This window comes from Neltuma alba, unplaced genomic scaffold, assembly GCF_004799145.2.
Source record: "Neltuma alba isolate B1F8T4 unplaced genomic scaffold, ASM479914v2 tig00011497_pilon, whole genome shotgun sequence".
NCBI lineage: Eukaryota > Viridiplantae > Streptophyta > Magnoliopsida > Fabales > Fabaceae > Neltuma > Neltuma alba.
In genome coordinates this window covers 175425-246882 of record NW_021636165.1, presented here as the reverse complement: position 1 = coordinate 246882, position 71458 = coordinate 175425, and the positions used below count along the sequence as shown (strand labels likewise).

At 33.1% G+C, this 71458-nt stretch overlaps 8 protein-coding genes and 1 long non-coding RNA gene across 11 annotated transcripts in view; 3 read left to right on the top strand and 6 right to left on the bottom strand.

Moving 5' to 3' along the window:
• Window positions 1-931, bottom strand: part of LOC114714290 (WRKY transcription factor 71-like) — a 2006-nt gene extending 1075 nt beyond the window's left edge. The window contains exons 1-2 of the mRNA XM_028899019.1: window positions 472-931; window positions 75-218 (exon numbers count right to left, since the gene is read on the bottom strand). Coding sequence (XP_028754852.1) covers window positions 75-218; window positions 472-875 — 548 coding nt within the window. The 5' untranslated portion in view covers window positions 876-931. The remainder of the gene's footprint in view (window positions 1-74; window positions 219-471) is intronic.
• A 21159-nt stretch (window positions 932-22090) lies between these two features.
• On the bottom strand, window positions 22091-25567 carry LOC114714219 (uncharacterized). Its single transcript, XR_003737426.1, has 2 exons — window positions 25483-25567; window positions 22091-22552 (listed from the first exon to the last, which is right to left on the bottom strand). It is a non-coding gene; the product is annotated as an uncharacterized LOC114714219 (long non-coding RNA).
• Window positions 25568-31538: 5971 nt separating this feature from the next.
• Window positions 31539-34769, bottom strand: LOC114714210 (two-pore potassium channel 3-like). The gene is made up of 2 exons (XM_028898936.1): window positions 33671-34769; window positions 31539-31927 (listed from the first exon to the last, which is right to left on the bottom strand). Exons 1-2 carry the CDS (start codon window positions 34741-34743, stop codon window positions 31780-31782), a joined length of 1221 nt encoding a protein of 406 aa, XP_028754769.1. The 5' UTR covers window positions 34744-34769; the 3' UTR covers window positions 31539-31779.
• Window positions 34770-38611: 3842 nt separating this feature from the next.
• Window positions 38612-40708, bottom strand: LOC114714222 (protein CHAPERONE-LIKE PROTEIN OF POR1, chloroplastic). 2 transcript variants are annotated; one of them, XM_028898951.1, is made up of 4 exons: window positions 40312-40708; window positions 40105-40220; window positions 39067-39511; window positions 38612-38883 (listed from the first exon to the last, which is right to left on the bottom strand). In XM_028898951.1, exons 1-4 carry the CDS (start codon window positions 40449-40451, stop codon window positions 38727-38729), a joined length of 858 nt encoding a protein of 285 aa, XP_028754784.1. In that variant the 5' UTR covers window positions 40452-40708; the 3' UTR covers window positions 38612-38726. The 2 variants fall into 2 exon arrangements, with proteins under 2 accessions (XP_028754784.1, XP_028754783.1); XM_028898950.1 differs by having other exon boundaries at window positions 40105-40208.
• A 1994-nt stretch (window positions 40709-42702) lies between these two features.
• On the top strand, window positions 42703-46171 carry LOC114714223 (26S proteasome non-ATPase regulatory subunit 8 homolog A-like). Its single transcript, XM_028898952.1, has 6 exons — window positions 42703-42884; window positions 43620-43698; window positions 44229-44331; window positions 44702-44965; window positions 45292-45403; window positions 45717-46171. Exons 1-6 carry the CDS (start codon window positions 42780-42782, stop codon window positions 45855-45857), a joined length of 804 nt encoding a protein of 267 aa, XP_028754785.1. The 5' UTR covers window positions 42703-42779; the 3' UTR covers window positions 45858-46171.
• Window positions 46172-47981: 1810 nt separating this feature from the next.
• On the top strand, window positions 47982-50499 carry LOC114714234 (uncharacterized). The gene is made up of 2 exons (XM_028898963.1): window positions 47982-49336; window positions 50173-50499. The coding sequence occupies exon 1, from the start codon at window positions 48172-48174 to the stop codon at window positions 49321-49323; it is 1152 nt and encodes a 383-aa protein (XP_028754796.1). The 5' UTR covers window positions 47982-48171; the 3' UTR covers window positions 49324-49336; window positions 50173-50499.
• A 612-nt stretch (window positions 50500-51111) lies between these two features.
• LOC114714235 (uncharacterized) lies at window positions 51112-53729 on the bottom strand. 2 transcript variants are annotated; one of them, XM_028898966.1, is made up of 3 exons: window positions 53471-53729; window positions 51982-52039; window positions 51112-51891 (listed from the first exon to the last, which is right to left on the bottom strand). In XM_028898966.1, the coding sequence occupies exons 1-3, from the start codon at window positions 53685-53687 to the stop codon at window positions 51339-51341; spliced, it is 828 nt and encodes a 275-aa protein (XP_028754799.1). In that variant the 5' UTR covers window positions 53688-53729; the 3' UTR covers window positions 51112-51338. The 2 variants fall into 2 exon arrangements, with proteins under 2 accessions (XP_028754799.1, XP_028754798.1); XM_028898965.1 differs by having other exon boundaries at window positions 51112-52039.
• Window positions 53730-54532: 803 nt separating this feature from the next.
• On the bottom strand, window positions 54533-56898 carry LOC114714236 (tRNA (guanine-N(7)-)-methyltransferase). The gene is made up of 2 exons (XM_028898967.1): window positions 56834-56898; window positions 54533-55557 (listed from the first exon to the last, which is right to left on the bottom strand). Exon 2 carries the CDS (start codon window positions 55538-55540, stop codon window positions 54767-54769), a length of 774 nt encoding a protein of 257 aa, XP_028754800.1. The 5' UTR covers window positions 55541-55557; window positions 56834-56898; the 3' UTR covers window positions 54533-54766.
• A 319-nt stretch (window positions 56899-57217) lies between these two features.
• LOC114714233 (pentatricopeptide repeat-containing protein At5g39350-like) lies at window positions 57218-59746 on the top strand. The gene is given in 4 exon segments (XM_028898962.1): window positions 57218-57464; window positions 57555-57610; window positions 57702-57964; window positions 57967-59746. Coding segments are annotated over 3 exon segments (1998 nt in total). The 5' UTR covers window positions 57218-57464; window positions 57555-57599; the 3' UTR covers window positions 59691-59746.
• Window positions 59747-71458: the final 11712 nt, after the last annotated feature.

Here is a 71458-nt window from a genome sequence, read left to right as displayed (position 1 = left end):
ATCCACTTTTTTTTTTGGATGATACTAGGCATTTCAGTAAGATTTGGTGCAGAAAATTAAAACAAAGTGTGTACCTTGGGTAAGGGCTATTTTTTACAGCTTTCTGGCCATATTTCCTCCAGCGGTATCCATCTTCAAGCTGATCAACTTCACTCTTGGTCATGAAAGCAAACCTTGGTTCCTTCTCTTTCTTCTCTCCTTTCTTCTTTCCTTTCTTTCTGATTATCACAAATCCAAACACAAACCGTCATCAATTCCATCTATTCCACTTGCACCAATAATTTTCTCCTTGCAAGTTAAATCAAAATATCAAGCTCTAGTTTCAGTCTAAAACGTCACCGGTCCTTCCGTTACACATAGACACCGATTATTTCAGACTAGTATTAATCATTAACGATTCCCAACATTTGGTCAAATCCAGTATATACAGAGTGTTTCTAGGGAGGAGGAGGAGAAGAAGAAGAAACTTACCCTTTCTTAGATCTTTCTGCTTCCTCTTCTGGTTTGGCTTGGTTATGATCGTCCGCAGTGTTTTTGCTTGAATCTTCTTCAACCCCAGGTTCAGAAGAGAAGGAAGAGAGAGATGAGTTCTGGGTGATTGGTGGAGTTTCGGCGCCGGCGCCGGCGGTACCACAATCTACCTCTTCTGATGATAGCTTCTGAGTGTTCTTACCTTCTTGTTCAGCAGATGATGGAATCAATACCTCAGACAGACCAAAAGAAGTTGCAAGTGAATTGTAGTCCATGGCTCCAATTTGCAGACACTCAGTTAAGCTCATGTAAGAGGAAGGATCGAAAGCTTGCGAATCATAGGAGGATGATGAATACATGGTGGATCGGCCTTGGTCGTATAGTTCCTTAAGCTCATCAGACATCAAGAAGTTGAAGAAGCAGAAGAAGGAGAATAAGAGAGAGAGGAGAAGATGAGGAAGATAAGAGTAAGCCGTATCTTTCAAGTTTGTTTGGTATATATATATAAATGAAATAGAAAAGGATCTTTGGGTTTGAAGTTTGAACGCAGAAAGAAGAGAGAGAGGGTAATGCTGCTTTTTAAAAAAAAGGAGGTTGACAAATTACCTTCCACTTCCAGTCAGATGGCTGATAAAATGTGCTTTCTCACAGGGAGACATTTTCCACTTCATTTGCTACTTCAATTAAGGAGACTGACCTATCATATTTTATTTTATTTTTTATACATTATACTATCATATTTTGTTTTTACTAAGTTATTCTGTTTTAATTTGGACGCCTTTCAATCATAATTAAAAGACTGCACCCCAAAACAATTAATAAAACCTCTCAATTAAAATGTCCATCAAGGCTCCCACTTGATCAAAAGTAATAAGATTACATATATATGTGTGTGTCTATATATATATATGACTTCAGAATTCTGGTCAAGAGATGTACAAGTTTGTAAATTATTTTGATACATTACGTTTATAAATGAACATGTAGAGTTTGATTATATATCAACTATATATAACATAATTTTTTCAAGTACCCCATGTTCATATATATATATATTGACAGGATCTTTAAAACAAACCTTTGAACATCCGAAATTCAGTCAGTACACACATATTATTGTGTAGGGTAAGGATGTCTGTATATTTATGTACTCCGTTTGTGTTAATTACTTATCAGTTTGTGTCAATTGAGAGATTAGATTTCTCTTGAAAGGGACATAATTTTTTATAACGACCTAAAAATAATTCTTTTTGATGCATGAATTATAAAATGTGGGGAAAGGGGGAGGTATAACTAAAACTGAAAAAACGCTTTTCCATACCCATAGAGTTTACTAGTCCTCTGTGAAGACTTAATTAATTAACCATATAACTGTGAATGAATACTTCTGAAGAAACGTAACATTTAGTTAGCTGTTTAAAATATTCGATTTGGAGTCTCGTGGGAGAACATTATTTTCTCTTGTTTGGTAAAGCCCTTTGAAGAATTGAATATTAAAATACAACAGCGGTTTTGTTTTGTGTGTTTATATATGCAAAAAGTAGAGTAGTAGAATCCAAAGATGACTTAATTACAACTTTTGAGAAACCCAACTAAAATAGTACAATCCGCGTTTATCCCACTGGTCTATACGTTTCTATTCTTTACTCCTTTGGTCCTATAATCCTAATAAAAAGAGAAAATTTTTTTAATCTTATTTATAAGTCATTTATTAATTTTTTAGTATGAATATATTATTTTGTTCTCTATTTATTATAGTGCAGGTAATCATCTTTTTTAAAAGTGTATATATTAATTAGAATAAAGTTTAAAAAATTGTTACTCCTCTACTTCTAGTTATAGGGCAGAAAGAAGATATTTTTTTGGTTCTATTTATAAGGTATTAGGAGAAATTTTTTGTATAAATGTACAATTTTACCCCTTATTTAATTTATTATTATATTCACTTTATTTTTCTTGTTCTGTGTGAAATATACTAAAAATGTTTTGTAAATAAAACAAGAAAAGTATATTTTAATGAAAAGTTGATACAATTTAAAGTTTTTCTTCTTCTCCATTAAACTTTACAAATAAGACCAGCATTTTATAACTGTGGATTGGAAGAAGAGTCAAAGAAAGCACATGTTGACCTCTCTCTCTCTGTTTAGATTTCTACCTCTTGTTTCTTTTGCTTTTTTTCCCCGGTGATACTTCTATCTCTTGTTTCTAGAAACATGCACAGGTTACCATTATTGTTATCTTAAATTAAATTAATTTTACGCTCCTTAAATATTCAGTTGGCTTGCTGAAAAAAAAAATCAGGTGCCTTAAAAATAATTCATAAAAATGTAAGTCCTTTTTAATCCTTTTACTAAGGGGGTGTTTGGATAGAAACCAAACCATAGTTTCAGAAGTGCTTTTACGGATTACGAAGTAAATATGTGGAGGAGATTACCTCGTTTTGCGGAAAAGTGTTTCTGAAACCATGGTTTTGGGTTTCCCAAACACCCCCTAAAACAAAAAAAAAAAGGTGAATAACTCATTGAATTTGTTTTAAATTGAAAATTTTGTTTTAACATTTGCATCTATTTAAATCTCTCTTCTTTCTTGATAGCCAACATAAACCACAAATAATAAAAATGAAATTAAAAATTTGTAATTAATAATTCTTTAAGTAACATATGAACAAAAATTATCTTTTCTCAAAGGCGTCTTGTATTTTGGGTGGGAGGGAATACCTCACGCTTGGCGTTCTCACCACGCGGCATGAGTGGGGCGTGATGGGGGCAGCGGGAGTCAATGATTCAAACTTTCTGGCCTGGGGAGTTTGGGTTGGACAGGTGAGAAGCCGACACGTGTCCCATGTGGCACCGGCATTTGACCGTCGCCGACTTATGAGAAGCACGTGCCACAGCGCCTCTACGGCTTGGACTTCCTGATGCGTAGCCTACGTCAGCATATACGATTGACCTTTTGCTTTGGCCCGTAGTACGATATATTGAAACGTGTGTGTACATCAGACACATGTTAATGTAAAAATTATTTAATTAATGTGACCTAATTAATAAAATTAAATAAATTGGTTAATTATAACATAATTTTTGCGTCAAATAAATTATTTTTAAAAAATAAATATAAAATATAAAATAAAATGAAATTTACACTTAGATTTTGTTTGGAATCACAATTATAAGGACTTATAAACATATTTTATGTAAATTATGACAAAATTTTTCTAATATATTTACTTTATATTCTATAAATTATTTTTATATTATAATTATCAAAGGGAGTATATTATTATTTTTTTTGATCTTGTGTACAGAAATGAAGTTAAACACATTTGCGTTTAATATATGTTTTACAAAGGTGTATATAGATACTAATTTTCGAAAATTTAACTTTTTGATAAAAGATATTATTTTGTTGATAATTATATATATATATATATATATCATACAGATCTTCTCCTCCAAGAAACATATATGCTTTCAAATGATACTTTTTGGTTTTTGGTCAAGGGATGGTTTTGTTTTACACATATAATATAAAGTAAGAAGCATATCTTGTCGGGCCAAGTCATTTGGTGGAATTAGTTGAGCTTGAGAAGAAAATAATTGCATCACGACAATAATTTTATTCCAATTTGAAGTTTTGATTTGTTCAGACTAAATGATAAACCTTTAAAGGCTTTCAGTAGGTAAGATGCTTCACGCAAATTAAAGGCAATGAAATTATATATATAAAGCAGCATGTGTTTTTAATTTGTTTCCATAGGGGCAAGCAAGAAGAACAAACGTACACAAGGGATATGTATTTCACAGAAAATCCACCTGTGAAAGCTGCCACATTAATTCGTTCCATCTATAGGGATTTTTGGACGCAACGGCTATATAGAAATATTGAGATATGATTTTTGTTACCGACAAAGTTCTTTTGATACGCGTGATTGAAATTTCTACATTTGACCATGCACATATATTCCCCCGATCCTTGTTATTATAGAAATAAAAAAGAGATAGTTAAATCATTAATTTAGTCTAAAGATTAAAAACAAAATTTTAAATTTACCCGTGCTAAATATACCATGAATTACGTTCAAGAAGTTATGAAAAGTGCAATTAGTTAATGAGATTTTAAATGGAGTAATCTGAAAAAAAAATGTAATAATATCTCATTTTGTGACATATAATGAGGACAATATATTTCCTCTAAAACGTGCCTTATAATAAAGATCAGAATATATATATATATATATATATATATAACCTCTTTATAATTTATCTCTTATTTGAGAGAGGGAGATAGAGTCTTGTAAAATGGATATAGGGTATACGAAACCTTATATATTAGAAAAATGAACAATAACGTAGCTTTATTATTGATTTTATATTTTATAATGATATGAATGTTGATTTACAGGAAAAAAAAATTAAATATAGAGTCGAGAGAGGCTATATGGGTTTCTTGATTATATCTAGAGTCTGGAGACACATAAAAATATAGTGAAAAAAATATGATGAAAAAGACACTAAGAATAATTAAGCTCTTGACTAAAACCCTTATGGTTTTAAGTAGACTTGAAGAAAACTAAGGAGAGGTCTAAAAAGAGCAAAGAACAGACCAGAATGTAGAGAACGACGAATCCCTCTCTCTTTCTCTCTAAATATTATATATATATATATATATATAATATGAATCCGATTAGTGTTGACTTTAGGCAAGTTGTGGAAGAGAGGTTTGACGTTTGGTCTATCAATAAATGCATGAAAAACGAAGCCGATTACCAGTCCTTACAACCACAATTTTCAATAATTTTTTTTAAAAAAATAGTCAGTTCTTTTGGCATTATGGAGTAAATTGACATATCGGAGCTTTGAATATATATTTCGTGGCACTAATGTCAAGCAACATGGATATTCAATGTAACTTTAATCATTCTGCAATCTTGTCCATATATATTATATAGAATCATGGCATTTTTTTTTTAATTAATCATTTCTCAATTAAAATTTTGCTAAGTGAATATCACGGTATATATATACGAATTCATAAGTCATAACCTATTTATATGCAATTTTTCCAATTTAAATTTGAAAAATACATTTAAAAATGCACTTTTTTTAAGAAATTGGGAAAACCATATTGGAGGTACTTATACTTTTTTTCAATTTTCAATTTGGTACCAATGTGTTTTTTGTTCTTAACTAAATCTTTAATTTTGCTTTATTAACATCATTAATCCTTATGTAGAGACTAAAAATATCAATAGAATAAAGTTATAAGAGCTAATGTTGCTAAAAAGATAAAATAAAATAAATGTTTAATTAAAAGGAAAAAAAACATAGGTACCAAATTAAAAATTGAGAGAAAGTATAGGTACCTTCAATATGGTTTTCCCTAAGAAATTTTATATGATCAAGAGCGTATACAAAGGGAAAAAAAAAAAAAAAAAAAGGAAAACTTGGGAGGCCATAGCTCCTGCAACCCCCCCCCATAATGGTATTATGATATGGAAGATATTTTTCGCCCTTCAAATGTTTTTATTTGACCCTGTTGTACCTACGGAATTACTGACATCCGTGAGCCTCACACTTTTGAGTACATCTATATTCAAATGAATAAGAATATAAAATGCATTATAAATTAAAGAGATCGCGCCGCATGGCAATTGGCAAGCACAAATAATTCGGACACGAATAATATAATTTAATATTATAAATTATTTAAACATTATATATATTGAAGTTACTTTGGATTTAATCTCATCCTTTAACCTTCGAGCAAAGTCACAAGCTTATATATACAACTCAAACAATACGCTTGTGCTAATAAGAAAAGAAACGCTGGTAAAAAAAAAAAAAAGAAACATTTTTCAACACACTAATCACTTCAATAATTAAAATAAAAAATTAATCAGCGGATTTGTCATGCATGCGCGGATACTTTATTATTCCATAATACTACCTCCGTGAGTTTATTTGACTTTTAATTTGGCTCTAAATATAAAATTCAATCCACTTTGTTTTTTATATTTATTTATTTATTAAAATAGCCTTTATAATAATTGCACATGTTAAATATTTCATTAAATGATAATTCTAGCTAATATACATTATTAGCAAAGGTATTCTAGGAAAGACAATATGTATTTATAATAAAATTAACTTAACCAATTTTTTTAATCTCTCCAAATTAGTCAATTAAGTTTTATATTAAGGATCGGTAGTATGAACTTTATTTTGGGATGATTCACGAGATTAAGACATTTAATCTATAGATGTGTGTGTGTGTGAACGTCACGCGCCTCCCATTTGTTATAATGTAAAATTTAATTAAAAGATTGAGGCACTTAATCTACTTAATCGAGCCACATTATTGATTGGGTAATTGGGGAAAAAAAATACTACATCAATTATTCAAAGCTATATATAGCTACAATACACACACATATCAATATAATAATAAAAAAAAAAGGGAAGTTGTATTGTTCATAAGCCACTTCATATGTGAAATTATATTATTCATAAAGTATAAACGATATATCACGCACTTGAAATTAAAATAAAAAACACAAGGATTATACAATATATAAAATGAAAGAGATAGTTGTGAAAATAATTAGAGTATATTGCTTAGAAGGGAGGAGAAGACTATATTGTTCTTCTCTTATCTTCTTGATGATGATGATGAAGAGGTTGACAACACTTAAATTAAATCAAAAAATACATATAAGAAAAGCATGAGATTGTTGACTTATATTGAATTTGGTTGAATTATATATGATAATCAAGTGTTAAAAGTAGGCTTAGGTATATGTTAATGGATCAAGTCATTATCAAGATATATGCTTAAGAAGCAGGTTCTCTCTGTTAGGTGACGAATTCACAGAGATAAAGTATCTTTATGTGTGTTTGCCCTAATAAGGGTCTAATCCAACACCTTAATTTCAGGCATAAAATAATCACTTTGATGGTCCACACTTGTGTCATATATTGTTTTGGCCTTACATATAATTACCCAGATTCTCCAAATAATAGGGCAAGCAGTGTTGTTTTAGCTCATTTATATAGGCCATAGGGGATCACGCAGTTGATTATAGAAGACTTAACCTTTGATTTTGAGTAACAAAATGTTTGAGAATATTCTTTTTCATTCTTAAATTAATTAGAAGGATGTGTGTGTGTGTGTGTGTGAGCGGGCGATTTTAAAAATTAATTCAAAAAACAGTGTAATTAAGCAAGTAGATAATATTTCGGTTCGAATAATATAATATTCATTTCATTCTCTGTCTTACATCAAGTGATGAGAGTTCAAGAGAAATATTAGCACTTTGGATATGGTGAGGATAAGATTTGCATGTATATGCATGATTTGTTCTATTAATTATACTCCTCAGGTCCTTAATATAAGATCCAATTAGAGAGTTAATATTAGTCGTCCTATATGTAAAACCTATTTCACATATTTATTAATTTTTTTCCTAAGTTAACCCTATTAATATTTTCTCAACAATAATCAAGTAGAAAAAGAGTAAAGGAATTGAGAAAGATGCGTAACGTGTTTTAGAAAAAAAATATCATATTAACTATTAATTAATTTAACTAACATATTTAATCTGCTCAAATTAGTTAATTAAATCCTACATTAAGGATTAGAAGAGTATAAAAGAAACATGATTACATGCAAAAGATAGGACAAATTAACCTATATTATCATGAGAAATTGTTGGTTGGAGTGTCAATTATTTCTTAATCCTAATTTTTTTTGCCAACTACTACTATTTCTTAATCCTAATTACAAATGAGCACGCTACATTAATTATATTAATATGCATCAAATTTATTTCAAGATTCCAATTCTGCGAATTGATGGACGTTAATTAACAAGTGAAATGGAATCTAAAATCTCTTGCAAACGGTTCGAGGTTTGTATATGTATATATGACAGTTATATTATTGTACATTTATTCTTTGTGAAGCTTTGCATAGTCAAGGGGAAAAAAATTGCACGTGCGTGGCGTGTACTATATGTACAGATATTGTTCACACGTGCATTTGTATATATGCATATTTGCTGTAACTGTAAATCCATGGGTTCAAGCAAGCTCACTTATTTTTGATTAACCTCGCTGATCAATTAAAATTAATTTGGATTGAATTATTGATTGATTTCAAATGAACATGATAACATGCATGACGTATAGGTCTGTACTATGGAAATGATGGTTTAGACTTTTCAAAAAGGTATATTAATTATTTTATGATTTTAGGGACAATATTTTAACCTTTTTTGGGTCAGGTATAATGATCTTAAAGACTATGCATACATGTGGAAAATTCATCAGATCAAGCAATTATTGACTCCAAGGAATATGAAAGTCTCTATGAAAAGTACCCATTCATTTTCTTATTAATCTTCTTTTTCCTTCTTTCTTTAATTTGTTTTTTTTCTTATGACCCCACTCTCTAGCTTAATTTGCAAGATTGTGAGTTAAATGAAAAGGGCTTCCATATCTTTTAAGCAAAGACATGGATTTGGGCATAAACCAGAATGAAAAATATATCATGCTCGAAGAGCTTCATCATCTCGTATTTTAGGTCTAATTAGATTTAAATTTGAACTAGCAATTAATACTATATATAATTACATATCGGATAATCCTTCAAAAAATAAGAAAAAGCTCACGAGATTGCCTTGCTGCACAAATTTAACTGAAGCTAATACATACATATATATAAATATACTTATTCTCTATTTGCTTCATTGAATTAATTAATCTCTTAACCTGATGAAAGTCAGCATTCCTTAATCATACCAGCTACTCCACTAATTGGAAAGTTCGAATTTATTCAATTTTGAATTATTTCTCTCATCCGTTCTATGTGTGACTTAATTAATTAATTATCGATCTGGCAAAACTGAGTTTAGCTAATTAATTTCCACTATTAATTCAAAGCACCATTAGAACCCTGATTCTGTTTCCATTACGCTTTGAATGTGAAAGGTTCTTTCATATGGTTTGATTTTTTGTGAGTCAATCATTCATTCATCTTGACTGATTCGTAGTCTAACTACTAACACTTATGACAATATAATTATTTACAAAAGTGGTTTGATCCTTTTATTTGGCCCACTAAAAATTCCCGTGCTAGTAATAAAACAAGAAGGAAATAGCCTTTTGCACCATATATTAATATGTTACTTGTAATAAGTTATTTAAATAGAGTCGTAAGTGTCCCAATAAAGATAATCTGACCCGGTCATACTTCGTTATTTGCACATCCGTCTTCTTTTAATCTTTTTGAATCGTGATTACTTGCATTTTTTTTTAACCATAGGGCATTATATCTAAACTTTTTTTAATATATAAATAAAACATTTCAAACGTCAAGATATATGTGTGTCAAACATACTCCCTCGGTCCTATATATATAAGCAATATTCTTTAATACCGGGTTAGTATAATAATATACACATTTAGTCATTTCTTTCAGTTTTATCTCTAATTATTTTCATGTTTTTCTCATCTCTTTTTTTTTCTCACTCATTCTCTCTCATATCTTTTCTATCCATTCTCTCCCTCACTCATCATCTTCATAATATAATGGTATATATTTGGGGAAAAAAATCACATATCTTATTGCTTTCAACAAAATTTAACTAACATTTTGATGATTTAATCTTAGTGATTTGGTTAATTATTGCTTATATATATAGAATTGGAGGGAGTAGTATGGGGAAATATAAATTAAAGCGGGTAATACTTTTTCGAATGAAAAGCACTGAATCGCGGTTGCCTTATTTTCACCTTTTCCCTTTTCCCTCTGTCTCTTCATCTAAAAATATAGTTACTTTAATACACGATTGAATTCTCTTCTTTCTTTTTTTTTTTTTTAACTTTTTCGATTTTGATTCTAAGAACGAATGTTATGATTCTATCCTAACTATAGAATCATTCTTTTTTTTTTTTGGTTACAAGGGGCGGGATCGAACCCCCACACACATGCATACCACTGGACCAAACGGCCGGTGGTACTATAGAATCATTCCGCTTGTTATATGCACCACATATTTGATTACGCATACTCAAAATTTTAGATCCCTCATATAGATATACATATATTTCCGGGGATGTGGAGAAGGTGTAAATATGATTTAGAAATTTTATTTGAATGGTTAAAAATTTGTTACAAATGAAAAATATTATATACTATTAGAATGTAAAATTAAAAAAAATCAATATCATTTAAATCTAAAAAAGAAAAATGACAAAAGAAAAGCTCAGAAAATTTATAAATGCCAAATAAGGAACACCAGTAAAAATTTGTTGTTTTTGCAAATTTGGTACTGTCAATACCAAATAAAGTATTGTTACTAAACCTGAATGGGGATTTAGTAATTTTCAGTTTCTTTTTTTTTTATTCTCCCATTTAAAAATCTATATATAATAATATATATGCATAGAAGTCATATGGTTTGGCTTGACCAACTGAAACACATGGATAGTCATAGTTTTCCCTTTCAGGTTGTCATGTTGAAAGAAGACTGTCTGTTTGTGGGGTTCAAAAGATCAGAGAGTGGCATCTGATGCATTGAACGTAGACTAAATAAAGCAATAATCCCAAATACTTTTATTCTCTAATTTTAGAGTGATGAAAACTATAGAAGTTGATGGATTCCTACCCACAAAATACCATACTCTTCCTAACTAAGATTTATTAATCAAATAAAAATGCTTCAAAATCTGTCCATATATATTTGGATGGTTCAAATCTACGATATATGAGGGGAAAAGGAATGTAGTTTGTAACCGTCAATTTATTTATTTGCAGTTACTTGCACGAAACTTAATTATTCCAATACTTCTACTATATTTTAAGATAGAAGCCAGTCAAAATGATATTTATCGTTTTTCTTTGAGATTTTTGTTCATCATGTTACATCATCTTCTGCTAGATTCAGATGATGTGGGATCATAAATATTGGTAGATGGAAACAAATGACGATCTTTATAGCAGAATTATCGGACGTCTGATCAACATTCACGTGCAATGTACTAATGAGCACAAGTCCGATAATATATATTATATATTGTTGATATGATCAACATTAATTGATTTTATACGGTGAATGGTATTAAATATTAATTGCTTTATCTTACTCTTTTAGCTCTCAATATAGGAATTAATTAGAAAGTTGATGTTGGTCATATATACAATACTTCATATATTTATTAATTTTTTTTCCAAATTAACTTTATTGAAATTTCTTCAATAATAATAGGAAGGGAATTAAGGAAGATATTTAGGATTTTTTTTTTAAAAAATCATATTAACTAATTTAATTAATATTTTTAATCTATTTAAATTGATTAATTAGGTTTTATATTAAGGATTTGAGTAAAGTGGAAGAAGTTTGAATTCCAAAGCTTATCGATTACGCAGTAAACTCTTGGGAGCGCAAAGTGTCGAAGCAAGAATTCTTAAGATCGCTTTCATATTCTTGCAGCACACAACAGCTAGCTTTGGAGAATACCCCACAAGCTTTTACCAAGTCAAAGATAGAAAGATAGATAGAGAGGCAGAGAGAGAAGATGAACACAATCATGGACACCTTTTGGTCATCAACAACATTATTTGTTGAATTCCTGCTTTCTAGACTGCACAAAAGATTGGCTTGACATGATTACTCACGATTACAATGTAGTTCATGAGCACGTTAATTTTCTGAGCACACACTCCCCATAGTATTCAAGATAAGTGTAATTAGTTCAGCCCAAACAAAGAAGACAAGTGAAATGAGTCAATTAATTAACGATCCTAAAGAAAGGAATACGTAATTACCAAATTTTTTTTAGAAATAAGTAAGCATCATAGGCCTGTTGTCATTTTTTATACTAAAACTTGTCATTGCATGCTGTTTGTTGTGTGATTTTTTAGTGATTGTATTCTTGTCGTTGAGATTTGGTAGTGATTTTCCTTACACTAAACTAAAAATATTTTAGAAGCATATGATGTTTCAAATATAGTAGTCCAGAAATTAAATTTTTTAATTGAAATAATAATATATAAATTTGACTTTAAAAAGTCGATGATATAATATATTTAAGAATAAAATACTCTAACCTATCTTGTGTTTTGTTCTAATTATATTAATTTTCCTTTTATTTTGAAAACATGTACTTAAATCCAAACTATTAACTCTGTTGAGAATATTCTAAAACGATACTTTTTAATTAAAATTTATATTAAGATACTTTTTATTTACTAATTTGCCCTTCATAACACTAAATTCCTAAATTTTGGCTAAAAAGTTTTGATGAATTTAAATTTTTTTCCTTTTTCCTTTTTATTTTTATTTTTACAAGTAGTTATTTGTTTAGTGTTTTTATCACATTGGGATGAAAAATTCATTAATTTATTTAGTGTAGACATAAAAATCTTGAATAAAAATTTAATTAATTCCTTAAATAAATATATAATAGACTAAATACCTTACAAATATTTTTAACAAAATTTTTATTTCAAATTTTTAAATTATAAATTTAAATAATTTCTCCCCAACTTAGACGATATATTATACAATAAAAAAAATATTATTTAGTATATTTTATAGCCATTTAAAAAAATAAATAAATAAGTTTCATTATGCAATGAAAAATTAAAATTATAAAATTTTATAATATAATCAAAATTAATAAATTTTATTGCACATTAAAAATTTGAATATACATGTATTAAAATTGTTTTTTGTTGCATCAAAAATTAGTTTTTGACAAGTATAAATAGTTAAATAATTTTTATGTAACAAAAGATATTTTGAACAAAATAGAAGTTTAAAATTCAAACTTAACGGTCACCTAATAGTTAGATGGATGGAAATAAAATCTTAAATATATAAAAAAAGATTTGCATATATAACATACATTTTACTTTTAAAGGAAGTTTATATACATTTTTAAAATAGATAAGATGTTTCTGTAATTTAGATAAAATAGAGAGGTACTTAGAATATTTTACTCCATATTTAATATATCTGACTAGTAAATGATGTTATAATTTAAGATATTTAGTTTTGTATGGTTTTGTGACTTTCTGAGTGGATCTGATTACATCTATATTACTGTGTGGAAAAAAAAAGTATGAACATCTATATAATATGTATTCCCCTCAATCCAAAGGGCTACAGTCAGCGTGCGTATCTGATTCATTCCGACATAATTAATGCATACATGATTATAATAAAGGGAAAATTACACTCAGGTCCCACAGAGCATAATTCATATCAAAAAGGTCCCTCGAAATCGCAAAATGATTCTGAAGTCCCCAGGGACCTGTGTGTAATTAATTCTAATTGTGAAATTACGTAGTTACCCCTGTTAATTTGAACCTATTTACAACCTCAACAGTGACTGTTAACAACCCGAGAAGAGGTGGTTAACAACCTCAACAACGCCCCTGGTATTTCACAGAGTGAGTTGTCATAAGCACTGCCGAGGTTGTCAATCACGTCTTCTCGGGTTGTTAACAGCCACTGTTGAGATTGTAAACGAATTGCTGCAATAAAATTAGAACCTATTTACAACATCAACAGTGGCTGTTAACAACCCGAGAAGAGGTGGTTAACAACCACAATAATGCCCCTGGCATTCCACAGAGTGAGTTGTCATGAGCACTGCCGAGGTTGTCAATCACGTCTTCTCGGGTTGTTAACAGTCATTGTTGAGATTGTAAACGAATTGTTGCAATAAAATTAACAGGGGTAAGTAGGTAATTTCACAATTAGAATTAATTACACACAGTTCCCTGGGGACTTCAGAATCATTTTGTGATTTCATGGGACCTTTTTGATATTAATTGTGCTCTGTGGGACCTGAGTGTAATTTTCCCTATAATAAATATTACTGTTTCTGCTTTATCCAACCTCCTTCCAAGTTTCCCTAGTCCGCGGCAAAGTGAAATTCTACCAGAAAATTTACATAGAGAACTTGGTCTTGTTCAAAATTCTGCACCTATCTCCAACACTAAAAGTCCATCTTATTCAATAAAATATAATTTCACATTAACAAACCAATCAGCTCCATCGACTCAATCCATTAAAAAAAAGAAAAAAAAGAAAAAAGAATGCTCCCACATTGCTTTATCTTGTTTAATAATCCCTCCGGTCCTATTTAAAAAATTTAAATTTAAAAAGATGTATGATCTATTTTTATAAATTTCAATTTGAATTCCTCTTAATATTTAATGTGTTTTTTTTTTTCAATTTTACCCTTAATTATTGTTTCTCTCTCATTTGCATCCTCTATCTTATCACATTTATCTACACATTCTTTTTCATCCTTTTTATTACAAGGACATATTTAGAAACAAAAATATATTTCTAATATATTTATTGTTTTTAACTAGTATTAGCTAATTGTTTATTATCCGTGAATTAATTATTTGAAACTTATAATAAGGACTGAAGATACTCCCTCTGGTCCTTACTAGCTAATTTTTTTCACCGGAGTTAACTAATTTTCACATACTAAGGATTGGAAGTTAAAGCATTTATTCAGTCCTAAATTGATAGGTTTTTCCAAGTTTACCCCTACTAGATGGTGAAACACCAATTATGAGGAACTTATTAAAAACACACTAAACTGTAGTAACTAATGATGAAGGCAAAATGGAAATTAAAAATCATTAATGAATCAGTTATTAACTTATATTTGGGGCCCAAAAGAGCTTCTAAAATATACTTATTTATTTCTATTTATAAGTCACTTTTAGCATATTTCACATAGACCAAGAAAAACCTTAAACTTCATTAACTTTTATTTAAAATTCAACAACTTTTCAACTTTATTCCTATTTAATATATATTATACCTCATATAAACAAAATCAACACAATAATAAATGAAGGGTAAAATTGTACATCAATACAAAAACATTTCTCTTAGTATCCTATAAATAGGATCAAAAAATATCTTCTCATTCTGTCCTATAAATAGAACCAGATGAGTATCCTCATAATAGGAGCAAGACTTATAATTGAAACTAGAGGGAGTAGTATTACATATCTCATTAATTACCACCAAGGATTCAAGGAATGTGATTTGAGTTTTTGACAAAGTCTAAACAGACCAAAATCTGATCACTAAACGATAGTGATTTAGTATTCACTTTCTGAGGTGGGAAACCACTAAAAGCTCCCCAAAAGAACAAGAGTCGTCGCCATCTGAATTTTCTGGATCACATATCTTTTTGTTTGCTTACATAGATGCTTTCAAAACTTGAAACAATATGTTATGGGTCTAGTTGAGAAGTAGATAGATCAGGAGAACGAGATAAAGTCAAAAGGTTCAAAAGCCAGTCAGGGTTAAGGAAGCCGCAAATATTTGTCAAACTTGTCAAGCTGATCACTTTTAGCAAACTCTATAGCCCACCACTAGTGTCTATTCATATGCTTTTAATTTACACCCAAGTTAGGTTATCTGTATAATCAAGGGTTTTGTCCTAAACCATTAATGTTGTCTCTCTAGACTACAGCTACCTTCAAATTCTAAGGGCTTATTTGGTATGAAAGAAATGGAGGGAGGGAAAAGGAAAAAAATATTAATGAGCTCAATTTAAAAAATCAAAGAAATTGGGTTTTAAAATTTTAATAAAAAGATATAATATAAAAAAGTAAAAAGAATTAACTAAAAGTTTTTAACCCTACTTTTTTAATTTTCTAAATCGAGCTCATTAGAATTTTATCTCCTCTTCCCTCCCTTTCGTTTCCCTCGTACCAAACGAATTCTAAGGCTATATCTTTGGTGTAACAACATACTTAAACGAAATAGTACAAATACATAAATATTTGTTTTTGACCATTAGCACAAATAACTAACTAACTGTATTATACTAAATCGATTAAATGTATAATGTACACAATATATTTTAATGATATCAGCAGGTTTTGAAAGTTTCATTGGATCTTAATTCATTTGGGTCGAATCATGTGATATCATAAATGGGTGTAAAACTCCTTTTAGCAGTAATTTTCTTTTTACACAAGAATCAAAATTGAAAACTTTGCTCAAGGGAAACAAATATTTTTCGGCTATTTCTATTTTTAATAAAGGTTGGACCCCAACCATTCTCCCCCTGTTTTTATTTTGGTTTCTTTTTTTTCCCCCAAGGGTTAAACCAGATATGCCTTAAAAACAAGAGTATTCAGAAAGTTCTCATTGTAACTGATGAGAAACATAATAGTATTGGGCCCATGTGGCCGAAGGCCCATTTAGGATATGTAGTCCTCTGCTTAATGTTTTTCGGTCTATAAGTAGCTGGGCCTCATGTGGATGTAAATGCTCTCTTGTACATTTCAGATATTAGGTGTGAATAGAATTATTATTTTTCCAGGCATTCTGGGCCTGTTCTGCGTGTCATCATGGTATCAAGAGCCAGCATCTGAAAGTTCAAGAATCTCAAAGAAGAAAGAACGACGTCGTTCTTGTCCTCTCCCACTTTCGGAAAGAAACCGTAGGGAGACATCGTCATGAATCGAGAGAACTAGACGCAGGCAGAAGATTCAGGGGGGCGGATCTTGAGAAAAGAGAGTCATTGACCCTCATCGGCAACGAACACCGAAAAGATTGGGTCGCCGGTGATGGGGGAATCAAAGGAGATCAGTGACTCGGCTGCCGCGGCTCTAAGTTTCAGCCATCCCCTGTATTTGCATCCCTCCGATACACAGGGAGCAACAATCGTGTCGCAGGTCCTCACCGGTGCTGAGAACTACAATATGTGGAGCCGAGCAATGCGTATTGCTCTCCTCGGAAAACACAAGCTAGGGTTTGTGGATGGTTCATGTTTGAAAGAGAATCAAATCGACGGCATGAAAGATCAATGGGAACGTTGTAATGCCGTGGTACTCACATGGATCCTCAATTCAATTTCGAAGGAGCTAGCGAGTGGAGCTGTGTTCTTTCAAGAGGCACGATTGGTTTGGCTCGACCTGAAAGAATGGTTCGATAAAGCCTCTGGATCTCGTATCTTTGCAATCCATCGAGAAATTTCTTCGCTTAGGCAAGCCACACTCTCGGTCTCAAGCTATTATACAAGACTGAAAGAGCTTTGGGAAGAACAATCCTCCCTGGTACCGATTCCTTCATGTAAGTGTGATACTTCAAAAGTTTATGCGGAGGTAATGCAGCAACAGAAATTGTTGCAATTCCTGATGGGGCTCAACGACACCTATAACCAAGGACGGAGCCAGATTCTTATGATGAGTCCTCTGCCCACGGTGAACCAGGCTTATGCTATGATCTCGGAAGACGAAGCTCAAAAGTTGATCACCGGTTCAACCATGAGTGCTCCGACTGAAGGAATTGCAATGGCTGCACAAGGTAGAGGACGTGGCAGAGGCAGGGGAAGGGGAGGACCGATACTGGAATGTTCACATTGCCATAAAAAGGGGCATGTGAAGGAAAATTGTTTCTAGATAATTGGCTATCCACCAGATTTCAGAGGAAGCAAGTCGAAACCAAACAAGGCAGAAATGGCAAATCAGATTGGGGTGAACACTGGAGGTAACGGTGACTCAACTGCACACTCTGCTAACATAGTCACGACTTCCTTGACTCCAAAGCAATATGAGCGCCTACTGGAACTCCTAAAGAAGGATTCTGAAACAGCGGTTCATGCGCTTACTGGTACAGGTCTGGCTGAATCTTCCTTTTTTTATCATCTGCCTGTTAGATGGGTAATTGACTCAGGTGCTACCACTCACCTAGTAAGTGACTTAAGATTGTTAGATAATTTCACTGAATACAAAGGACCACCTAAAACGATTAAGATCCCAAATGGAGATAGAGTTGTAGCAACACATATAGGGAATGTTAGATTTTCAGATACTTTCTATCTAGAGGATATATTGTATGCTCCCCAGTTACAATTCAATTTAATTTCAGTCCCTAGAATTACCAGGGAACTAAATTGTATGGTCTGTTTTCTTCCTAACCATTGTTTTATGCAGGACCTTCAGGATGGGAAGAAGAAGGGGACTGGTAGATTGATAAATGGGTTATACATGTTGAATTGTAATGCAAAATATGATGTTGTGAATGCTGTTTGTAAAGGAAACAAATCCTGTAATGATCTTGATGTTTGGTTGCTTCATAGGAGACTAGGACATGCACTTTTGTCAGTACTAAAACATTTGCATTTTGTACAAGGCAGAATTATCTCTATGAATAAAGATTGTGAAGTTTGTGCTCAGTCCAAACAAACTAGATTACCCTTTTCTCCCAGTTGCATTAAATCGAAATTCTGTTTTGAATTACTACATATGGATGTGTGGGGACCATATAGGACACCCACACATCAAGGTCATTGTTATTTTCTTACCATTGTTGATGATCTTTCAAGAGCTACTTGGATTTTTCTTATGAAACACAAAAATGAAACAGTAGTTCACATCAAAAACTTTCTGGCTTATGTGTTTAATCAATTCGGTGTCAATGTTAAGAAAATAAGGAGTGATAATGGAACAGAGTTCACAAATCTAGAACTGAAGAATTATTTTGGGGAAAAGGGGATAATACATGAAACTAGTTGTGCTTATACTCCAGAACAGAATGGAATTGTAGAGAGAAAGCATAGGACCTTAATGCAGATTTCAAGAGGTCTAATGATCCAGTCGAATATTCCTGTAAAATTTTGGGGAGAATGTGTTAAAATGGCTACTTATTTGGTTAATAGGATACCATCTAGAGTTTTAGGGTACAAGACACCCTATGAAATAATACATGGAAGGGCAGCTGACTATACTAATTTGAGGATATTTGGTTCATTAGCCTTTGCTTCAGATTTGACTATTAAGGATAAACTAAAACCTAGGTCTATTCCCTGCGTTTTTCTTGGATACCCTCATAATCAAAAGGGATACTTGCTATATGACATAGAAAGAAAAAGACTCTTCACATCTAGACATGTAACTTTCATGGAACACAAGTTTCCCTACAGAGATAGCATGAATACCGATCAAAGGGGGGTAAATCACAAACCAAAGGATATTTTCTATTTTGATGACTCACCTTTTCTTGACTCTGTTGAAAGCACAGATATGCAGGATTTAACTTACAAAGAGGGTGCTGTTTCTGTTGGGGATAGTAATCTCACAGATGTGCCGCAAGAACTCAGATCCGATGAGGGACACACAGACAGACCTGCACGACAAAGAAGAGCACCAATTTGGACAAAGGACTATGTGTGTAACCTAGTAGCCAAGGATATGAATGATACAGATACCAGGAAGTTGAAATGCAAGTACCCTATCGAAAATTACATCAGTTATGGTAATATCTCCCCTAACTATATGTGTTATCTTTGCACTATTGATTCTGTTTCAGAGCCTTATTCTTATAATGAAGCTATTAGAAATCCCAATTGGGTAAAAGCTATGAAGTGTGAGATAGAGGCTCTTGAGAATAATAAAACTTGGGATATTGTCCAGTTGCCTAAAGGAAAGAAAGCAATTGGATGTAAATGGATATTCAAAATAAAATACAAACCAGATGGGAACATAGAAAAATACAAAGCTAGGCTAGTAGCTAAAGGATATACCCAAAGGGAAGGCATAGACTATCATGAGACTTTTTCCCCTGTAGTTAAAATGGTGACTGTGAGACTTGTTTTTAAAATTGCTGCAGTAAAGAATTGGAATATATATCATATGGATGTTAATAATGCTTTCTTGCAAGGAGATTTAAATGAAGAAGTTTATATGTCCTTGCCTCAAGGCTTTGATAGCAAGGGGGAGAACATGGTATGCAAGTTGAGAAAATCATTGTATGGCTTAAAACAAGCCTCTAGACAATGGAATAGCAAATTAACATCTGCTTTAATTGCTGCTGGTTATGTTCAAAGTAGACATGATTGCTCTATGTTTACTAAGAAATTTGTTGATGGTCTTGTATTGATATTGGTGTATGTTGATGATTTGTTAATCACTGGTAATTCCGAACAGGGAATAAAGGATTTGAAAGATCATTTGCACAGTAATTTTAGGATTAAAGATTTAGGGGTCATGAAGTACTTCTTAGGATTAGAGATTGCTAGGTCCAAGAAAGGAATAGTCTTATCTCAAAGGAAGTATTTGTTAGATCTACTTGTTGATGCAGGATTGAGTGGATGTAAGCCACTCACCATTCCGATGGCTCAAAGTTTGAGGTTACGAGCATATGAGGAGGGGAAGGATAGCAGAAATGATTTACTCCAGGATCCAGGACGTTACAGGCGGTTGGTAGGTCGGTTGATATATTTGACCACTACAAGACCTGATATTTCTTTTTGTGTGCAGACCTTAAGTCAGTATATGCATCTTCCAACGAAGTCACACATGGCTGCAGCACTTGGAGTAATTAGATATTTGAAAGGCACTCCTGGCCGTGGGATACTCCTAAGTGCTGAAGGGAATTTCAGACTCCAATGCTTCTGTGATGCGGATTGGGGAGCTTGTCCTACAACAAGAAGATCAGTTACAGGTTATCTCTTGAAGTTGGGAGGATCTCTAATCATGTGGAAGACTAAGAAACAAGCTACAGTTTTTAGGTCCTCTGCAGAAGCAGAATACAGAGCGTTAGGGTCTGCTGTTTCAGAGATTGTGTGGATGGTTGGCCTACTCAGTGATGTGGAGATCAATCAAATAGAACCAGTTGATGTCCACTGTGATAGTAGAGCAGCAATGCACATTGCAGCCAATCCGGTGTTTCATGAGCGCACGAAACACATAGAGATTGACTGCCATTTCGTAAGGGAAAAGCTACATCAAGGGCTGATCCAGTTGCATCATGTTCGCTCTACTGAACAAGAAGCTGACCTTCTCACTAAGTCTGTGAATGCTGAAACATTAAACAAAGTGTTGACCAAGTTGGGTGCTGTAGATATCTTCCGCCCTCCAACTTGAGGGGGAGTGATGAGAAACATAATAGTATTGGGCCCATGTGGCCGAAGGCCCATTTAGGATATGTAGTCCTCTGCTTAATGTTTTTCGGTCTATAAGTAGCTGGGCCTCATGTGGATGTAAATGCTCTCTTGTACATTTCAGATATTAGGTGTGAATAGAATTATTATTTTTCCAGGCATTCTGGGCCTGTTCTGCGTGTCATCAGTAACCACTGACCGCTTGGCTGAGTGGCATGTGTGCGTGTTGCAGGTTCGAGTCCACTCTCTTGTAACTTGAAAGGAAAAAAAAAAGGTTCTAACTGTAGTTTTTATTTAGACAATTTGACAAACATACATTTAGAGTCAGAGAAGATCCCGGACAAAATATGCAAAAAGAATCAAGAACAGTAATTGACTATGTCAATAGGATTTCCCCAGTTAAAGCATCACTTCCCCGGAAAATATTCATAGAGAGAGAATGGGATATCTTTATCTTGAAGTGTTTGGTGCGCATTATTGTTACGTTTATAAGGGATTGATGTTTTCCTCAACTAAGGGAATTATGCTTCCTTTACTTCAGCCAAGGAAAGAAGCTTTTTACCATAGAACCAAACACATTTTGGAGGAATGATGACTCCCTACCCAATAAGCTAATATGATGACCTAAGGTCTTAAACTTGAACATACTTTCAAGGGAAAAATTAATTATCGTATAACATGAAATGTAAGAATCATAGTCTCGTCATGTTATATTTTCAACTCTGAACTCCAGCAAGATGAGTACTTGTATACTGATCCAACCAACTTGCCAAATTACACAGGCCAAAAGAAAAAACGTGACATAAAATGTATATGGTTTCTTGTGCTGCATTCACCTTCAACATATATGCCTTACCTCAATGATAATTGATCAAGGGGTCAGGGAATGAGCAACAGCAAGAAACTAGACAACATGATATTCCTCCTCTTCAACTGATCATGTTAGTAGAGACCGAATTTTCTGCCACTTTGGATGACCATTCTCAGGTTCTTATATTAACAAGGATGAACCTCCATGAGATTAGGAAGTGTTATTTTCCCTAATTTCCCAACATCCAGCCAGTCATACTTCTCGCTGACCACGATGATGTCTTTCTCTGCAATTTTCCCTTCTCCTTGGGCTTGTACATAACTAAGTCTGATTTACTGCCTGTCAAAATCAAAATAATAAGAAAAATCACAGGATCAAAACAAACAAGCATCGTTCGAAGTTTGAACTTTTGAAGATGTCCAATGATGATACTACAGATAAGGGATTCAAGGAAAGATACGCAAAATAAATCTGGAAATACTGAATATGTGATTCCAAAAAAATGAGGCCTAGCTCATCAGAAAAAATAGAAGATATGATTGGAATAAAGGAAAGAATCTGTAAACACAAAGACAGCTTGTCTTTCTCTGAATGAGTTAACTATATACCCTTGTGTGACAGTAAGTTCCATAAGAAATCACAAAATATGGATCAAGAACAAGATCGTTGATCAGTTAGATTAAACCAAGGCTGATTACATGTTTGTAGAAACATGCATTAAATGATTGTTATAAAGTAATGTTATTTACTTATATGTATGCTAGCGAATGAAAAAGATACAAGCTTCTAGGATTTCTGTTCAAGGATGCAAGTGACCTTAAAGATCAAATAAAGCTGCTATCCAAAAAATTCAAATAAAGTTCATCAGTCTGTTAATACCAGCTTATCTATTGTAAAAAGCTGATGATGATGTGAAGTTCTTTGTGAATGTTCCATATAATCAAAAATGAAAAAGATGTAACCCTTCCATAATTTTGTGCTTTAAGATGTAAACTGTCTTGATGATTGAGCACAAAGTCTTGCCAAGCCAACTAATGTATATGAAGGTTCACACATAATGCACATTAGTTGGCATTTGCTTTTGTGATTTAAAAACCCATTAGAAACATTGATTTTTAAGTCTGACATGTGTAAATGATATGTGATGATAAAATGAGATCAAGGCATGAAGAAATTGACCCTGCATTGTACTGTCAAAAATGCCAATCCTACTACTCTCTAGTCTCTTAATTTCTCTCTTAACTGTGAATCAAACGCCGTTTTGTCCATTTTTTACTTATAAAGAACTGAAATCCTAATTCCTCCTAAGCATGATCGGAACAAAAGCAATATAACGGGATGCACTGTAAAATAGTCCTGAGTTCCAAGAGAGATGCAGTGAAAAGCATTGACCTCAAAAGGTACTACATATAAAGTTCACGCAAATCAATTCATTTAACTGCGGTATGAGCAATAGAACTTCTACCATGTCCACTTTTGCATCCATTTATATGAAATGCTTCGGTATAATTGTTCCTAAACTGTCAACTAAAGAAAGCATAATATGGCAACATGGACCAAATGCAACATACAAGAACTGAGACCAAAAGAAAAGAAAATCTCAAAAAAAGTAAAATGCATGTAAATGAAAACACCTCTCTCCGTTTTTGGGTATATAGATGTTCTTTTTCTGTTATGTCAGGCATCCCTTTAAAGAACTTCTCTGTTTTTGGAATAGAAGGCTAAAAAGATCATGCAAAACAGAAAAAACAGAAAGTTCTGTAACCTTTGTTTATCCAAATCTAACTAGCCTCCTACAATCTAAGGGGAGTCAATTTAGAGGGGGTGAAAAAAGAAAACACACACGCACGCACGCACATCAAGGTCATGAGTAGAACTGACAAGTCAATAAACTTGATGAAATCCTTTTAAGTCTAAAGCACTTCTGAAATCCATGCAGCATCTCTGTTTCTATGCTTCAAGGTTCTTATAAGTTAGGAATTTTGACAATAGATTCTTCACATTTGAAACATGACATCTCACTTCTTTTTTAAAAGAAAAAAAGAACTTATTGCATGAAAAGCATATTGCCACTCTTTATGGTCCTGTCTGACTCGATTTGTATCAAACTAAACTGAGATAAATCTTCCTTCCAAAAAATTATATATAAATATTTAGTGTTCAAGTTTTTTCATTTTTTATCGTTATCTAAATCGTTCTGGGGTCTGGAGCTCTCATAAATTCTCTGGTTGAAATGATGCAAGTGAAAAAATGGGATATTTCATGCTAAAAAAAGATCTTATAATAGTTTAAAGCTGGTAAAAAGTTTCACATTGTGTTTAAAATTTATTTCTATTTTGTTATAGCATAATGATATGGCATTATATGAGCTGTTAGATTAATTTCAATGGCTATGATTTGGACGCTGAGAGACGCTGGGGGAAGGGCACGCTGAGAGTATCTTCTTCCTACACTTGAAAGTTTATTTATGCTCTCTAGAGACCCAAAAAAAAAAAAAAAAGAAAAGAAAAATAGTACCGCATCTTGTTTACACTTTTTTAAAAAGAAGTGCCAAAGAAAGTATCCAAATAACAAGGTCTTCTTTTCCTAGTATTGCAAATTGGATAATGAGAAAATGAATGTCTATCCACAAAACTATTTATTGCCCACACAGAACTATAAAAAGAAAGAAACCACTTGTAATGTCCAACTCCTGACGGGAGATCATGACTCCTTTCATATTCTCGCTGTTCCTGGCCCCTCACAAAAAAATAAAGGTTGAGTTGTGCCTTTCAAATGACATTGAATGATACTTGTGCTTCTTCCGACAGGCAACACATGTATTATGTGATTTTCAAATTTAACCAACAAAATTTCTGATGATGAATAACTAAAAACTTAAAACCAATATGCCTTTTACAATCAAAGGTCAACATTCAAAGAAAGGAGTGCTCCAATGCAACCAGCACCAGAACAATCGTCTCGAGCAACTGTTGAGGACTTTCTAATGTGTTATTTTGCTTCCAGCCTACTTAATTGGTCAGACTCAAATGCAACATTGAACCCCCAACTCAAGGACACCAGAGTTGTTTTACAATTATTAAGGTTTATCAGTAAGAAACCAGAATAGCATCCTGTTGAAGTCTTGTATTTTGTAAAAATAAGAAACAGAAGAACTTTAAGCAAACGACAATAGCCCTGGCCCTTATCAAAAACAATAGCCCAGACAATCAAAGTAATTAATGGTCCAAGAATTATATATATAATTTTATAACAATATTCATACCACGCCTGCTGGATCATCGTGATTTCCATGAATGCTGAAAACTGGCGAGCCCACATTGAAGGGAGGATCTTCATAATTCACATGACGAAATCTGTTTAAAAAACAAAAGAAAAGAAACAAGTTGAACCAAGCGAAGCTAAGCTTTTAGTTTTAGGTATTTCACAGTTGCAAAGAGAATGCCCAAGAATCTATAACATGAACAAACATAAATATGTGATCGCACGTTAACTTCTCTGTAACCATTAAATCGAGTGTTCATCAGCAAAAGCAAGGTAAACAGAAAGTATATGCAGCAGAATCAGTCTAAGCAGAAAAAGGATTAAAGAGCAGAGAAAATGCTAGAAGATGATGGCCTAAATATGATTATATATTGCTACAGAAGCAATGAGCAAGAGCCAAAATTAGTTGCTAATTACATAAATTTCTTACACATCCTGAAAATTAACAGTCTGGTCGCTGACAACGTCAAACTGCACTGGCCGATCATTGATGGAAAAGATCGCCGCCAAGTAATAAAAAATCAACCTGACACCATATACAAATACATCCCATCAAATGCTCTTCATGAGCTGACATATAATCGCATGCACACCAAGCATATTTTGAAACAAAAACAACATGCGGTGGATTGAGGAGAGAAGCAATTTTCCATAAACCAGTTTTTGAGCCGCAAAGGTTTTTTCTTTTCGTCGTTTTTTTCCAATTCCGAGAAACAAATGCTCACTCCGAAGAACTAGAAGCAACTCAATAGAATATCAACGAAACTAATCTAGCAGCACAATAACATAGGCAAGTAGAGAAGCACATTGCGGATAGAAGAAGTATAAAGGAAAAAACGATTAAGTAAAAAGGAGGGAATTACCTGCTTCTGCTCAGCTGTTGAGCAGATTTCATCAAATGCTTAAAATGAGTCGTCACGTCGTATTTCGTCCTTCTCCATGTAGAGAAGGTGGCGGTCCGTAGCTACAAGTATGCGAAGCGTGGTGCTAGCGTCATCCATGGATAAACCTTCCTCGCAATGCTACGAGGAGTGTTCCTATGCGGAGAAGGAAGTGGGGATTGAGGTGAAGAAGGAGAAGAAGAAAGCTGAAAAGCAGAAGCTACAGTGCTGTGATCGAGAAACTTGGGCGCGGCGGTCGTCGGGAAGAGGAAGAGAAGTAGAGAACCCCAAAAATCTCCCGCACTCGCCGCGAACGACGTCGCTCCTCAAAAGGAGACAAAAGGTGGGATTTCGAAATGGCGGGAGCCCAAAAATGGTGCTTTGTTGCCAATATTATTTTGAGAATAATTAGAAAGAGATATTGTTATAAACTTCATTGGTGATTGTACTTATAATATTATTTTTACTCCTTAATATAAAATCTGTTTGACTTTTATTTTAATCTTAAATATAAGACTCTAATTATTTTATTATCATATTTATTCATTTTTTTCAAGATACTTATAATAATAGTAGTTTTAATTAATAGATTTGATTGGCAAGAATATTTTGAAAAAACGGCACCTATTTATTATAAATAACTATTTTTTTAATTTATTCAAATTAGACAATTTGTATATTTAGGATGGGAGGTAGTATTATCATTGTATTATCATTGTAGCTGTAATGATTATTTTATGCTTCTGAAAAACATTAGCGTCAACTTCTAATCTCATTTAAAATTTCAGTTTTTTTTTTGCCGGTTAATTTAAATTTTTTTAGTTGAAATTTCGAAGACCAATCATTAAATGATGCTGACCAATAATAATAAGAAGTAAACAATCCATTCAAACAACACAAGCATTATCACTAGTTACAACAATGCAATACCAAGATACCATCATGTGTATATATATGTAACCTAAAAAAACACAAACACCCACTTTTCTTTTATACGACTATTTAATGGTTTTTAAATTGAAGACTGCATTCCGACCAAAACCTCTCTCATCAGGAATAACACAGGACTAAATACTTCTGGTACAACAGACACATAACAACCTGAAGCAAGGATTTTAAACAAGAGACACATCAAACACGTTACTATTCAGCAGGGGCGGGCTCTGTGACCACTGGCAGGGATGGACCTTCTGGGTCGTGATTCCAAAGCCATGTCTTGATTTGTGAGATCTGGTCTTTGAGCTCTGGAAAACAGCAATAACCAAACAGCACAAAGATACAGAGCCATATGGCCAAAGAGGTCCACAGAACGGGCCTTGAAATCATGCTCAGGGCCAAAAGAGAAGTTCCGCTGTCGAGCAGAAGCATCAGAAGGAGTGGAGCCATGCTCCTCTTATGCATCTGAGACAGCGTTGCCAACAAAGTTGTCAAACGCGAAACGAATCTGATCAGGAACATGGCCTTCATAACAGAGTAGTTTGCAGAGAAGAAAGCCTTCCCTGTCTCAGTGAACTTCAAGGCAAAGATTGAGCCGATGAACCAAGTAAACCAGTCGTAGAATATATCCAGTGCTTCTTTGAGAAGATCAATCTCAATGCTCCTGACCCATGTCAATGATATAAGCTGGAGCCTTAAATATCCTGACGATGATGTAGATGAAGAAGAAGAAGAACTGAGAAACGGATTATTTACCTCATTGCAGCGACGACAGCATCTCCAAAATCTTTGATCTTTGCTCTGATGACCAAAAACAACGAACTCATTTTACTATAAAAATTCTTTGCTGTTTCTATGAACTTATTGGGACTGATTTGCATCAAATATGAACAGGAAAAAAAAAAAGAAACAAAAGAACTGTTAGGAATGGCTCTGTGCTAAGGAAGGGGCGAAACAGAGCAAGAGAAAACATGTGGGGAAAACAGAGTACTAACCAAATTGAAGCTGAAGGAGTGGCCATGGTGGAACCCATTGCAGTGACCTCTTCTGTCCTCTGTGGTTGCATTTTGAGTCCGGGGCCAGGAGAGTATATATGTATTTATAATAGAGAAGGAAATCTAAGCACAAACATCACGTCATGCTAGATCATATTCATAATTATGCTATTTACTATTCCTTTCTTTTTATTTATATCTAGAAGTTAGATAATTAATTAGAGACTTAGAGTTGAAAAAATTTATTTATAAATTAATATATGTTTGTTTTTGTCAAATTTTTCCTAATTATTTGTATAAAAAATCATTATTGTCATTAAAAAAAACCATGTAATAAAAGGAGAATTTAGAAGAATGAAATAATGTGTAATCATAACTTACATTTAGAATTAAAATAAACCCATCTATTTTAATTCCGGAGCAATAACTAGTTCTCTGGAAATTAAGTGGGGGGCAAATGTGTAATTCGAAACATCCGGCCAATTAAAGCTTGCACTGTGGGATATCGTACGTATAGAACGTTTAAAACTGGATCGTGCGAAAAGGCTTGGGCAAAGATCGTGCGTATAAAACGTTTAAAACTTGGATCAAACAATACTGAAATGCTTTAACGACCTCCTTCTTCTCCTTCCTATTGGCCTGGAAACTTCACCGAAATGAACAATACTGCCTCCTGCGTATCTTCACACTTAAGGAAAAAGAATTCAAATGAAAAATTGGGCTAATGTGTAAATGTCCTCAAAGTTTTCATTGAGGTGGGCAGAAGTTTTTTAAATCAAATTTGTATTGAAAATTTAAAATAGCAACAATTTTAAATTTTATTATTAAAAATGTTACTGATCGATGTAAAAATTAACGTTAATTTTTAAACGGTAATAAGTAAAATTGGTGGGGCAAATGTGGACAACAAAATTTTGGTTGCCCAATACTCATGAATAAAAATTTTTGAAACAAATTTATAACTTAGTTATAAAATGTTTTAGGGCTATAAAACTTTCCATCAAATTGCATGTGTGATTCTCATTATAAGTTCATATAATTATGTTAACCCATGCAATTCAAACAATTGAACTTCATTAATTAACTCAATAATGATACTTAAAAAAAATACTTTCATGCAAATTAAAATAAAATTAATCTCTCATATTTACTTAATATATCATAAAATTATTTTCAAAATATTGTCAATAGAAAATGATTGCTATATCTTCGGCCATGAATCTCGAAACCAGATTATTCAAATCCCCACACCATGATTGTCAATCTATTCATGTCCTTAAGATTATTAATTTTCCTTCATATTAGTTCTATGTCATTTTCTCTAAAAACAGATCCAAATGGCAAAATTTATTACTCCTCCGGTCCTAAATGTAAGACCCTTATACTAGTGTGTATAAGGGTCTTACATTTAGGACCGGAGGAGTAACATCATATGAAATTACTAGGAGATATCTTGACCCAGAACCATGCCAATTCCAGTTTTAGGTACCCGAGTCATGCACAACAACCATGATCATATAATTGACTCCATAGCCAATCATTTTTCCCTGTTCTCGTCATAGCCATGTCAACCTCTGATTTATATCAGTTTAATGCTTGTTTAGGCCTTCACTGAACATAGAAAGGGAGTAACAATCAGTCAATCAAACTCTACAATAAACCTCCTCAAATTAATTTGGTGAACCTGACTTTGTTTAGGATTAATATTTCTTTAATGTGATTTTTGCTTGAATGTTACATCGTTATAATGACATGATTTTGACCAAAGTGATCTGTGCTTAGACAAATTTGATAAAAACACCTTTAGTATATAGGTGTTCAAAAAATAACGAGTCTTATGATATATTATGATTATTGAAATTGTTGCATTTATTTAATAAATAAGATATAATATGTTGAAATAGTTAGATTTATTAAAAACATAATAAACTGTCATTCCTATATGTCTTTTCTTCATTCGTTGTAGATGATAGCAGAGGAATGACTCAATGTCTTTCCTACTTTCTGGGTTGACGGAGAAGAATGACAATCTGTTTCTTTTTCTTCCCCTTCTTTTCGGTACTGTTTGGTTCTCCCTGTATGGAATAATGTCTTGTCCCTCTGTCTCACAGGTTTTACTTACATTACCTCCCCTCAATTTACGACGCCCTTGATTTCCCTTTTTCAACATCGCAAGATGAACTCTTCTTTTTCCCCCAATGGTTTGTGTTTAAGTTTGATTTGTTCAACCCACGCCTCTGTTTTTGGCCTGTTTTGCTGTTAGATTTGTATGATCTGCTCAGGCATAATAAATTTGGTTCTTTCATGTATGGGCTAACATTATAACTGTTAAAAATTTGTCACTAGCGCTTCTATTTCAGTTTTGCATTACTGGAAAATGCTTGAACGTTCATCAGTTTTAGAAACTCTAATGGTAGGTAGCCAGTCCTGGAACTCCGAATATATTTTTCGGCTTTTAGATGGATTATCCCTTTATAACTCGACTTAAATTTTTCGATATTATAAATAGTGGGTTTGAATTTTGCCTTGATACTGTTGTGAAAATATTTAGCAAACACGATGACCAGCCTCACCTTCTTGCCCCAAATCACCTTTCAATGAGTTGATGTGTGTTTGCTTCAAGTGTCTGATAGTCACAATTAAACATTCTATATTGGCACCATATAAGAATGTTTGATTATAAAGTAAAATAGTGTAAGCTCTGTTGCAGACATCTTTTCTATTTTGGATACACACAGTGACAGAGTTAAGAATTTTTAAAAAAATGTTTTTTTAATCAAAATTTATAAATTTTATTTATTAATTTATCCTTTATTATGCTCAATTCCTAATTTTGACTAAGATTGTTTTGAATAATGTAAAATTTTTTCCCATTTTTATTTATTTTTTTTTGGTAAAATAGTCATTAGTTTAATGTTGTTTTGATATTGGTACAGAAGCTCAAATAATTTAATTAATGTAGACATAAAAAACTTGATTGAAAATTAGATTGATTCTTTTAATAATATATGCTAGACTAAATGTGTTTCCTTTGCTTCGGGCATGGAAAGAAGTTTTTTGCCATAGAACCAAACACATTTTCAAGGAATGACAACTTCAATACACTTCTCCAAGTTTTTGTTATTATTTCTCCAACAAACTTGTGCGTACGAAATCTTTTTTCTTATAAGGGGAAAAAAATCCAGTTGTTGGGTAACATGAACATGAAGTGTAGGAATCGTATACTCTCATCATGTTTTTATTTTCTAAACAAACCGCCAAACTACGCTGGCCAAAACGACAAAAAATATGACATAAATATGGTTTCTTGTGCTGCATTCACCTTCAACATTTATGCCTTATCTCAATGAACACAACGAAGGGTCAGGGAATGAACAGCAGCATGAAACTAGACAACATGATATTCCTCCTCTTCAATTGATTATGTTGGTGAAGACGCAGAAATTTCTTCATTTTCTTGCACTTAAAGATAACCGTATTATATTATCAAAGATTAGCCTCCATGAGATCAGCAAGTTTTATATAGCCACGTTTACCGGTATCTAGCCGGTCAAACTTCTCACCGACCAGCATGATGTCTTTATCTGCCAGTTTTCCCATCTCCTTGAGCTTGTATATAACAAATTCTGATTTACTGCAGGTCCAAAATCAAAATAATGAGAAAGATCACAGGATGAGTCATCACATATTGAATCAAAACAAACAAGCATTGTTCAAAGTATGAACCACTGAAGATGTCCAATGGTGATATTACAGATATGGGATTCAAGGAAAGATTGGAAATACTGAATATGTGATTCCGAACAAATGAGACCTAACTCATCAGAAACAAATAGAACATATGATCGGTATAAAGGTAAGCACGGAGATAGCTTGTCTTTATCGGAATGAGCTACCTATTATACCATTGTGTGATAGCAAGTTTCATAAGAAATAACAGAAAATGGATCAAGAACAAGATCGTTGATCTGTTAGATTAAACCAAGGCTGATCACATGCTTGTAGAAACATGCATTACAATGATTGTTATAAAGTAATGCTATTTACTTATATGTATGCTAGCGGATGAAAAAGATGCAAGCTTTTAGGATTTCTGTTCAAGGATGCACAGGTGATCTGAAAGATCAAACAGATCTGCTAGCCAATAAATTCAAATAAAGCTGATCAGTCTGTAAAAACCAGCTCATCTATTGCGAAAAGCCGATGATGATGTGAAGTTCTTTATGAATGTTCCATGTAATCAGGAGTGAAAAAGATGTAAATTGTCTTGATGATTGAGCACAAAGTCTTGCCAAGCCAACTAATGTATATCAAGGTTTACACATAATGCACATTAGTTGGCATTTGCTTTTGTGATTTAAAAACCCATTAGAAACATTGACTATTAAGTCTGAAATGTGTAAATGATATGTGATGATAAAATGAGAACAGGGCATGAAGAAATTGACCCTCCATTTTATTGTCAAAAATGCCAATCCCACTACTCTCTAGTCTCTTAATTGCTCTTAACTTTGAATGAAACACCGTTTTGTCCATTTTTTCCTTAAAAAGAACCAAAATCCCAATTCCTCCTAAGCATGATCGGAACAAAAGCAATATAACGGGATGCACTGTAAAATAGTCCTGAGTGCCAAGAGAGATGTAGCGTAAAAGCATTGACCTCAAGAGGTACCACATATAAAGTTCACACAAATCAATTCATTTCATTGCGGTATGAGCAATAGAAATTCTACTATGTCCACTATTGCATCCATTTGTATTAAATGCTTTAGTGTAATTGTTCCTAAAGTGTTAACTAAAGAAAGCATAACATGGCAACATGGGCCAAATGCAACATACAACAACTGAGACCAAAAGAAAAGAAAATCTCAAAAAAAGTAAAATGCATGTAAACGAAAACACTTCTCTCTGTTTTTGGGTATATAGATCTTTTTCTGTTATGTCATGCATCCCTTTAAAGAGCTTCTCTGTTTTCGGAATAGAAGGCTTAAAGATCATGCAAAAGAGAAGAAACAGAAAGTTCTATAATCTTTGTTTATCCAAATCAACTAACCTCCTACAATCTAAAGGGTGTCAATTGAAGGTTGGGGGGGGGGGACACACACACACACACACATCAAGGTCATAAGTAGAACTGACAAGTCATTTAACTTGATGAAATTCTTTTAATTCTAAAGAACTTCTAGAGCCCATGCAGCATCTCTGTTTCTATGCTTCAAGGTTATTATAAGTTAGGAATTTTGACAATAGATTCTTCACATTTGAAAAATGACATCTCACTTTTTTTTTTTAAAAAAAAAGGAACATATTGCATTAAAAGCATACTGCCACTAAGAAACGATTCAACAATTAGGAGATAAAGATGCAGAGTGCATACCTCACACAGCCATTATTGTCCAAGTCTGCAGCAAAAAAATCAGAAACAGTCAAATCATGACCAAGAATCCACTTTGCCATTCTTCTATTCCTCTTATCCACTCTTGCCTCAGCTAAATAAAGAAAAGCCCTGGCAACTGCAAGAGTAGACAAAAGCAACCAAATTGCAGCAAAGATACGACCAGAAAATGATTTGAATGCCTGGTCACCATAGCCAACAGTTGTAACTGACATCACAGAAAGATAGAAAGAATCCACCCATGTAAGTTTCTCCACATAATGCATCACACAAACACCAACCCCAATACAAAGCACCACAACCAACAATGCCAAGGCCACCTTCATCCTAATCCTCATTCTCCCTTTCTTGGCATCAATTACATATGATCTCTTCATTGTCTTCAGCAAATGACTCTCTTGCAAATCAAGAACATGAATCACCATCCCGCAAAGCAATATGTCAATAAACCCAAATCCCACCAACGAAAACAGAATAGAAAAAAGCTTGGTCGCTGTACTAGTGGGAGTAATGTCACCGTATCCTATTGTGCACATTGTCACCACACAGTAATAGAGGGCATCCACCACAGGGTTAGTCTCACTTCCAGTAAAATTATGACGATTGAGAGAATATATAACCACCCCCAATGATAAATAGATAACAAGAAGGATAACCGCTTGGGAAACAATTGAATTTGAGTTACGTTGGGGTTTAGGCTCAGAGGATTGCTGGTGGTTGAATTCGGGGATCACCGCCATAGCCGGTGCCGTTTTACAACGACGAACGGCAGGGTTTGAGGATGATTTTCGGGGAAGTTGAGATTGTGATTCGAGGAGAGCAGCTAAAAGGTCGTGTGAAGAAGAATGCTGTCTTGGGGAATTAAGCGAAAGCGTGAGTGCTTCAACTAAAGCTGCAGAATCTTCAGGAGTCGACGGCCCGAAGATAAGGCGCTCCTTGATCTCCGATGCGTTCAGAGGAAGGACCACCTCGTCGTTCTCCGCCAGAGGCGCGAGATGCGAAGGTGGATGACGCTTTCTGGGACTGTAATATGAGAGCAAAGGCTCATTTTCCATTACGGCTATTATGGTGCGATACAGAATTCTACGTTAAAGAGAAGGGAACTTTGCGATTTGGGTTTGTATAAACGTTTCTGGCGGAGCAACGATCAGAAAAACAGAGCCAAGAGACGCGTCTGTGTGGCGGTTGAAAGAAGATGGCGCAAAACGCAGAGGAGTTAAGATACGACAAGAAGAAATCTTTCACCTTTAAAGGAAAAAAAAATTATGGAATTATTCTTGCGAGAACCCAACAAAAGAATTAATGACAATTAAAAACTTGAAATTATAAAATTTCAAATGAGAATGATCGTCTTTGGTTGAATTTAAAATTACAATTTCCTGGCTAATGTTTTCCACTATTCATCTTTCATATTTTTTTAATATTTTTTTTTTTACATTTTCAGTACTATTTTTTCTAATTTTGTATTAATCATATTAGATGTTCTTGTTTCTTGATATTCAACTTCCACATTTTTAGTATTAAAAAGCATTAAATATAGGTGTTAAAAATATCTAAGATGATTATTAAAAAAATTAAAAAAATCTCGATTATTAAAGTATTAGAAATGAGTATTGAAAATCTAAAAGACAAATACCGAAAAAATTACTCGATTATTAAAGTATTAGAAATGAGTATTGAAAATCTAAAAGACAAATACCGAAAAAATTAACTCAGAAAATATTTAATTCTAGTATTCTTTCTTAAAAAGAGTAATATAATATTTAATTATTATAATTTGTTCTCATTTTAGTACTGATCCTTCAAAAGTTAAATGATTTAGGTTCTTTTTTTTTTTTGGATAAGAGAGGATTTATTAATCAAAAAAATGTACAAGGGTGGTACACTGAGAGGAAACAAACAAGGAAAAATAAAAAGAACAAGTTATCCTATGCTAATGCCTCTGAGAGGGCTAAAAGCTTCCAACGTATGATTGGTCAGATCGATGGCTTCATTAATTAGGCTGAATGCGTGCTTGTGTTCATGAGCAAACAAACAAGTGTTCCGCGCATTCCATAGCTTCCAACACATAATACCAAAGGAACATTCCATGAGGGCTTTTCGTGATTGATCATGAGGTTTCCTTTGAGCCATTCTTCAAGTGGTTGTGCGTTTAGGCAGGCCATCTCACAATTAGGCAATATAATAGACCAGCATGTTTTTGCTTCTTTGCAGGTTCTGAGGATATGGTTAATGTCTTCTGGTCCCTCTCCACAAATTTGACACCTGTCATATGTTGCCATATAGCGTCTCACTCTTTGGATCTGTTTGGATAACATCTCAAACCATGGTTTTGAAGACAAAATCATAGTTTGGATAAAATGCTATCCAAACAACCTCCAATATTTTGAAGCCATGGTTTCATCTCCATGGTTTCAGATGAAACCATGGTTTTAACCTTTAAAACCGTGGTTCTGTGAAAAGCAAAATTATCTTACTTTTGGTGCTGAAGTTTTTGTTGTTGAATTGTCAGAAATTATTTGGACAAAAAATGTCCCTTGACTCGCTTGCGTTGCTGGTGTGGAGGAATGGTCTATGGTCATTTGGTCCTGACGCAGCAGGAGAGTGAGCCTGAAAGAATTATAAAGCGAAAAAGATAATTACTATAATAAGTAATAAATTGTTTTAACGTGTGCTTATTTATTTTGTCAAAAAATATCATGATATTTCATATTTATAATCTTTAAAATAAAATAATATTTTTCTGTTGGTAAAAAATATTTATTTTTTCCAGAAACATTTTTAATCTTATATTTTATAAATATATATACACATGTTAATTACTTATTAATTATGTTTTCTTATATACTATTAATTATGTTGGTAAAAAAATATATTATTAACAATTTTGTTCCTTCAAATTAAAATATATTATAAAATCTATATTTTATGTAATTATCATATTAACTTATGCCCTTTTTAGTAATTTTCACATATAAAAAGTACTTCTGATAATAACTATCCAAACACTCTCACTTCTCAGAATCATTTTTTCACAAAATCTATTCTTCACAAAATCTATTTTCTTCAGAATCTATTCTCCAGAAGCTATTCTTCAAACCATGGTTTGGTTTTATCTAAACATCCCTTTTCTCTATTAGTGTGCAATCTATTGTTTAGGGTTAGCCAAGGGAAAGTACGGATCCGTTGGGGGCCCGGCCATTTCCACACGATGGTCCACTTCCTGCTTTCTTCATTCGATTGCTCCTCTTTTAATAAAGTATAAGCAGCCTGCACTGACAATTTGCCCGTGTAGGTTCATGTACGGGTGGCTGGGGGATCACTTGCTAGAGGTGGGTGGAGTTCAGCAATTCGATTAACTATATCTTGAGGTAGGATTGCTCTAAAAGCATCCCAGTGCCAATTTCCAGATGCATCCACATATTGTGATATGGTGTTTTAGAGTTCGTTTTCCGATATTGGGACATAGGAGAGGTAGCAGAGAGAGGCCCATATCACATTTCCGTTATTGTGATATGATTTGGGTTCTTATTAAAATGGAGAGACTAACATTTTAGATTAAAAAAAAATTTAAGGAATTAGAACTCATGGTTTAAAGGTATAAAGGGAAAAAAAAAAGAGCAAACAGGTGAACAACTAAGCATTGTATTTACCTTTTTTAAGATTTCAAATTTTTTAAGAGTTTCAATTATCGTTTATATTTTTAAGAGTTTTAAATTTCACTAATTGCATTTTTAATTTTAATTAAAGATAAATGAAAATATTGATATTAATAATATAAATATCAGAATAGAACCATTATTCAAAGTGTGAGCAATATACAAAGATATTGGCCCATTTTGGAATCTCCGACACCCACTCATAAGACATAAAATATGTGATATTTAGTCAAAGAAAATAAAAATGGATTAGTTTTTTTTAGTAATATAGTCATTAGATTATCCCAATATGAATATAAATATATAATACTACTATAAAATTAACAACGCACTCCTCTACTTACAAGCAAATAATTGAGTGTAACTAAAAAAAATATATCAAGTTAGATATTAGGGAAAATTGCAAATAAAAACTTCTAATATGTAGAATTGTGATTTGGGACCTGAATTTGAAAAATAACAAATAAGAACCGGGTCTCACTTTTGCAAATATGAAATGTGGATGAAATGTTTGAAATGTCTCTCAATCAAATTATAATTTAGTCTACTGAAATTGTCATTTGCTAAAGTAAACTTATCATTTTCCACAATCAACTCACCATTTGACATACCCTCAGTCAAGTTATGATTTGATTTATTGAAATTGCCATTCACTAAAGTGAATTTATTATTTTCTATAGTTAACTTGTTATTTAGTTGAGAGACATTTTAGACGTTTCATCATGACTTCATATTTGCAAAAATAAAATTAGGTTCTTATTTGTTATTTTCCAAATTAAAGATCCCAAATCACAATTTTATATATTAAAGAGTCTTTATTTACAATTTTTCCTATATATTATGTCAAAAACTTGCTTTAACAAAGAATAAGTATTAATTTTTTTCACCTGATATTAATAATTAACTACTCTTCCAATTTTTAATATTATACTTAATTGTTAAGTTAATTTTAATTATAAATATAATGCTTATGTATCATATTTATCAATTTTTTAAAATTATTTTTATTACCCATAATCAAGTAAGAAAGAAAGGGAGAATATTAAATAAGATGATTATGGTATTTTAAAAAAACATGTTATATTTTTCGTAATTAACTAACTTACATAATTTTCTTAATTTAATCAAACCGTGCTTAAACTACAGTGCTTATTCACAATGCGACGTCAGAATAAGGCAAGCCCACAGAAAACTAGCCCTGCAATTAGATGCTATCATGCCCTCTTCATTTCGTGGAAGTGTTATTGGAGGAACCAGGTTATGAACAATTTAATAGAACTGGAATTCCTTAGGAAGCCTGATTCTATCACACCAAACAAAACAAATACAAAAATTCCACCTCCCACACATCCAATTCTAAGGTGATAAACAAGGAAGCACTACTTAAGATAGGTGGATGAAACCCATAACAAAACATATGTTATCAATGAAGACATCACTTCAAAAGTTCTTGGTCCCTTAATTATAGGAATAGGAGGAATTACTGACACCATCAAGAAAGTTCCTAATAGCCAGGAAAGAACAAATGAGCCAGCCCTGCACAGAGCAACAAAGCTTATAGTTAAATCCTTAAGACGTATAGCAGTTATACAATTATCATACTGCAATTATTTATATCAACATAAGGATGATAGATGTGAATAAAAACATTGCAGAAACATGGCTTAACTGGGAATACCCCATAGTAATGCATATTGCAAAATGTCATGCTTTACATACCCATAAAGTAAGGTCCGGATCTTGCTCTTCAGCCGATCGTATATAAAATACATTGTAGCTACCAGAGATATTAAAACCTGAAACGTTGGCCCTTCCTCAGTTGGGAAAAGAACAGTAAGAGCTCCGAGCAACAAGAATGCAACGGATGTTTTTACAATGAACTTCGTGGATGGAGTTTGAAATCTGCTTCTCACAAACTGAACAACCCGAGATTGATTTACTTCCCTCATTTTCTTCTTCAAGTCAATTTTTGGGTTCCTCCGCTCATAGAACTTTTGCATGATAATTTTGTCATGTGCTGATTCAATTGCATCCACACTTGGCTTGTGCCCTGCATATTTTTGAATTAAAAAGTTCCTTGCCCCTTGAATTTCATCTTCAGAAGCTTCCCTGCTAATTCCAAGTCGTTTGTATGGGTCCCTCACATTTATTCTTGGAAATACAGCTGAATTAGCAGCCAATAAGCAGAAATTAAACTAACGGAAATCATAATTATAGCTACACACACGTAACATGCAAGGATTTTGAGTATCACATGCATGACTTGGAAAAGAAAGTATGACATGCAAGTTAAAATATTGCAGAGAATTCAACAAGAGGGGACCTAAAAGGCATAATTCTGCATGGCACCGTCCATCACCAATTCCACAAAAATGCTCTAGTTTGAGACAACTTCATTATCCAGACAGCTGCCTCACTGAGAAGCTTCAACAGCACGTCTATATTTTAATACTACCGCTTGACCTCCGTCTCAGTGATGTCGTCCAAAGATTTTGAAATGGACTAGTCGGTTCAACTCCATTAAGCAATGAACAAAAGCACTTGAAAGCGCCCAATCTTACCGTCAGACAATAGCCGGTTATTTATTTATTTATTTTTTAAGCCAGTCTCGCTTTTACTCAAATACATTCTTCCAGAGAAATAGGTCCGCCTAACTTGCATTCCAGTTTTACAATACCAGGCATTTGCAATGAAATCTTCACGATAATGATATCTAGAACTTTAAAACCGGGGGGGGGGGGGAAGAACATTAGTTACCAGGAGATTCATTTGTCATATCACCATAAGAAGCATCCATAGCACTCTTGACCAATTGCATTTTCCGAGCAGCATGTCTTAGTCTCGACGCCACCAAATTGATCCTGTGGGACAATTTACACAAAAATGTCTCATTCATCATTTCAACCATATACAACAACCCTAATATCACGTTCAAATCCAACAGATCATAATTTAAGGACATACTTTTCAACTTGGAGAAAGTGCGGCTCTTGCTTAGCCTTCCAAACCCCAGAAAAAGCTGCAATTTGGAAGTGCGGTGACCTCAAGCGAGAAGGAACATGGAGACATCTTGAGGGGCAACCACTCAATCCAGATAGTGTCATTATTAGAAATTATATTTTAACTAAATGAACCGCTGATGCTATGTAAAATCAAAAATTATGGACAGAAAGAGAGAGAGAAGTAACGAGCAAAAGCAGCGATGAGACTTGGGAGAGTGATCGATTAAGGGGGGAGGCGAAGTGTGAGACTAAGGGAATATGGAGGGAGCGAGAAGATAACGAAGAACGCGAGAGACGACACTCAGGTTAGGACTCACTGACTCAACTCTGGATTGACGGCCGAGCACAAGCCCCACCGAAATCAGGAGGGTGGAGAATTGAAGATTAGGTTTTACTATTTCGGTTTTTGGGATAATGTTAAAAGACCAAAAAGCCCAAAACCAGACTATCAATCACCAAACATGAATTACTTCGCTGTTATTACCACTGCTGTGCCTATGATTGTAATAAGTGGGAGGTTTGGATTATTCCCTAAAAATGGCAACTTCTGTGTTTTTACGAAATTGCCACCTCTCCTCCTAAATATAATAACCAGTTAATTAATACAAGTAAATTAAGAAAATAAATTAAATTAGTTATTTATAATAATTATGTATTGTTTTTCGTAAAATATCCTTACTAATTAAGTTTATTGGCTATAACTACTATTATTATAAGGACTATTTTAAAAAAATAGATAAATATGAGTGACAAAGTAGATTAGAATCTTATATTTAGTACTAAACTACAAATCAGATAAGGTTTTATAAAACTAGAGGTAGTAATACTTTTCGCTCATCGAATGTCTATGGGGTGAACCTAATTCAAGATCCTCCCAAGTTTTTGTGTTCATCAAATGCAGCAAGATTTGATGAACAGCAATAGGATGCCTTTATCCTACGTTTAGAAGTGTTGTTTTGTCTGATTTTACAACTTCACAATTGGCTTACTTATTCCAAAAAGAAATACTAAAACTTTTTTTCATTTATTCATCTCTTATCATATAAAATTATTTTATTTAAAATAAGATAAACAACATGCCCTTAAATAACACCATTACGCAAAATGATTATCATGACTTGAGGTCAAAATTTTTTACAAAAGTCAGTGTTAGTGCGAATATAATAATATTTATTCCTAAAATAAGTGATTGGTAAGTTAATTTTCAGGAAAATATTTTGTCCTAACAACTAAATGAAATTTTTTTAAAAATTTAGAAACTTTTTAAATTTAAAATTTAAAATCAACAGAAATGCTGTAGAAAACCAGCTTGTGGATAAAGCTTGGCAAAATTGAAGAAGAAAAGTATATATATATATATATAAAAAAAAAGATCTACAAAATAGGTAATACTTATAGTAGATTTTAAAAAAAAAATTTTTAAGAGTGAAAGTTGAAAAATGTAAAAGATATTTGAAAACAAAAAAAAGGGTAAAATTAGTAAAAAGATTTATGAAATAAGCACCATCTGTTGTAGGGGTGAGTATTCGGTTTTTCGGTTCGGTTATTGGTGATAATTGAATTAACCGAATAGAGTAAATTTTAAACACCAAACCGAAACCGAAAACCGAACTAACCGAAATCGAATTAACCGAAATATTTCGGTTCGATTAACCGATTAACCGAAATTATAAATATGAAAGTGATTTTAAATTAATAATAATAATAAAACACAATTAAAACCATTAATTATTAAATATTTCATCATTTAATGTGATTTATTGAATATAAATATATTTAAAGAGTTTATAAACCCACATATATATTTATTACAATAATATTTATTAAATATAAATATATAATATATTTATTTCGGTTTTTCGGTTATAACCAAAAAAATTTTCTACTAATCGAACCGAAAACCGAAATAACCGAATCGAAAAACCGAAATTAAATTCGGTTCGGTTCAGTTTTCGGTTATGGTTTGATTTTGCTCACTCCTATTTTGTTGTAGGTTTTTAAGGTTTTTATTTCAAAAGAATTCTTAAAATAAAATTTTCCTTTAATTTTTAGTCTTTGCGTTATGTATAAAACAAAAAATTTTCAACTTTTAGAGACAAATTTTTTGTCATTGTTGTTTTAAAAAATTAATCTACTCTTGGTGTTTTATTGAGCAGAAAATCATAGAAGTTTATAGATAAATAAACGACAGTAATTTGGGTGCCAAAATTTAAAGCCCAGACTAGGCTCAGTTTAGGCCCAGAGGCTAGATCCAATTTCTCATGGGCGTACCCGGTCCGAAAGCTCGAAAACCGCCGCTACAAGAAAGGCATTATTTTTTGTTAATGAAAAAGGGCAAGGCGTCATTTTGATCGGCGTCGGAATTCCGATCCCTACTTGTCGTTTGGAGTAATCAATCTTTGGCACTCAGAACAGTGAAAGCATAGCTACATGGATCCGAAGCTAACAGAGGTCTCTCAGCGCTTTGAGCGCTTCAAAGCCGCGTTACTTAGGAATGACTTTAACACCTGCTGTGATCTCCTCTCCCAGTTGAAGGTAGCGAAGCCGCAAACCCTAGTTTATGAGTTCAACTCTTATTACTCACTCTACCTTGTACTAGAAATTTTGTGAAATTTATATGAAAATTGTAGCAGTCAATACGTAAACTTTCATGGCCGTCATTGGGTTTTGGAAAATCTATTTAGTTGGTTGGTTTTAAAAAGAAGAGATAACGCTTTAGCAGATTTGGCATCGAATGATTTCGTGGAAATACTATTTGTTTAATGAAGTGGTGGAGGCCACTCAACATCGATCTTGGATGGAATATATGTATGCAATTTTGCACTTTTATGGCTCGATTGTTTCTGCATGGGCTAATTATGTTAAGAAACCAATCATATTGAAATATTGAAGCCGTGGGAGTGGTTACTTAGGATATATAGTTATGCTAGGACAACATATCCTGCCTGCTGAATGGCAGTTGAACCTTCCCCAAGTATGTTTTAGTAAACATTTTGGCGTGCCAAGGGTTTGATGACCCAGCAGCAAGTTGGGTGATTGGTTCGTAAACTTTTGGTCTAGGCAACTAATGCAGTGGGCAGCTTTGCTTCGAAATTAACGTGTTTATATAAACAATGCACGAAGGAGGAAGTCGTAGGTTTTGGGAGTCGGTGATATACACACACAGACACTTCTCTGCAAGGTCTTGAGTTTCTCAGATCTGGTTTGCTATGCATTTCAATTGGATTTTTTTCCAATCCCTGTAGAAAATGACTTATTCTTATTTTGCAGGTGTTACTAACAGAGTTCAGAAGCCTTCCACCTTTGTTTGAAGAGACATCTAATGCTGTCCATGAATTGACAATAGCAAGTAGATAATCTTGACCCCAATCTGGTTTTTCTCCTATTCTTCTTTTGTACCAATAAACTTTTCTAAGCCTATTATTTTTACAAATAGATTTGTATTCTCTTTACTTGACTAATAATATGAGTAGATCTTAAATTTGGAGGTGAGTTGAGTGAGTATGGATTGATATTGTCAATGATTACCTCATAATAATAGCTTAGCCATCAGCTTTCTTGGTCAAAAGCCGAACCTTTTGGATGCACCCATGGCTTCATTACTACCCTTTTCTATTCTTTCTAGTTGATCCCATGGTTTAGGAAGACAATCTTGCTGTGAACATCATCACAGCTTGTTGTGGTAAAATTACCTTAGAGATCATTAACTTGGCTTCAGAAGGAAAATATAAATGAATATAGCTATTAAAGACGGAGAAGAGACTATAAATGTTTGTTTTTCTATTTTCCTTGTGTCTGTGAATCTTATCAGTATGTACCTGCTAGAATTCTTATTGATGAGGCATTGTTCTATTTCTCATTAGTATTTGAAACTTCCAGGGGATATATATGAGCATGCCGTTGTCCTTAGTGTCAAGATGGAGGATCAGGAAGCCTTTGAGAGGGATTTCTTCCAGTTAAAACCCTATTACACAGATGCTCGGTAACTTGTTCTTCCCCTTTTCCCCTCTTTATAAATTTCTGTTGCCACTATGACAGTTGAACCTGCTACACATATGAGGGGCATTGTTTTATCACTTAGTTTTCATGGACTTTGCATGTCAAGAAACAGGAGAGAAGTAGTATTAGAACGGAGATGCATGTCTGTTTGCAGTAATCTTTCAGTTATTTAAATACGTCTAGGACAACTCCTTTGTCTATTTTTATGCATTGCATTTTTTATGATATATTTTTGTCATAGACCTAGTCCACATTACATGTGATTCCCCACTTGTATCTGCTTTTTGGTATGTCTCTTCTTTTTGTCTACCTCTCAATATATTCTAAAGAGTCTCAGGGTTTTTATGGTGCAGAAACCGTATTCCTCCATCCCCTCAGGAGTACCCTATATTAGGCCTCAACCTGTTGAGACTACTTGTGCAGAATAGGATTGCTGAATTTCATACAGAGTTGGAACTGCTTTCATCCACTGCTCTTGAAAATCCCTGCATCAAGCATGCTGTGGAGTTGGAGCAATCCTTCATGGAAGGTGCCTACAATCGTGTCCTGAGTGCCCGACAGACAGTGCCACATGATACATATGTTTATTTCATGGATCTTCTGGCAAAGACAGTCAGGTAACATAGTTCTCCTGTTTCTGCTGATAGCTTAGCTGATGAAATAAATATGATGGACATCTAGAAACAGGCATTCTGGCTAGATTTGTTTTATTCAAAACTGGGGCTTTTCTAACTAATTTTAGTGGACTATTGAGAGAAAGCAAATGCAATGATAAGCCATTGGGTTGAGTTGGGAATGCAGGATTATCATTCTGGGCGCTTGGTGGAATATTTACTTTCTCCATACTCTTCAAATGGTATTTCACGTGTTGGCTGTCTTTTGACATGCCATATCAGCTTATCTATTATGATTTGTAACAAGGTATCTATTTTGCAACTCCCAGAGATGAAATAGCAGGATGCAGTGAGAAGGCATATGACTATCTTTCACTAAAAGATGCTCGACAAATGTTATTGTTTTCTTCTGATCAAGAACTCGTTAAATATATAAACGAGGTGAGCATCATTGTATCTTCTGCACTTCATGTGGATTCTGTTTTTGATATGGCATGTTCTGCCTTGGATCATCTGGAAAGGATTGATGTTGTGGGAACTAGGTTTCTGGTGAATAAACCAAGCTGCTGTTCTGACTTGATGAAGAAATTTCACACCGTGCAAATTGAATTGAAATTTGAGCAAACTGTAAAGCCTAACGAAATAATTTAACCTTGCGGTATCACATATACAAGAAAAATAGGAAAAACTCCATCTCATCATTGTACATTTCAATTTCATTCTTTTGTGTTGTAACGTTCTTCCATAATCGCAGGAGCATCCTGAGTGGGAGGTTCTTAATGGGGCTGTGTATTTCCATAAGGCCAAAGAATCAGCGCCTTGCAAAGAAATACCATCGCTGCAGCTTATCAACCAGACGCTCAGTTATGCTAGGGAGTTGGAGAGGATTGTGTGAAGAGAATACAATGCTGTCTCATTTTCCAAAATTTCCAGATCTGGAATATCTTTGTTGATACTCTCATTTTAATTTTTTTTTTCTTCCCAATCCTCTGCAGAACTAGAAAATTGTTCTCGTACCTAATTCATGTCATTGGCTATATTATTCCTTGAGGTACTATTTTCATTCACTGTGCTGTTGCAGAAGGAAAAGAAAAATGCACTATACTGATGTCTTTTTCTGTTGAATTTTATGTGTTGTCTCATGACGCTGTAGTTAGGTTTTAAACCCATTGAAAGGCTCATATTATAAACAGAAGTTTACTATTTTATCATACGAGGGATCCTCAGTTTGCCGCCATCAAATCCTTGGATGTCCGATTCAACTCAACGAATTGCGAAAGGGATTCTGGGTTTAACCCTTGCGAATTCAAATTTTGTTCAAGTTTCAAGATTAAGTTATATCTGTTATTTATGAACGGGGGAGCCTTTTATAGATTTTATTAAATCTATTAATATATTGAGGTATTGTTGACATTTTGAAAATGAGTTGAAAAGAAGTTACTCGTGTTGAGATAAGAACTAGGGGCTATTTGTCAAATTAAGATTTGAATTCCTGCTGGAAGAGATAAGAGGTATTTCTATTTAGGATTATCTCTAATAGGAGGATATTTATGTTTTAATAAGAAAAAAAAAGGTGATATTCTCATTCTTCGTTAATATATCCATTTTTTGTGTTCTTACGAAAACATCATTTGTTTTTGCTTTATTTTTTATTAGTGTTCTACTTTCTTTTTTTTCGCTTTTTGGGTCTTCAATGCACTGAACAAATGAGCACTGATGTTTCATATGTTGGTTGTCAAGATAGAGTGATTGTTTCTTTTTGTTTCTTTTCATGTACAAGAGCTATCTGATTTGGAGTTCTTTCCTTTCATTTTTTCTCAAATTATAGAAAATGCATTATCAGATGGATTCTATAAATTCTCCTTCTTTTGCAAAAAATTATTTGATAAAAAGCATCATCGTCATCATCATGCTACATTTCGTTTGGAGGAAAATGAATCTTGCTCTGCATAAAGGAATTATTAATCCCCCACCAAAGGTAATAAATTTTTTTTTTTTTGACCAAAACCAAAGGTAATAAATGAATGTCAAAACTTGCAACCCTATCTCACTGTCATTTGGTCCTGGTTGTAAATTAATAACAATATATCTACTTGCAAAGATAGTGAAGCTCTTTAAAAATATATACACACGAGCCTTTCCTCAAAAAAATTGATAACCAAACTAGCTAAAAGATAGTCTCAATTAAGGAAAATTTAAAATAAAGCAGGAATATGGTGTGCCAGCTCTGTTCATCGTCATGGAGAAGAAGAGGAACCCACAATACTTTTTTTTTTTTTTCCTTTTTTGGTGATAGAACCCACTCTGAGTAACCTATCTTCGATAATTATTTTGCTGCACTGTTCTAGTAGTGTTTATTCTTACAAAGGAGTAGTTGAGCATAGTAGAATTGTTTGTCATAAGCAAAAACTTCTCAACAGCACTTTCCTGCAGAAGGAAAAAGAAGGAGAACTTGAATATGGATATATGATGCTTTTTCCTTGATAAATTCCTTCTCTTTGTCCTTATTATTATTTTTCTATTCTTCAATGTAAGGGTTGCTTAAGTAATTTGAAGACCGATGCTAACTCCAGTTGTAATTGTAAAAGCTAGTAAATTAACTCTTATAATTAGGATCAACAGTAGTATATTATGGTATCAATCATATTTCGAACTTTAAGATTTTCAAATGGAGGTCCTTTCCCAGATTTGTGCTTCCCTAGTTTCATTCAAATTTAGTAAGCACATTCATCTCTCTCTCTCTCTCTAACTAATAATTTATCAAGAAAATATTTGTATTAGCTTATAACGAATTAGTTACCACTTGCCAGTGAAAGTTGATTTTATCATCTAGAAAAATGTGCCTAATTATTTTAGGAAAAATATATAAAATATTTAATGAAGAAATTAACACATAGAAAAATGATCCGGGTCAGAGCATTTACATATATAAAAATCCGAAAGTTCAGTTTGAAGTTCAGTTTGTGAGTGGGGGAGTGTCGCCGACATCTGAGTTCAAAGGCCCCACCTCTGCCCGCTTTCCTCTTGTGATTCTCTTTCATGATCGTTCTTCCACACTGCATCTTCTCAAAATCATTCAATTCCTTTTCTTATTTCAATTAATGAAACCCCTTTTGAACAAAGTTTGTAGCTTTCACTAAGTAACCATTAAAAAAAAAAAAAATCCTTTTAAGCCTCAGAATTCATTCGAACTGGTAGGGAAGACGACAATGGCTTTCAGTTTCAGTATGAACCTCAACCTCCTCCTTCTCGTCGCCATGGTTGCCTCCAACATTATCTCCCTCTATCATCTCTCCTCCACCATCATCTTTCCCTCCAACCCTCCTCCTCAACCCGTCCCCGACCACCTCCTCCGCCAACTCCACTCCATACGCGGCACCATCAACCGACTCACGCGCCTCCAGCAAACTTCTGCCGACACTGACACTGTTCCAACTACTTCTGCTACTACGAATAAAAACCACAGCATTCCTTCAGATCTCTTGCTCTACTCTCGTCTCTCTCCTATTGCTTCCTCTTGCCATGATTACCCTGAGCTTCTTCACAAGTACATGAGCTACACTCCGTTCTCGCTTTGCCCTTCTGATTCTGATATCGCCGAGGCTCTCATGCTCCGTGGTTGCCACCCACTTCCTCGCCGGAGATGCTTTGCACGGACCCCACAAAAACCCACTTCTTCACTTCCACATAACCCCTTTTCTTCTTCTCTCCCCAGCTCCAATGTTATATGGGACAAGTACTCATGTCAGAGCTTTGACTGCTTCAATCGACTGAATCCAAATCTGGGTTTCGATGCGTCTCGTGAAGTAACCAAATTTGTGAGCTACAAGTCTGAACTTGACCTCCCAATACCTCAGTTTTTACAGATTGCGAGAGCCGCTAAGTCTGTGATTCGATTGGGACTCGATGTTGGAGGAGGAACTGGGACTTTCGCTGCGAGAATGAAGATGCATAACGTGACGGTTTTGACGACGACCATGAATGTGGCTGCGCCTTACAGTGAGGCCGTGGCGCTGAGGGGGTTGGTGCCGCTGCACGTTCCGTTGCAGCAGCGGCTGCCGGTGTTCGATGGCGCGATGGATGTGGTGCGGTGCGGGCAAGCCGTGAACCGGTGGATTCCGGTGACGATGATGGAATTTTTGCTGTATGATGTGGACAGAGTGCTGAGAGCTGGTGGGTATTTGTGGGTGGATCATTTTTTCAGTAAAGGGGTTGATCTTGAGGCGGTGTACGGACCCCTGATCGGAAAATTGGGGTACAAGAAAGTGAAGTGGGCGACTGCAAACAAGATGGATATTGCTGGTTTGAAGAATGGAGAGGTCTACTTGACTGCCTTGTTGCAGAAACCCGTGTCAAGATAACTTGAAACACAAGGTAATGAGCCATATTTAGAAACTATGACTGAGAATGAAGTTCATTATAGAGTGTCACTCATGTTAATGTTAGATGATTAGGAGTGAAGCTTGAAATTGCCCTGACAGGAAAAGTGGGTTTGCTATTATGAGCTGAGCTGTGTAGTAATAGTTACGAGGTTAATAATAATAATTGAGACTATAATTCAAGTATTATGCGTTAAGTGATGCTTAGAGCTTATATTTGTTGGTGAAACTCAAAGTACTAGCAGGTCTTTTGACATAAAACTAGATAATGAACTCGTATGTTGTATGGAGTATGAGGTATAGGATTCATAACTTGTAAACAGTACAGATTTCTTAAAGGTCTTTAGATGTAAAATCAGGGATTTTGTTATGCGAGAAATGCTGAATCTTCTATGTACTTCTTATGGTGAGTTAGTTCACTATTATTGGAGGTGTTAGACTTGCTTTGTAAGAGAAAACACTCTAGAGGATCCATTTCATTTACCAGGGCCGTCAATTTTACTACAGGCATTGATGCAGAGTGAGAAAGATTAGATTTCATTTGGGCAAAAACTACATATCACCTCCCCCATTTACATGCTAATTCCTGCTTGAAAATGTAATAGAACTCTTTCTATTTTTTGAAAAGGAAACCCAACATTCCCATGTTAAAGAAAGCAAAGAAATAAAAGGTATTTTGCTCCATCTTCGAGATAGTCTTTCAAAGGGAACCGAGTATTTTTAGTTCTGTTGCGTTCTTTTGGCTGGTTCTTTACTTTCTGATGTATGCAAATCCCTAATCTTATGATTGAGTCCTAACAAGATTCTTCATTTCCTTTTTCATGACTGTAGTTGATGCATTTCTATATAAAAACACTTACAAGGATGATACAACAGTAAAAGGTTCCTTTGAGATCAAGGGGCTTTCAATGAAGCAATTCCAATATCCACTGTGAAGGATCTTTCACTCTTCTTGCTGCATTATTCAACGTCCAAAACCACAAATGGAACAAAAATAGAAGCAGCTCAAGCAGAGGCTCAAGGGCTAACTGTTTGAAGAAATCCCTCGTTTTCGTCGTCATCGTCATCGTTGACTTGTGTGATTCTAATTCATTGTTTGGAAATAGATCTACGAGGCACTAATTACCAGATTTAGATTTTTTTATTATACTTTTCTCTATTACGTCTCTGTATGCATTTAAAATAGTTAGTGCGCGCGCGCGCGTGTTAAAAGAGTGGATACAATATTGAGAGCAGCAAAAGGGCATCGGAGGGAAGCGCATATATTCGACTTGATATTAGTACAACGAACGCCCCTTTTGAATGGTATATATAATTAATGATGTTCTAATAACTTTATCAACAATACTTCCACCTACAATACTCCAAATACAGCAAGTCGGGATGGATTAGGTGGCAAATTAACAAAAATAGGAAAGAATTAAGCGCTCAAAATATTTGGACTAATCAATTTCTTTATTCTCTTTAATTTCATTTAGTTTTAAAGTTCACAATTGAGAGCTCGAAATCTTTAAGCTTTATAATGTAACTAGATGAGAGCCCTTTACAAATGCAAAGTCTAGGATAAACCATACCATCCATGGACATCTTGTATATTGAAAAAAATGCTATCCCATTCACGGTACAACTTTTCTCAATTTGTGGATAAAACACATTTGATCATGTTCTGAATCTTCCCCATTAATATCAATGTACATCAGATGAAATTTATTTAAAAAAAAAAAAAACTATTCATGAGTTTTGAATAATACATTTTAAGCTCAAGTCAAATTCTATGCAAAGCACAATACCCCACATTAATTAATGTAATTATGTATTTAGACATATAGATTACATTACCAATATAAGCGAAACCCAGACAATAGGTGAACAAAAAGTCAGTGATGTTTCAGTAAAGGCTAATCCACACATTACAGAAATAACAAGATCAGGCAAACAGATGGAAAAGGAAACAGATCTTGGGGCAGAGTAAATTGGAAAAAAAAAGAAAAGAAAAATTACTGGCTAAACAACTGCACAAGGGAGAGGCCGCATATGACAGTAATTGCATAAGAAGCACAGTCCATGAGCATAGCATCCATCACATTCCGCATCACCAAGGCAGCTTCTAGTGCCCTGCCAAGATGTTCAGTCCAGTGCTCTGAGTCAGAAGAAGTTCTATTTGGTCTTTCTGCAGCACTTTCAGAACCTCTTCGTTTACCAGTAAGAAGTTGTGCAACTACAACAGTTACATTTGTCACTAAAACCAGGTAGAGCGGCCTAAAGCTTAGTATACCCTTCACATATTTGTTATCTAGCAAGGGAAATCCTAGGTAAGAGAAAACTACTAGCAGGGCTACAACAACAGAACAACAAAGGCGGGTAATCTTTGATGCAGTAATGGCAGAACTTATTTCTCTAAAAAGTTTAGGGTCCCGAGACTGAACTGATGACTGTCGTTCAGCTCCTACAATAAAACTGGATGGATCTGGAGGCGGTTGTACCTGACCAACTTCTGATGAAACAACTGATGAACCTGGAGGTAGTTGCACTTGTTCAACTTCAGATGTAGGCACATTTGAAATCTGATTATGCTCTAATTCACGCCAAGGAGGTGTCTTGCTGCTGCTTGTGCAAGCATCAGAGTGGTCTGGATCAATAACAGGATCAGGTTCTAATAAAATTGGATCAGACCCCTCTGCCTCATCTTGAAGAGAAACTGCACATAAAGATAACTGATCAGTAAAAGTAAGAAAGTTATGCATTTCCGGTTACAATAGAGGGACATATAAAGCTTTAACTAACGGTTACAACAATGCTTTAGCTGCGCCATGCCCCTAACTATCCCAAGCTCAGATCTAACCAGCTGTCTAATGAGTAGTCACTTGGTTACAAGATAATAAACCAAAGAAACTAGCTGATCAACTATATGAGTACTTTTCCCACAATCATTTAATGTCTCATTTATTTCCCCACCAGGCAAAGTTACGATGTAACTTTTACATTCCCCCCTCAAAAATTTAAAGATGTGCAAATTGCTAAGTTTTTTCCACTCATTGTCCAGAAAGGCTACTGGAGAATTTAATTGAGCTACGCCACTGATCTCTGAAGAGACATCAAATGGTTGCTTTCCTCCTGGGAGAGGTAATACATGTAGGCCCACTAAACAAGAGAAACATAAACAAGAGAAGCAATACCCCGGTTCTGTGTCCCCAAAGCAAGAGCTCTAGGAGCTTGTATATGGACATGGACCCTATAGCCTTCAGGATTTTTCACAAGTTTTCCTCTCTCAGGATTAAAACTCCCAGTTACACCCTATAGGCTTACTTTAGAATTCATTTCTTGCCACTCAATGTACTTCCAGGCTGCATGCAAATCTCAAATGATTGAGAAGAGACACCAGAACAGAAAGCAGGGGCATTAAGCAGAAAATTGACCCCTTCCATGATGTTTTAAAATGAAAAATCTAATTAAGGAGCCAAAGCCCTAGAACTTCCCGAGGCTCATGGGCATTGCACAGACAGTGGTGAGCCGCACAATTCTATGCCGTTTATCTTTATATAATATATTGATAACCAGTCCTGAACGTTGGTCTAAGTTCACGATTCCAAAGCATGAGTGAAATATCCACATTGAAAATCTATGAACACTTGCAAAATAACCCATTGCACCTTAATCCACAAACAATTTGACCAAACTCATGTGACAAAAAAATTAAAGTCAGAATGATCTATAGAAACCAAATTTTGTGAAACCCACTCAAGGAGAATTTATCAATTTGAATCCTTTCCATCATCCTGCCATGTTTCCCCACTAAGAATAAAGGTATCACAAAGTATGGACCCATCCGCAGAAAAAGAAGAAATACAACATTAGCAAAACTTAAATTCAAGTGACTCACGAGCAAAGTAAAATGCAGCCATACGTACGCAAGCAGATAGAACACTACTTAACTAGCTATAGATTTACTGCCACATCGGACTTCTAATACCAGTGCATGTCGGATTAAACAGAGAAAATATTACACACCCGATCACAGAATAAGCCAATACATTGCCAATCCAATCATATCTGACTTAAAAAGAAATTGCAGAAAAAAAAAAGAAGAAAGTATCTTACGAAAAGAAATTCGAAGAAAGAAGAAATGTACCGCTGGTGTTAGGATGGGAAAATACGAGGGGAATAGCTTGATCGTTTACACTGAACGGCCCAGGTGATGAATCCGCATAAGCATCGGTTGGTTGGGAGTGGGAAGAAGCCGAACGAGGAGGCGAACGATTTTCGATCCGACCCGTTATAAGGGCTAATCGGTCGGATCCGCGCTCCAAGATTTTCTTTCTTCGGGCTTCTCTCGCGTTCGCTGCCATCGCCAATCGGACCGCCAAGCCAACCGACCGGGCTCACATATAAAAGAATGTGTGCGACAGGGAGAGCTCATCTTCACGGCTTGCACGTTAAAAGCACACATACAGCTCACATCTTTTGATGTTAAAAAGGAACAAAAAAAATAGGGGAAAAAAAACAAGAAACATATAATTTTGATTTTTATTCTCAAAAAAATTTTATAAAATTGTTTCGTAGAACAACTTTTGGAAGGAAAAAAAAATTGTTTCGATAATAATTTTAAAAAAATCACATTTGAAAAAAAAAATCATATTTGGCAAGTGGTAGTTATAAACAGTGATAAATACTAGATAGTATATGATAAGAGAAGATTTCTCCAAATTTTTAAAAAATAAAAAACAAAAAAAAACGTAAAAGTTGTTTTTAAGTTGAAAACATGTTATTGTTTTTTTGTTTTTTAAAACAATCAACTAAAAACAAATTATCAAACAAGTTTTTTTCCTTTTCAAAAAAAAATTGTTTTCAAAATGAGAAAATAAACAAGCTCCAATTTTTTCCCCCTATGTGTGAGATGGCTCTAACTTTTAAACCCATAATCCCCTTTGTTAGATTGATTCTAATCCACCGATTGGGTCTAATCTGATAAATATTTAATTGTTTAAATCTTTTCCAATTAGTTAACTAGGTTTTATGTTAAGGGTAAAAAATAATATTAAATTTTACAAGAATCTTGCTACTTTATCAATATATCAATGTATAATTGATCATGTATAATCTAATCCTAGGTTGTATTGTTTACTTGCCATGAGCCGTGCAATTCATTGTTTAGGTTTTGTGCAATACACTGAGTGCGCATATCAAGCTACAATTAAATTGAATAATAACTTCAGCATCTCTATTTCGTTTCTCTTTAAGTCAAAAAACGGTATGTTTTTTCTGGGAAAGTGCAAACATAAGATCCTACAAATACATGCCTTATCTCAGTAGATATCAGCATAAATAACGATCTTGACGTCACTATGAGACATTTGCTCTCTATAGTACAGCCAGATAAAAAATATAGCAAATGAAAGATGGAAAACGCTGATTGCAGAAAATGGGCCTAAGTCTGGGGTGTCTGATCAGATAGCGCGATGCGCCTGTATACGGCTTGGAAGGTCTGCCCTCCATTTCTAGCCACCTTTTGGCCTTCCTCAGTTGCAGTACTAAGCAGCTTCACACATGGGTCTGCTTCAAGTTCTTTCTCAGTCAGGGCTTCAAACATGGGGTGACTCTCCAGACAAGACTTCATCCAGTCCCCAAGTTCTTCCACATCTGTTATTGTGTATATGACCCCACCAACCTCGAGAGCATAAGCATACTCGTCTAACAAGTGTGGGCTAATTACACGTCGGCGGTGATTCTTCTCTTTGAAGTGAGGATCCGGAAACAAGAAAAACATCTTTGTGAGCTGTGCTTTCTCAAAGTAATTGGGGATGTACTTCATGGAATTTGTACGCACCACTGAGACATTCTGGTATTGACCTGGATTTGCTGCTCTTAGAGCTAAAATGCGTTCCTTGACATATTCTGTCACCTTGTCTCTAAGTTCCATTCCAATCATCAGGGTTTCTGGGAAAAGGGTTGATAGACTGATGAGCAGTCCACCAAAGCCACAGCCAATATCAGCAAACTGGATCTTTTTGGAGTTATTAGCTTGATCAGATGGAGGAAAAAACTCAGGGTAATGGAGTGAATAGTCAACGTGACTAGGAGATATAGGCACAGGGAAGTGGGAGTCACTCAGTGGATTGCTGTGTGCTCGTGCTCGATAGAATCGCTTTCGAGGTAGTCCACTTGATTTACTGAGAGTTGAATTTACTTCAGTCCCAGGCATTTCTCTATATATTGAAACTGCAGGGTTGTAAAATACAGAACCTTCAGAATAGAATCATTGTACTAATACTGATAAAGCCTATGAATGTGGCATAAGCTTCTTAGCACAACAGGATGAATCACTTTCGATGTTATTTACATTCATTCAAGGATATTAGTTCACAGACCAGCAAAAGAGATGATGAACACGTCAAGAACAAATACTTGGATTGAATATCACGAGACTTTAGTTGCACCTTTGCTTTTAAGCTAGGAAACCTGACCATGTGTAAACTATGGTCAAAGTCTAATAAGTGATGAATGAAAAATCCAAGCTCACTGTCTTCATATTCAATCCGTTGTTCAAATATGCTAAGTACAAAACACTTCATTACATATGAAACGCAGGTTCAACCAGAGCAGGAGCATCATCCTAATTTCAAACTGTTACATGTTACTTTAGCCAAACATCAGGTCTCATCTTATGCAACCAAAGAGGGATAAAACACACACAGACAATATCTCATCCACCAAGTTACGTACAATGTGCCAGTGCTAGTACTTCGTGAGGCAATCAAAGTCAGGTAACAAAAGTTAAATGACAACTCTCTACTGGTAATCAAGTTTAGGTAAAGCAAAAGCCATGAATCTAACTGTGCTTCAACTATGGATGGTAGGCCTACGGCCACCAGTTCCACCCTGCCCCATCCATGTCCGGGATCACCATGGTTGGGAAAACACTTCCCATCCTTCTTCCATGCCACCCTCAGAATCCACAGGCAGACCGAAATGATTAAATTACCCGTTCAAAATTTAAAATATAAGCAAAGTCCAATCCAACTGTAACAAGACACAATTGCAAACAAGAATAGGGTGTTTGAAGCCAGAACCAGAACATGGTGCCACAAACCAGTCTACTTCAGCATAGAAGAGTCAAGTAAACCATATCAAATTCTTCTAACGACAGAAAAGTACATTAAGCCCCACATTTTTACAGACATCCATGGTAGAGACCGATCATAGTTCAGAGAACAATACAACTCAAAGCAGGAATGCCAAATCCATTCCCTACCATTTCAAAAGCAAAAGGGAAAAAAAACACAGAGAGAACAGAGAATGTAGAAAGAGAATGAACAGTAGAACGCGAAGCTAAGAGAGAGGTGGCAACAGAGAATTCCCAATGCTATACACATGTCGTATATGTCTACAGAAAATTGAAAACTAAAATAAAACAAAACAATCGGACAGAATAATATGGACAAGTCTAAAAGAAAGACCAATCTGAGATTTAAGATTCAAGAATAGGCCAAAGCACCTTCAACTTCCAATTGGAGGGAGTAATTGACGGCGTACCTCACTAGACCTGCTACGGCGGCCACCCGAGGGACAGCGAGGTGAACAACGTAACGTAACTTGGGCTTGGGAGGGAGATATCGAAGGAGGAGGAGCGGTTTCCAATTCCAAACTCATCAGACCCCTAATCACAACGCACCGTTTTAGTGAGGAAGAATCGTGGCCGTTCATCTCATCATCACTAAACGCACCGTTCGTCTGCCTCTCCCAGCTCTTGGGCCTCCGCAGCGAACTTCGTTGCTGTCTTCCCAACGAATATGAAACATACCAAACGAGGTCATCTCCATTGTCATTCTCATCCTCATTCCCATTCCTTTATTATTCATTCCTACATTCCCAGCATACCGCTAGTGTAGAGTTCTTCCCCCCCCCCCCCCGGGGGCCAACGCTAGAGAGGACCGTGTACTTTTGACTTGAAACTATCTTATGTTTTCGTTAGTTAAAATTGTTGGGGCAATGAATGTTGTTTTTTAATGTCCCCATTTAAAAGTTTTAAACACAGATGGTTCCTACTGCTGTGAGTCACTTAATAAAATTTTTGCTTTATCTGATTTTAGCACAAGATAGTTGCCGGTTGCTTTCTGTATGTTAAGGTTAGATCCTGAAACATCATTGTTTCTTTCATACCTTGAGTATTTTTTAGTTTTTAGATCCCTGACTGCATCCATTTTCTTGTATTCCAGGCTGTTTAGGCAGGTAGTTGGGACCTAGGCTTCTCAATTGGGTTGATGAATCAGAGGTAAATATTGCTTTATTACTTCTATTTTCAAGCAGAATTTTGTAATGTAGTTTTTATCTGAATCCTTGTGGTGATGATAATTATGCTGTAGGAGAAATTGGCATGAGATTTTTAGGAGATCCTTAAGGAAGTATGCCAGGGCTCAATTGCTTTCTAAAACGAAAAAACTACACGCCCGCATCATCATGACATTTGGTCTCTTTTCCTGTTCTTCCTCCAAGCTTTGGTCAATTCTTGCCACAACTTATGCGCAGTGCAATCATGCCTCATATGCACATGAGCTGTTCACTAAATTTCCTGAACCAAACTTGTTCTCATGGAATATAATGATCAAGACGTATAGTCAAAAGGGTCGCCCTATGATGCACTGAAACTGTTTGTTGATATGCTTGCTTCTGGTCAGAGTCAGCCTGACAAGTTTACATATCCATTTGCCATCAAGGCGTGTGGTGACTTGTCATTGATTGACGTGGGTATTGGAATACATGGGCGGACTTTGAAAACTGGCTTTGATTTGGACCATTTTGTCCAGAACAATCTGATGGCAATGTATATGAATTGTGGGGAGAAAGAAGCAGCACAACTTGTTTTTGACTTGATGCAGGAACGGACTGTGGTGTCTTGGAATATCATGATTAATGGATATTTCCGAAATTCCTGTGTGGAGGAAGCCTTGATGGTTTATAAAAAGATGAAGGATGGAGGTGTGGAGCCTGATTGTGCAACAGTGGTTTCTGTATTACCTGTTTGTGGTCATTTGAAGAATGTAGAGCTGGGAAAAGAGATTCATGCACTTGTACAGGAGAGGGGGTTTTGGGGGAATATAGCTGTGAGGAATGCTATGTTGGACATGTATGTTAAGTGTGGTCGAATGGAAGAAGCATGGTCGTTAGTGAATAAGATTAATGAGAAGGATGTGGTGACTTGGACGACCTTGATAAATGGTTATGTTCTGAATGGTGATCCGAGAAGTGCTCTAATGCTCGGTCACCTGATGCAATGTGAAGGAGTGAAACCCAATTTAGTGAGTATAGCTTCTCTTCTATCAGCTTGTGCCAGTTCAGTTTCCTTGAACCATGGTAAGTGCTTGCATGCTTGGGCAATAAGGCATAAACTTGAGACTGAGGTTATTGTGGAAACTGCCTTAATTGATATGTATGCAAAATGCAATCATGTTAAACTCAGTTATAATGTGTTTATGAAAACCTCAAAAAAGAGAACCGTCCCGTGGAATGCGCTTCTATCCGGGTTCATACACAATAGGCTTGCAAGAGAAGCGGTACAACTCTTCAAGCAGATGTTACTGGAAGAAATACCACCTAATGATGCAACCTTGGGCAGTCTTCTTCCCGCATATGCTATACTCTCTGACCTCCATCAGGCAATGAACATACATGGTTACCTTATACGATCTGGATTTCTTTACAGACTAGAGGTATCAAGTATTCTAGTTGATATATACTCAAAGTGTGGATCTTTGGAATATGCACACCAGATTTTTGATATAGTCCCTCTAATGGATAAGGATATTGTTATTTGGAGTGCAATAATTGCTGCTTATGGAAAGCATGGGCATGGAGAAATGGCCGTATCACTATTCTATCAGATGTTGCAATCTGGCGTAAAACCAAATCAAATTACTTTCACCTGTGTTTTGCACGCTTGCAGCCATGCGGGGATTGTTGATGAGGGTTTGAGCATTTTCAAGTTGATGCTCAAACAACACCATATTATTCCTTGTACTGACCATTATACTTGCATCATTGATCTTCTCGGTCGTGCAGGTCGACTCAATGATGCTTATGATCTTGTTGAAACAATGCCTGAAACACCTAACCATGCTGTATGGGGTGCACTTCTTGGTGCTTGTGTGATACATGAGAATGTTGAGCTGGGAGAGATTGCTGCAAGGCGGCTTTTTGAGCTTGAGCCTGAAAATACTGGAAATTACGTATTGTTGGCAAAACTTTATGCTGCTGTAGGAAGATGGAGTGACGCAGAGAAGGTTAGGCATGTAGTAAATCATGAAGGATTAAGAAAAGAACCTGCTCATAGTTTGATTGAGGTCAGAAATATGTAAATTGGCATGACTTTTGTAAATTACACTGTCAGTTTGCAGTATTCTCAGCTTCATACACAAATCTAAAGAGTTCTATCCAATACTGAGTAAAGCTTCAAAAGGCCTTATCAAATATACAACAGGTTATTCTTTTATAGATTGAGAAGCACCATCTTACTGTTGCCGTTAGTATTTTGTTAATTGTGATGGTGGAAACTGTCCGGTCATTTTGATGACACATTGCGTCGATGCTCCTTTAGTTTGCAGAGAGTTATCGATTTCTTGGGATATATGTTTGTTGCTTCGTTGATGCCAGAATTCACTCTGGCTCTATCGTGATCTCAGTATTTTGTGGAAGCAGACATATAGGATTAAAAAATAATCTCTAATCATTAGGATAAGATTATCTGTTAATAATTACCTTTGAGCTTGAGGTATCATTAATGATTTCTTTCGTGGCTTTTATCAAAAAATGTTTATCATCTTTAGATGAGAACAGGGTTAAAAGTTGCTCCTGGGTCAGAAGAGGCTCTTGAGTCTTGAACAAGCGTCAAGTGGCTAGTTATAGAGGAGGCATGTTTCTGGGATAATCTAATATGTGATCGGAGAGGTAAACCCTTGCCATATGTACTTATTTAATGGAAGTTACAATTTTTCATGCGGAAGTTTAGAAGTTTTTTTTTTTTTTTAACAAAAAATAGAAAACCTGCTTTTCAGCATAAGATTCACGAACAAGCCATATTTGTTGAACTTCTGCCTTCTGGATAATCTGGTAGCAAATTTTGGATATTTTGCTCTGCAGTCCAAGAACCATGCAACAGAGGATCCAAGTTCCCTTCGATTAAGCATACGGATGCTGACACTGGCCCCAAAAAAACGCACCGATGTTGACATAAATAAACACCAACTTTCATTTTCACTTTTTTGTTTTGTTTTGTTTTGTTTTTGTTTTTTTGGCTCGAGTCTTGGAGTACAAAGCAACGTTAAAGCCATTGCCAAGTTATACTTTAATCAAAAGAAATCAAGAATGTAATAGTGTAAGCAACTTCATTTTTGTTTCAAATGAGCCTCATACATATGAATACATAAATTTGTCAAGCGCCAAGAATAAGAAGGCGTTTGACTTGGCTTCTCTGTTTTACATGTGCTTAAGTAGGTGAATTCTCATGTGGGCGGTTAAGAATGCTGACTCAGTTGAACAAATATATAAAAAACCAATTTAAAGTCAGTATTTCCAAAAATAATTTAATATATAATTGGTAGTTTAAAAATACTCTTGTGGTCTTATTTATAAGTCACTTCTAATATACTACCTTCGGTTGAAAATAAAAACTAAACTTTCTTAAAGGGGTTGATTTTTTTATAAGATAATATTCACTTTTGTCCAAGCATTTAATGATTTTTTTTCAATTTTACCCCTATATATTCTCTTTTCTCTTTAATTCATTTATTATATCTTTTACTTATTCTCTTCATTAATAAAGGTATATTAGGAAAAACAAATATATGCCTTACATTTATTGTTTTAAATTGATTTTAATTAGTTTCTTGATAAACGTAAATTGATAAAATTTAACTTATATTTTGAATCGGAGGGAGTATTTTATATAGACCTAGAAAAACTTTAAACTTCATTAATTTTCATTTAAATTCAACACCTTTTCAATTTTATCTCTATTTAACACGATATACCTTATGCAAACAAAGTTCACACAATAATAAATAAAAGGGTAAAATTGTATATTCACATAAAAAATTTTTCTCACTGCCTTATAAGTAGGATTGAAAAATGTCTTCTTTTTTTACATTATAAATAAGACTAGAGAAGTATCAAATTAGACAATACTTTCTCTTGTGTTTAATATAAAACCTAGATAATTAATTTACAAATATTAAAAAAATTAGTTAAATTAGTTATTTATAATAAATAAGTGTTATTTTTTTAAAATATTCTTGTTAATTAGTATATTAGAAATCTTTTAAGATGTATAATAACTATAAAAACTATATTGAGAAAAACAAATAAATATAGAAGATAAAGTGGGTTAGAGTTTTATATTTAGGACCAAATTGAATCTTCAACTATTTTTTATATTTAGGACTGGAGATAGCAGTAAAAAAATAGATATCATAATATTATTTTAATTTTTACAAATATAAATGTGTGTGGATGCAGACATACACCCGAGGGCCTCAACTATCCGCCATTTCAGGCACAATATCACTCATTAATTAATACTCCGATTTTTTTCATAAACTTCAATTTTTTGAATGAACTTAGTTATTAACATTTAATATTTAATGTATGCTTTTTTTTTATTCCTAATAATTATATGTCTTTCTTATTTTATTTTTTTTACTCGTTCCCTTTCATATCTTTTTTTCTCATTGTCTCCACTTATCTTCTTCACAAGTAAGAGTGTGTTTAACAAATAAGTTGTATTATTTACACGCTTAGTGTCTTCGATTAATTTAAATAATTTTTATGATTTGTGTAGTTTAGTTATTTAAAATTTATAATAAAGAAGTATTAACATAATGAATAAAAATTATAGGAATAGTTGCGATCATCTCAACTTTTTTAATACTTAGACAGTATTTTTTATACTTGTACATCATATAACTGCCAAAAACAATTTCACTCAATGAGAGGATTGGTGAATTAACCAAGGAAAGCAGAGTTCCGGCAGTAATATTAACATGAGAAAATGCTTTGTTTTTTTTTTTTAGCTTGAAATGTCAAGGAAAAAAAAAAGATTGCGCCCGTATACTTTAAGGGCTCCTCTTTCTCATTACCATTATCAAATCATATACAAATGAAGCACATATGTCATAATGTTAGTTAATCAAGGCACACATTAGCCTAGTTCGTCTGCTTTTATTTATAAGGTACTTTTAGCAAGTTTTATATAAATTTTAAAATATATTAACTATTCATTAAAATATAATAAATTTTCAAATTTATTACTATTTATTATATACACATTTTGAAAACATAATTATCTACACTATAATAAATGAATGACAAAATAGTGTATTTATACTAAAAATTTAATGAAGTGTCTAATAAATAGGATAAAAAATATTTTTTCTCTGCCTTATAAATAAAAACAAGGGAGTATATTTAAAATATTAGTATAATTAAATAGTTATAATTATTTGCATTAATTGATTAATTTTATTGGCCAGGTATTAATTAAATGATAACCAAAGTCATTGACCAATATTGTTGACACTTGACAGAATTATGTGTTTGTACTTTGTAATTCATAATAATTCATTAATTGTAATTCTCATTAATCGCAATCAAGGAATGAATTCATGTCAATTAATACAGATGTGATGAGGAAAGACATTGCATTGTTTTTTTTTTTTTATATCTGTGTCATCATTATTAACGTTCAAACTGTTTCAATTAATAGCAGTAATAATCAATAATCTTTGTACTTATGACACCGCCTATATTTTCTCAAATTGCTAAATTTTCTTGCACATTCATTGTTCTTGAGAAAATTAGCAAAGAAAAAAAATGAGGCGGAGAAGATTGTATATGAAATTGATAGAGAAGGAGAAATCAGAAAAAGTGACGTTTCAGAAGAGAAAGAATGGAATTATGAAGAAAACATACGAGCTTTCCACATTCTGTGGAGTCGACTGTTGTTTGATCGTCTATAGCCCTAATTCCATTGATGACCTTCCTGAGATTTGGTCTCATGATCACAGGGAGATACGTACTCTAATACTATTCAATTTAATTTGTTTGAAAATTTTGTTAGAAATATACAGATTCTGTTTCTCAAAATTTATAGGCTTTTCTTGAAATAAATGGTAGATTACGCAAATTTATTCCAGTTTTGTTCAAAATATATGCAAAATTTGTTTTTGTGTTTGTATGTGTGTGAAAATTAATTTTTAAAGGATTATGTGTGGGGTTTCTTATTTTGAAAATAGAAAAAAAGGTGATAACTTCAACAAATATTAAAATAAAGTTAGTTACAAAGTAGTTAAGTACCATACTCAACTCTATGGGGTGACTTACATTAGCAATATCCTAAGAGATTCAAATTATTAGCGATCACAATGTCAAAAATATTATATGATAGAAATTAGAGGTTTTAAAACTAGAAATTAAAATCTTTACATAAATACTTTCAAGTAAGCTCATCTCTAACTTCATCGTTAAAGAGTGACTCTAATACCTTAGTATCAGAACCGTAAAAAAAATTTCTTTATTCAAAAAATAATCACAATTGCATATTCTTTTTTATTTTTTTTTCACATTTTACCTTAGCGAACTACTTAATAAAAGTAATTATATTCATTATATACCTTAACTTACTACTATAAATTACACAAATTGCACTCATGACAAATAACAATCTCCTAGCTACTTAAATTAGTTATTTATAATAAATAAGTATTATTTTTTCTAAAATATTCCTATTAATCATATATGTTAAAATGAAAATCTTTTAAGATGTATAATAACTATGAAAACTATATTGAAATAAATAAATAAATATGAAAGATAAAGTGGTTAGAATTTTATATTTAGGACTAAATTAAATCTTCAACTAGTTTTTATATTTAGGACAAAATAGAGCATTTATGCTAAAAATTTAATGAAATGTCTAATAAATAGGACAAAAAAATATTTTCTCTTTGTCTTATAAATAAGACCAAAGAAGTATATTTAAAATATTAGTATGATTAAATAGTTAAAATTATTCGTATTAATTGATTAATTCTATTGGCCAAGTATTAGTTGAATGATAACCAAAATCATTGACCAATATTGTTGACACTTGACAGAATTATGTGTTTGTAATTCATAATAATTCGTCAATTGTAATTCTCATCAATCATAATCAGGGAATGAATTCATATCAATTAATACAGATATGGCAAGAAAGACATTGTTATTTCCTATTATATCTGTGTCATCATTATTAACATTCAGTCTGTTTCAATTAATAGTAGTAATAATCAGTAATCTTTATACTTAGAGCACACCGCCTATATTTTCTCACACACACAATGCAAAATTTGTTTTTGTGTTTGTGTGTGTGTGAAAATTAATCTGTGAAAAATTATGTGTGAAGTTTCCGATGTTGAAAATAGAAAAAAAAAAAGTGACAACTTCAGCAAATATTAAAATAAAGTTAATTACAAAGTATTTAAGTATCAGATTCAACTAACAATCATAACGTCAAAATATTATATGATAGAAATTAGAGGTTTTAAAGTTAAAAATTAAAATTTTAACGTAAATACTTTTAAGTAAGCTCATCTTTAACTTCATCGTTAAAAAGTGACTCTGGTACTTCGGTAGCAGAGTTGTAAAAAAAAATTTTTATCCAACAAATAATCTCAATTACATATTCTTTTTATTTTCTCACATTTTGTTTTAACGAACTACTTAAGAAAAATGATTATATTTATTATACAACTCTGCTATCCTAAGTTACACAAATTACACTTATGACAAGTAACATTCTACTGACTACTTAAAATAATGAGAGCTAATAAGCTAAACATCACAAAAATAGTACCCAATTAAGCTTAATTGCATTAATTGCAATAAAAATATATTGTCTCAATTGAGTAAAGCAGTAGAGAATACAAATGTATAGAATTGTGATTTGTTACCAACTATATACACTTATAATCATGATTAAGATTTTGAGACCTATTTAATTATAATTAATGCATAAATTTTTCTTAATTTTTTAAAAATATTTTTACTATTTAATGATTTAGACTCTCAAATAAACTTTATGTTTAGAATAAGAGGGAGTATTACTTTATTATAACCTAGTCTTTTCAAAAATAAAAGAATTTAAGCATGTTATCCAATTTTCTAATCAAATTTTATTACATTAATTAAGAAGCTCATAGGGATAAAAATTCGAAATTATATTCCATTTTTCCCAACTAATTTAAAAATTTTATTTAATCATGGTTAACAATAAATATTATATATGACAATATTTGATTAGAAAACAAGGCATATATATATATATATATATATATATATATATATATAACCAAATGGATATAAGTTTTGTTATTTTCTAAACAAGACAAAAGAGAAAATTATGAAAGACGAGGACGTCGAAGGTCAGTAGCTAATTTTCATAATATTTTTTTGGCTTAAATTTTCATAAATATTGTTAATGGTAAACTAAAGTGGTACTAGTTCACATTCTATGAACATTTTTATATATAAGTGATTAAAATCTATTAATGAATATTTTAAATATTATTATGATTAAATAGTTATAATTATTATATTAATGGATTAATTTTATTGGACAAATATTAATTAAATGATAACCAAAATGATTGACATGTGATAGAATTATGCATTTGTAATTCATAATAATTTACTATTCTCATCAATTGCAATTAGAGGCAATTCATATCAATTAATACATGACTTATAATATGACACGTAGATCTGATGTGAAAAGAAACGTTTTTATTTCCTATCATATCTTTTTTTTTTGGCCAAAATATTTCCTATCATATCTATGCTATCATTATTAACATTCAAATTTCTAAATCTGTTTCAATTAATTATAGTGCTAATAATTAGAATGTTGGATTTATGACATAGCCCATATTTTTCTTTTGTTGCCAAATTTTCTTGCAAATTCATAGTTGCTAAGAAAATTTAAAAAAAAAAAAAAGAGATGGGGTGGGTAAGTTTGGTGACTGATGAAATTTTTTTTAGTAAAATACAAAGTAACAAATCTAATTGGAAATGTCTTAAAAAATTCAAATTATCAACAAGCCTGAAATCAAAACATTATATAAAAAAATTAGAGGTTTCAAAGTTAGAAATTAAAACTTATGCGTAAATACCTTTTTCACGTAAACTTGTCTTGGGCATTATCGTCAAAGAGTGGCTTTGATACCTTGTATCAGAGTTGTAAAAAGAGAAATTTTTTATTCAACATACCAGTCCATCACAATTATACTCACATTTTAGCTACTTAAAAAAATAAAACCTAATAAACTAGGCACCATAAAAATCATGTCAGTTTAAGTCTAATTAGAGTAATTGTGACAGAAACTTAGAGTCTCAATTGAGTAAAGCTGCAAAAAATATAAGTGCATAAAATTATGATTTGTTACTAACTATATATACATAATTATGATTAAGATTTGTTAGACCTATTTAATTATGATTAATACATAAAGAATTTATAATTTTTTAAAAACATTCATATCACTTAATGATTAAAAGTTAATACATAATGATTAAAACTCCCAAATAAACTCTATGTTTAAGATAAGAGGGAGTATTATTTTTTTATTACCTAGCTAGTGTTTTTTTTTTCCAAACAAAATTTAGGCCTATTTAATTATAGGGAGAATCCCAATTAAATCCAACTAAAATATTAAAATTATAATTCAAACCTACACTTTTAATAAATCCCTAATTAAGTCAAGAGAGCTAATTAGAGATTTGCAAATATTGTTAAAAGGCTAAAATATCTCTCTTATCTAACAAGAAAACTCAAAATTGTTAATTATTTCCTGTAGATTTAATTAATATTTTTCTTTTTATTTTAGTTTGTTTTGTGTCATTGATTTTTTCTTCTAAACAAATAAATATTCACCTATATATATATATTTAACCCAAAATATAAAATTATTTTTTAAAAACTCAACTTTTGAAATAAAAATATAAAACAAACTTAAATAAACACTATTGAAAAGTTTTAAATCGAATGCCAATTTCTTATGAAAAGATATTTTTTAATTTTTGTTAAAATATGAAAAAAATTATTAAAATATCTATTATGTATTATAGAATCAAAATGAACAAAAATAGAATAATAATTCATAAATCTCAAAATCACTTTTAATTGAAAGGAGTTATGGGATGGTACCGCGCGTGTGACTGAAATTCATTAGTGCACATTCATTTTCAATGAGAAGTAATATGCATGAAATAAATATTTATCTATATATAAAATTATTTAAAAAAACAGAAATGATAAAACAAAAAATATTTGTTGTGATTAAGTTATATATATATGTATATAGTGAAATGTAAATAATTTTATATATAGATAAATAGTATTACTCCGGTTCTAAATATAAGACCTCTTTTATAGTGTAATTTACACTTCAACAGGAATATTATATTTAAGACTAGAGGAGTATATTTTTTTTTAAAAAATCCTGTATTATATATTGAATATATATAAATACATTTTTTTAAAAAATAAATATATAAAATAAAGTAAAAACAAAGAAAAAAATTCTAATTAAATCTAGCTGAAACCATCAAAACCGAAATCAAGGTTATGTCTACTTTTAATTTTTATTTAACTATAAAGGGATATTCTGGTCTTTCAATCACATTCAAAAATCTCTAATTAGGCCTTTTAAATTAATTAAAAATTTGGTAAAAGTGTAGGCCTTAATTTGAATTTTGGTATTTTAAATGGATATAATTGTGATTCTCCCTTAATTATATGCCATTAGATCCAATTTTTCTATTAAATTTTATTATATGAGTTGACAAAATTCATATGAATAAAATTTCAAAATTATATTCTATTTTTTAACTAATTTAAAAATTCTATTTAATCATTATTAATAATAAATCATATTTAACTAATTAATAAATTATAGTTAATTATATTTAACTAATTTTAATAAATTTCTATTACTAATTATTAATTATATTTGATTAGAGAAAAGGACATATAACACATATAAAAGCAAATGGACATAAGTTTTTTATTTTTGAAAAATCGCGAGGGAGAAAATTAAGAAAGATAGGGACAGTAAGGTTAGCATAATAGCAGCTAATTTCCATAAATACTGCTAGTAACAAACGAAAATTGTGCTAGTTCTCATCCTATGAATATGTTTATATACATGTGATTAGGAATCAATTAATGTATATTATTTTAAACATTATTATGATTAAATAGCTATAATTATGGTATTTTTATTGACCAAATATTAATTAATTAAATGATAACTAAAATTATTGACCAATATTGTTGACACTTGACAGAATCATGTATTTGTAATTCATAACAATAATTGTAATCTTTGTTAATTAAAATCAGGAAATCAATTCATATTAATTAATAATTAATAAAAGAGATATTTGTATTTTCTATTACATCTGTCATCATTATTAACATTCAAATTATTAAATCTATTTCAATTAATAGCGACAATAATTATTATTATTATTTCTCTATCGTCATTATTAATATTCAAATTCAAATTATTAAATCTATTTCAATTGATGACGGTAATAATTAGTAATCTTGTACTTATAGCACACTGGCCATAGTTTTTCAAATTGCCAAATTTTCTTCCACATTAACAAAGGAAAACATGGGGCGAGGGAGATTGGCTATGAAACTGATAGAGAAGGAGAAATCCAGAAAAGCGACGTTTCAGAAGAGAAAGAATGGAATCATGAAAAAAGCTCACGAGCTTTCCACACTCTGTGGAGTCGACTGTTGCTTGATCATTTACGGCCCTAACTCCATTGATGACCTTCCTGAGATTTGGCCTCTTGATCCCAGTGAGGTAAGTACTCTAATACTGTTTGATTTACTTCATCTGAAAATCTTGTAAGTATACAGATTCCTTCTCTGTTTCTTGAAATTTATAGGCTTTTCCTAAAATAAATGGTAAGTTACGCAAATTTATTCTATTTTTGTTCAAAATATATGAAAAATTTGTTTTTGTGTTTGTGTATGAAAAATGGAAAAAAAAAAAAAAAGATGACAACTTTGACAAATATTAAAATAAGTTTAGTTACAGAGTTCTTGTCTTGAACGTGGATCACCTGCTTTCACAGTTCAACCAAATTTCTTATTTTCCAGTTTAAAAATTCTCATACCTGAAATAAGCTTTGTAACATTTTGTTTTTGATAAGTGGAGAGGTTGAATTTTATAAGTTGTATGGCAAAATTTAAATATAAGAATTAGTAAATGATTTTTTTAATTCTTAACACAAAACATCAACTTACTTTCTCTCTTAAATTTTTTTTTTTTTTGAGCAAACTTTCTCTCTTAAATTTATAATTCCTTATGTTAAGAGACTTTTTATAAAGGGAGTTTTTTTCAATTCAACTAATAATTTTTACAAATAAGTTTTTATCAAATTGTTCTAATCCCTGCAAATTAGTAGTTCTTGTCTTTAAGATCTAACTAATTTTTTTTTTTCCCTTGAGAAGTTGCATAGAATCATCAAGAAGTACGAGGGCAAGATCGCTGAGAAAAGTCCCAAGAAGTACAATGTGATGGAGTTCTTCAAGGACAGGAAGAACAAGGTGGAAGCCGAAGCATGCAAGCTTCGCCAGGAGAGACTCCGGAAACTCTATCCAACGTGGGACTTCTCTTTCGACAAACTTGGTGAAGAACAGCTGAGAATGTTTGTCACTCTGTTGGATTCCAAGATCGAGGATTGCAAGGAGAGGATCAACATGTTGAAGAGGAAACGCTACATAGAGCAAAAACAACAAGGAGCAGGAGCAGAATCTTCAGACAAATCCTCAGCTTCAAACAGAAGAAGCCACCTCAGTTTCATGCACAACAATAACACTACTACATCATCATCATCAGCTCATCAAACCCTAGATTTTCCTCTGAAGTCTGATGATGATCATAATCATCATCAGCGTGTGATGCTTCCTTTTCATCCAAATCTGATGCCTTTGACGATGATCACACAGAATGATGATTCTGCAGCAATACAGAGTGATGCCTTTGGTCATTATGATCTGATGAGAGAATCTTGTCCTCCTTCTTCATGCTGTTACAATAACGACAACAATAATTACTATGCTAATTACTATCTGCAGAATGGTAATATTATGCAGATTCATCATCATGAAGCAAATTTGCAGGTTCTTCCAGCTGCTCCTCTGATGATGCAAGAATTTCAGACCCATTATGGGTACCAACATGATCTGCTTCAAGCTCATCAGAAGTTCAACTATATGGACCAAAAGAAGTGAGGGAGTTTGATGCAGCAATGTTTGAAGCACTTCCTGTTAACTGATTGTTATTTAGTTCATAGTTTATTTGAGGGTTTTATTACAGTAGCTGATTGCTCATATACAGATTTGAATAAGATGTTGTAACTGACCTTTTAGTCTCTTGTGCTTGTGTTAATGGGATTTTTTTTTTTGGGGGGGTTTGGGTGAAATGTTTATGCTATGTTTAGTTCAAATTAGCATCATTTCCACAATCCAGACGCTTTTAGACTCGTTTACTTTTTAAATATTAACGAAATACAGTATCTTGTAACGACTAACCTCAGTCTACTGTTTGGGAAATCAATAAAATAACATCTGAATGAAATTGTAAATTGTCGGAAACAATTAAAAGAGCACCAAAAAAAAAAATTGTGTATGTACTCTAAATAACTCTTCAAAGACATATATAATCTGTAATAAAAAAATTTGCATATATTTTCAAGGATTAATATAATCTTTAGTCTTTCAAATGATTCCTAAGTTTCAAACTATAGGTTTTGTTTCTCAAGAGATAAAATGGTCCAATTTTTTATTATATTATAAAGACCAATGTTTTAAATAAAAAAAAATTTGAGAGACTAAAATTGAAATTTGAGATACCAAAAATAAAATGAGAATAAACTTCTAGGACTAAAATTTTTATTAATCCTATTTTCAAACTACGTATAATTTCAATAAAAATTAGTCAAAAAAATTTCTCAGGGTCATAAATATTTTGTAAGTGAAAAGAATGTTTTTTATTTAAATAAAGAAAAGAAT

Bases quoted from the DNA above. Each gene is read 5' to 3' on its own strand.
- LOC114714222 (XM_028898951.1), bottom strand. From the start codon at position 40,451: ATGACACTATCTGGATTGAGTGGTTGCCCCTCAAGATGTCTCCATGTT. The intron at 39,512-40,104 runs GTAACTAATGTT...CTGCTAATTCAG, and splicing joins TATGACAAATGAATCTCCTG to CTGTATTTCCAAGAATAAAT. The intron at 38,884-39,066 runs GTATGTAAAGCA...TGCTCTGTGCAG, and splicing joins ATCCGGACCTTACTTTATGG to GGCTGGCTCATTTGTTCTTT.
- LOC114714235 (XM_028898965.1), bottom strand. From the start codon at position 53,687: ATGGCAGCGAACGCGAGAGAAGCCCGAAGAAAGAAAATCTTGGAGCGC. The intron at 52,040-53,470 runs GTACATTTCTTC...CTTTATGTGCAG, and splicing joins TTCCCATCCTAACACCAGCG to TTTCTCTTCAAGATGAGGCA.
- LOC114714223 (XM_028898952.1), top strand. From the start codon at position 42,780: ATGGATCCGAAGCTAACAGAGGTCTCTCAGCGCTTTGAGCGCTTCAAA. The intron at 44,332-44,701 runs GTAACTTGTTCT...TTTATGGTGCAG, and splicing joins CCCTATTACACAGATGCTCG to AAACCGTATTCCTCCATCCC. The intron at 44,966-45,291 runs GTAACATAGTTC...TGCAACTCCCAG, and splicing joins CTTCTGGCAAAGACAGTCAG to AGATGAAATAGCAGGATGCA.
- LOC114714236 (XM_028898967.1), bottom strand. From the start codon at position 55,540: ATGCCTGGGACTGAAGTAAATTCAACTCTCAGTAAATCAAGTGGACTA.
- LOC114714210 (XM_028898936.1), bottom strand. From the start codon at position 34,743: ATGGAAAATGAGCCTTTGCTCTCATATTACAGTCCCAGAAAGCGTCAT. The intron at 31,928-33,670 runs GTATGCACTCTG...TTGGACCTGCAG, and splicing joins GACAATAATGGCTGTGTGAG to TAAATCAGAATTTGTTATAT.
- LOC114714234 (XM_028898963.1), top strand. From the start codon at position 48,172: ATGGCTTTCAGTTTCAGTATGAACCTCAACCTCCTCCTTCTCGTCGCC.